General features: G+C 40.5%; 1 protein-coding gene across 1 annotated transcript; it reads right to left on the reverse strand.

The window, feature by feature from the left end:
* Window positions 1-52,079: 52,079 nt before the first annotated feature.
* On the reverse strand, window positions 52,080-57,213 carry LOC139472949 (dynein heavy chain-like). The gene is made up of 4 exons (XM_071255422.1): window positions 56,458-57,213; window positions 55,826-56,402; window positions 53,860-53,920; window positions 52,080-52,341 (listed from the first exon to the last, which is right to left on the reverse strand). The coding sequence occupies exons 1-4, from the start codon at window positions 57,211-57,213 to the stop codon at window positions 52,080-52,082; spliced, it is 1,656 nt and encodes a 551-aa protein (XP_071111523.1).
* Between the last annotated feature and the right edge of the window lie 5,752 nt (window positions 57,214-62,965).

Below are 62,965 nucleotides of genomic sequence, written 5' to 3' on the forward strand. Positions count from 1 at the left end.
TACGGTTGTTGCACGTGCGGTGAGCGCTGGTCGGGCGGATTAGGCGGTGTAAAGTCAATCTGACTCCTGTGAAATTCTACCGTTCCGTCTGTTGGGCACATCTGCGCTGAAACAGCACTGTAACCGACACCGACAGTGATCGATGTTGTTGGAGAGAGTGGAGTGAACATTTCACTGCATTGGAAATTTATGATGTTCCTTTTTGTGAGAGGAATGAGTGACCTTCACCTGGAAAGTCACATTCCAAGGTTACTGTCCGTTATTGTTTATAATAGTGCCATAACTTCGGCATATATTTCTCGGGATTAAAATATTTAAGTTTCAGATGTGTTATTTTGTTCATTATCTACAAACGATACTGGTCTTTTAATTTTGATTCACGATTTGTTCAAACATAAGTAGGGATCGGGTGGCCAGGCTAGTACTTGGTTCATGCATGTCATCGTATCCAAACTGCGCGGATCGATGCTCGTGATATAATCAACTCACCTATCCCTCAAATAAAAACAGGGACGTGGGGTTATGTATGAGTTTTGACCATAGAACCACGTTTTTGTCGCCTTTAGGGGTATAACGTGTGAAGCAGTTTCCTTGAGATGCCCCCCCCCCCTCCTTTTCCCTGGATGAATATTGCTAAATGGCTTTTTCATAATTCTTATCATCATCGGTATAATGGTGATCATCATGATTTTATTTTTATTCTAATACGGAATTGAATTAGGCTCTCGAAGTGTTGTATTCAATATAATATGAGGATGATGATGACAATGATGATGGAGGTGGTGAAGATGATGATGATGATGATGGGGGTGGTGGTGGTGATGGGGTTGGAGACTGTTATGGTGATGATGATGATGATGGTTGTGGTGGTGATGATGATGATGGGGGTGGGTGTGATGGGGGTGGAGACGGTTATGGTGATGATGATGATGGTTGTGGTGATGATGATGATGGGGGTGGGGGTGATGGGGGTGGAGACGGTTATGGTGATGATGGTTGTGATGATGATGATGATGATGATGGTGGTCATGATGATGATGATGTGGTCATGATGATGATGATGGTGGTGGTCATGATGATGATGGTGGTGGTCATGATGATGATGATGATGGTTGTGATGATGATGATGATGATGATGATGGGGGTGGAGACGGTTATGGTGATGATGATGATGATGGTTGTGGTGGTGATGATGATGATGATGATGATGAAGATGATGATGATGGGGGTGGAGACGGTTGTGGTGATGATGATGATGATGGTTGTGGTGGTGATGATGATGATGATGGGGGTGGTAGTGATGGGGATGGTGGTGATGGGGGTGGAGACGGTCATGGTGATGATGATGATGGTTGTGGTGATGATGATGATGATGATGATGGTGGTGGTGATGGGGGTGGAGACGGTTATGGTGATGATGATGATGATGGTTTAGTGATGGTGATGATGATGATGGGGGTGGTGGTGATGGGGGTGGAGACGGTTATGGTGATGATGATGATGGTTTAGTGATGGTGATGATGATGATGATGGGGGTGGGGGTGGTGATAGGGGTGGAGACGGTTATGGTGATGATGGTGGTGGTGATGATAATGATGATGATGATTAGGATGAAGCACCTTTACTACATTGTGTTTCTCCGACATCAGATTCTGTGTATTCTGCTATGTATGCAATTAGAAATCACAGTCCATATTTGAATAAAGTTGTGACCAAATGTGTTTTCCAACGTCTCCAAGTAGTAATAAGAAGACGAGTCTCTCCAACGCCATAGTGTGTAAACAATACTCTTGGATAGTTATCTGAAATATTTTGGTGAGTGATTGAGTGAGTGGGCTAAGCTTAAAGCCCCTTTCAACATGTCAGCTTGATGCGGGAAGAAAGCCCGAAAAGATGCAGGTCTTCGACATTTACCACTTTGATGAAGCAGACAAGCACAGAAGGGTGTTGACTAATCTAATCAGGGTGACTCGCTTGGTATTGTAAACAATATGTTTTATTGATATTATAACAACCCCTTTATTGATCCCGTTATGTAAAACGTTGCATGTCTTTGTGTACTTCTCACCTTTAAATGCCATAAAAAACTGGATTACGTATGTTTTAATTTCATTGGATAATCCTTTATTCTCATTTAAGAAGATAACGTATTTTGATAAAAAACAATAATTCATGTATTATCTCCAATTAATTCTCATATTACGATCATAAGACAAATATGTAAACTAAACTTCCGGGAAAAGAAAGTAACCCATGTATCATATTTATTTTTCGGACGATGGTGATGTATTTAATACGTATCATAGTTGTGTTTTGGGCCTAAAGTCTGCAGTGTTTCGATCGCAGTTTTACCTTTTGTATTTTTTCCAATTTTCAAGTGTATTCTTTCATTTGCACGACAGTCTATAAATTAAGTTTAAACATAAAATTGTTGAAAACCGCCGATAAGCCTGGGCCAATAACCATAGCAATTATCAGAATATCTCACATCAGCTCCATATTTCAAACAGATGATGTGCCGGATATTTAGGGAGTTTTTGACAGATTGTCCAAAATTCGAAATACTGACTGAAACGAACGGGGGCATAGGTCGAGCACTGCTCAACCCACCATTGTTGAAGGTGACGGCGGATCTTCATCCGAATCTGGTGTTCCCATCCAGACAATAGACTGACCCACTCGAACGCGTGGACATGGGCTAAAGAGATCTGAGGAGCAAGGCCAGCGGTCAACAGGATTGACCTTTCCGCGTATCTCATTAATATTCCTCTCTTTCATGCCATATTCAATGTCTGGCTTGAATTACGAATGGCGTTTATTATTGCGAGAACTTGGACAGCTCGGGTGATGGTTCTGTTGTGTATATTGTGGCAGTTGTGATCGGGGCCCAGAGCTGTCGGGGAGGAGTGTCAGTTGAGTTGAAAGGAATGAGGCTTTTTATGCATCAAAATGATAAAAGGAATTGATTTTGATGGAGAACAGCAGTGTTAATTTCATTGAGACTTTTCTAAAAAAAACCACGACAAAATAATAATAATAATAACAATAATAATAATAATCATCATCATCATCATCATCATCATGTCCGGGGTCAACGCCCTTCCTTTTTATATTTTTTAGATATCAGAGTCATCTGTATTCCAGCTATGTGGAAAATGTGGCGATCTGTAAAGTTCTGGTCTGGACCAGACAGCCCAGTGGTTGATATTATGAACATCGTTCGACGCCATTGTGTCAATCATGTAAGTCACTGAGTGTGACAACGCCGTCGCCCCTAACGACAAGCAGTGTTTCTGTTTCCAATTCTTCAAAATATCATTCCGTATGAAAGGAACGTATCAACGAAAATGTTTTTGTTTGCTTGTTTGACACCGCACTCAGCAAAAATATATATGACGATGGTCTGTAAACGCCAATCCAGTGATTGAAATCATGAGCATCAATCTATGCATTTGGGATACGATGACATGCATCAACGAATCAGCGAGCCTGACCACCCAATGACGTAGTCGCCTCTTACGTCAAGAATGTGTTGCTGAAGACGAATTCCTACAGGGACCAGCGATTATGTAATTTAAGAAAACAAAATAATTCGTCTAAACTGTTATTCAATCTCCGTAAAAAACATGACAACACTAAATCAACAAACCATTAACAAGTATAGTGAAGAAGACTGACGGGCTAAAGAAAGTATACACTTGTAAATGGGCTGACAAAAAGATTTACAAACGTTATCAAAACGTTACTAGAAAACGGGCGGTTGGGTAGTCTAGTGGTTAAAGCGTTCGCTCGCCACGCCAAAGACCCGAGTTCGATTCCTCACATGGGTACAATGTGTGAAGCCCATTTGTGGTATCCCCCGCCGTTATATTGCTGGAATATTGTTAAAAGCGGCGTAAAACCACACGCTCTCACTCACTACTAGAAAACAGTCCCTTAAACGCTATAAACTGAAGGTTCAAGACAACTCTGATACCACTATAAAATACATCACCATCGAAAAATCTTTTCTTGTTTGTTTCATTTTTAGCCACCATCAAACATGGGTGAAAACTTTCTTCTGCCCGGCGGCTAATTCGTCTGAACTGTTATTCAATCCTAGTAAAACAATATTGGTAATTAATATATATTAACCATTATATTGAAATAGCATGATAATATGTAACATTAAATATGATTGAATACATCGGTATAAAAATTTAAAAAATAATGATGATATAGATTTAATGGAAGTTATAAATCAGTGGCTGAGATTAGAGTTTAAAATCACTCTTCTTTATGGAAGAACAACTTGTACGCTTTGTGAAATAAGAAAGTATTTTTAACAACAGTGCATGCAACCATCGATTGTTCTTTGTCACGCTGTTTGAAAACAGATTCTCGTCCTAGACAGTCGTGACATTTATTGCACAACCAAAACACCAGTGAAAACCAGGCTATATATTACGTTGTCAAACACCTAAACTTGTAGCCTTCTGTAGCCTTAATACCCCGGCACTGCGCATGCGCACATACAGCACGTGCCACACGACGGGAAATGAATCACTATAAAACGACAGAGTCACAAAACAGACTTCGCCTCATAAATTAAACATCCCACCTGTTTTCCCCTACTTATTTCTACTCCAAAATCCCGGGAGAAATTCCCGACCAAAAAACCAAACTTCACCGGAGCAGTTTTCCAAATCTGCGCATGCGCACATATGACAGGACGGACCCTTTAAGAGAGATTAATGTCATTATTGAAGAGAGTCTTCGGGGGAGGTTTCCCCCCTTTTAATCATTTTTTACATTTCCACCAAGGAGGTCCTCGTCATCATGAATTTCAATCGGGGTTTATTTTACACCAGTTTAAAGGGCGGGCCATGTTAATTCATCACAATTGTATTACCCTGTAATTCGGGGATGGGGGAGAAGGGTACTTGAGTTTTATCTTTGAGGGAACAATCAAGAGAAAACAAAAGGAGGGGAGGACTTCAAGCGTTATTGAGGCTTGCCTCGGGATTGTTTACAGCTTCAAGAAGTGTTGAAGAATTGGCGGTACCGAAAAGGGCGTCGGGCGGAATTTAAGCACCCAAACTAAGCGTTTCTCATACAGTATTCATTTAGTTTTCTTTACGAATAGAGGCCAGATTCAATGTAACACATTTCTATTCATCGTCCGCTCTTACTGTCACTGATTCGTCCTCAGCTTTCGAGAGCATTCCCGGGCCGTTTTAATCAACCTCCGTCTTTTACTACAACCCTTGAACAAGTTTTAATCAAGGAAGGATGGTATAAGATATTCATGTGCGTCAGATGGAGCAGAGATGTAAAGGGGGGTAGCGCAAAGGGAGGGGGGGGGGGGGGGGGGGGGAGATTATTGATCATCCTACATTCTGTTATGTCACCGAGTAACGTTCCCACTGACTTTCAGTGAGAGAGATGGGTTAAAATAATGTCGGCGTCTCCCTGCTGTTTGTTTATTACGTGTTTTTTTTATATATCGAATTACGTTGTTGTACGTTAACCTGAGAGATTTAACTTACTGCGATAAATAAAACCGACATCTATTATAAGACGTGGTTCATCTCTGTAGTGTAGGCATCACATGCATTGAAGATATGTGACCACACGTCCGTGGAAGAGAAAGCATACACGATATGATTGTGGCTAAAATGAATGAAACAAACAATAAATGGATAGTAAATGGTGATGTATTTGATACGGGTATCATAGTTGTGTTTTGGACCTTAACTTTGCAATGTTTCGGTGATTCGTTTATTTTATTTTGGTCAAATCCAATTTTCAAGTGTATCTTGTCTTTTGCCGGGTATTTATATTCTATTGCAGAGTGTTAATGTACACGTGCGTTGATGTATGTGGACTCCGGATGTTAAAGAGCTCGTCCCACTTTAAAAAACCCAAAAACTTGCAAGGTTTACAATTTTTTTTGAGTAAGTGACTGAGTAAGGTTTTCCGCCGCATTACCAATGTTGCAGTAATATTCCCGCCATGTCGAGACGGGGGCTGGACACTGAGGACAGGCGCCCTACCGTGTATACATGCACGTGGAGACTCGATCTCGGTTATGCCTGACGAGCCCCTCGTTAATTTGCTAAAATGTGTATACTGTTATGTAATGAAAATAAAGAATTTGCGAATATTGTAACTGCCCCCCAAACACACACACACACACACACACACACACACACACACACACACACACACATAATGCGAATGCCATTCGGTGTTGATATCATCTTGAGAAAAAATACCACATTGTTATAGAAAATGGCATATAGCATAAACGTAAAGTGGCGGTTACTTCCTTTGTAAATATCATATATGGGTAATTTTAATCTACATGTATTATAAATTAGTATTAAATACATTGACTGTGGGGTCTTCCTTAAAGGAAGTTTGATATTCCATCCTCAGTATAACGATATGAAAATACGATATACTTATATGTTCCTGTGGGTGGTATGAGTGTGCGTGTGTGGGTGGGGGAGGAGGAGGAGGGGGATGGTGTGTGTCTATATGGGTGCGTGTGTGTTGTCACTTAACTGAAAATCTTCTTTTATCACCCCAAGCCTTATTCAAGTAAAGTACATATATCATATATCATGCATCACGACCTAATGTGTGCGCGGGACCGAGGTGTAGACCAAATGCTGTGGTTGGTTGATAACAATGAGGTTTTAATTATAAGATGGTAGGATTAATCAGCAAAAGATTCATCTTATCGTAATAAATCGTTCAAGCAGGCAATCACACATACGACTACAACGTATTAATTTCTTTCTGTCCGAAGTACCGCCTTCTCAATTTGCCAAATTTTCTTGGAAGAGATTTTCCCATCAGGGACAAATGTTGCTTAATAAACGCCTTGCGAGTTTAAGAGGTAAACACATAAAATTAATTATACCTAATCACAGATTAATTATACCTAATCACTTGTAAGGAGTCAAATGATAACATATTAACATCAAAGACAAGATAAATATGAAAACAAACGGCGAAACAAAAGAAAGTATAAACTTGAAAATTGGATTTGAGCAAAACATTACAAACGTTATCAAAACGTTACCAGGCTAAAAAAGTCGTCAAAACAACCGCAAACTTAAGGTCCAATATCGCCTATGATACCTGTATCACTTACCTCTCATCATCGAATAGCCATTTCTTGTTTTGTTCATTTTAAGCTGTCATCAACCCTGGGTGTAAACCTTCTTTTACCCGGAATTTTTGTTGAATTAACTAAAAAATGTCATGGTCTTAGAGCCAAGTTTTCATAAAAATCAAAATATTTGTTGCTGACAGATGATGTCTTCATAAACCTATTAACGTACGCCAGGTTTAAATGCCAAAACCCATAACAAAAAAAAGATTTCCCCTTTGCGTATCATTCTGGTTTAGAAATATTGATTAGCCCAGATAATATTTGTATGTGAATGATTATTAGTGCCAAAGGAAATGTCATTATTTTCCTTTTTTTCCTGAGAAGATTTTTCCTCATTTTCAATATCTGAAAGTCAATGTATAGGGTATATATATGGTTGTGTTTTGTGTCTCTTTGTTTTTTACCGCCGCACTCAGGAATATTACAGCTATATGACAGCAATGTACTTGTCTGGGTGTCGAGTAATTTTTAATAGGGTAAAAAATACGTAGAGAATCTAAAATATAATATACTTCACGTAATAATGACACAATAACAATAAAACTAACTCGACTGAGAAAACTGTAAATTATAATGAATGTATTTATCATATTTTAATATAAAAAGTAATTAAAAAACATATCGGGATGTGTATCTTAATACAACTGAATGGTTTTCCAATGTTATTGTCACTATCGATAAAGAAAAAAATCCTTAACGTGTCATGAATATACGACAGCTGTGAAATATTAAATATTTTATCTTTAATAATTCCAGATAACAGAACAGAACAGAGCGACATATGTGATTTGCTAAAAATAAATTTTTCAAATGGCATATAATTGTGTCGAAATGAAATAACATTTTGATACGTAAATGCTTCAGACAGGTGAAGGGTTGACGCAGACGCTTAATCACCCCCCAGTTACCTGTACATAAAGGTCCCAACAGGTGAACAGATGTTATGCTTGTCGGTAAAAAATATATTCAAATTAATTCAAAAATAACGAATTAGGGTGAAAACACATTCTTTCGTGTCTTTTCTCCACATGTTATTCAAATAATCCTGATATCCCTCAAAAGGCCGACCTGATAAAAGCGGAATAAATTTGCGCTGTTATGGCAAGAATATAATTGATCTCGTTACCACTGACAACAAGATTAGAATCAGTACATTCAACGATATCAAGTATTTATGACTTAAAGTATGACAGTATTTGTAAAAAAAATATTACAGCCGTTGAGGTATGATAACATATGTATACAAATGTATACACATATTGTAACTATTAACACATCACGTGATCAAACAAAGATAAAAAAAATGGTAGAGGTTATAAAATATATTTTCGTTTTGAAATATCTGAAATAAAACATTTGTGTTTTGACGTGATTTTTAAGGGCATGGGTAAAATTGTTTTTTGTTGTCTTTGGTTTCAGTGTTACATCTGAAAACATGTTTCAGTGTTAATGTATCATGATTGATGTCGCACTGTGGTCGTTGTGGTAGTAATGAAAGCATTTTGTCGCCGCTCCGAACAGGATAAAATGGGACTATCGAAATATATCACAACTCGAGTGTTTGATTGGTTTGACCTCTGCATGTTTACGTAGCTTGTGATGTGATTATAAATGGCCTAAATAAATCCTTTCGTTTCGTATTTCGGATTTCATCAAAATCGATTTAACCGTTTTCTCAAATGGAATATGTAAGGAATACATTGTTGTGAAACGTATACTGCGAAATTATACGGAATGAATTGAGTGTAATCTCTTGACACAGGCATTTCGTTCTGAGTTTTGTCTGTTTTTTTCTTTTGTTATCCGTTTACCCGTCAAAATGCCGCGCAAAAATAGAATACATTATAAAACTGGATTTGAGCAAAACATTACAAACGTTATCAAAACGTTACTAGACCGAAACACTTGCCATGACACTGCAAACGTAAGGTCCAACACCTAGATATGATGCCCATATACAATACATTACCATCGTATAAACATTTCTTATTTGTTTAATTGGCACGTGAAGATCCGGGGTAGAATAGGTCTTCAGCAACCCATGCTTGCTGTAAAAGGCGACTATGCATGTCGTAATAGGCGAAATACGGGATCGGGTGGTCAGGCTCGCTGACTTGGTTGATGCATGTCTTCGTATCCCAATTGCGTTGATCGAAGCTCATGATTCACCAAGTTTGATGGTGGCTAAAAACTAAACAAATATTTGTTTCTTTGTCTGTTGTTTAACGCCGCACTCCGCAATATTCCAACTATATGACGTCGGTTTGTAAATAATCGAGTCTAGACCAGACAGTCCAGTGATTGACATCATGAACATGGATTGGGATCGATGACATGCATCAACCAAGTCAGCGAGCCTGACCACCCGATCCCGTTAGTCGCCTTTTACGACACGCATAGTCGCCTATTACGGCAAGCATGGGTTGCTGAAGACCTATTCTACCCCGGATCTTCACGGGCCGTTAAGGTACAGGAGTTACGATCACCTTAGCGCTAAGATCGCTTTGTCCAAGGGCTCCCACATATGTATGAATTTGATAAGAGATCTATTTTAGCGCCGTGTGATTCGAACCGAACTTGAAGCAAATCCGTATTACAGCATTGGGCCAAAGTATACCGAATAATCGAGGCTCTCCATGTATATAAGTTAAATTCAGTTTGGGGGTGATGGGCACTTAGTGTTTAAACCGTCGCCTCATCTGCCTGGAGACCCGACTTCGAATTTTCTCACGGGCAACATGTATGGAGGCTGTTCATGATAACACTGTCGTGATTTGTCTGGAATACACTGTCAAAATGTGTTTAGTGGGTGAGTGAGTTGGGTTTAACGCCGCTTTTAAAGTATTTCAGTCATATCATGGCGTGTCAGCTTAATGTGGGAGGAAAGCCCGAAGTGATGTAGGTATCAGACGTTTACCACTTCGGTGAAACCCACGACCACGGGTATGGTGCTGACAAACCTAGAAACATAATCGGGGCGAACCGGGATTCCAACCCACAATCATAGGTTTCTGGCGTGCCCAAGGGACGCAACTCTGCACGGCGAATCGCGGCGCCTTAGACGACTGGGCCACCCGTGCTCGTGGGTTTCACCGAAGTGGTAAACGTCCAAGACCCGCATCACTTGGGGATTTCCTCCTACATTAAGCTGACACGCCGTGATATGACTGGAATACTGTCAAAAGCGGCGCTAAACACAACTCACTCTAAACACAAGAAATGAGATATCGTATGACTGTCTACACACAACCTAAACACAACAACCCCATAATCTAAACATGTTTTGAACTTAAACATGTTTACGACAAATTGCATATTATTATGCATTATCCGAATAATATGAACATGTTTAGAATTGAGGGAGGAGTATACGGGTCTTTCACACGTTTAGATACTAAACACGTCTGGGTGTGATTGAGTGAGTATGTTTTTACGCCGCTGTTAGCACTATTTCAACAATACCACGGCGGGTGATGCCAGATAAACACGTTTAGACCTAAACAAGTCAAAATTATGTGACAAGGTAAATGATTACTGGTAATTAAGTTGAACCTTTTCACAAAACGTGTTTGAGATAAGTTGGCGGTAAACAGAAGCAGGCAAACATTCCTGGTTTGTTACAGGTAAACGTAGAAAGGGTGTCCGCACGTTGTGCACGTACAGGTCATGACGATGAAATTGACTACGCTTCCTGAGGCACACATCAGCTCGTACTAGCATGTGATATTGAACTCGCCACTAGAACGCGTTGTCAGCTAAGACAAGACAGGCAAATATCCATCGTACTCCTTGTCGCGGACTACCCGCTACCCCTTTCTTCACAACGGTACGCGCCTGTGAGCGGACCTCATGCATATTCATACGGGATTAATAGTCAGGTCACAACGCAAGTTGTCCTGGTTCACCAAGTTTGTTTTTATATGTAAACACGTTTTACAGTGTTCTACAAAAAGCTGCGTAAAACCCAACTTTCTTAACATTGCAGTTTACTATAGCGCATCTAGGAGTATATATACGGTAGGTCATCTCAAACATAATTAATACCAATTTTAGGCCCGGGAAAAAGTTACAATGTATTACACATTTCATATTAATGCCACAAGCATGTTCGCCCAATTCTCTTGTGAACATTCCGTTCTTTCATTTTTCAGTACATTTAATCCCGAATTTGAATTTGAAAATTACCGTTTGGGTAGCGTCGTATTGCCCCGAACGTGTGTCCTTAATAACATGTAGTATTTCTCAACAGAAAGTCACAAAACTCTCTCACGTTTATTTAATCCGAAATCTCTGTCATTAATAACGAAATTCAAAGCAGTACTGTCACTCAAGCAAAATAATCTCGCCTAAAACAAGCTTAGTTTCCCAGTCCTAATCAACCCGTCATCATAACAGTCTATCGATATTCCATTAAAATCAATCAAGCGCATGCACCTAATTCAAGATGGCCGCTGTAAGAACTCCATTGCCCCGGGTGATTAATTAACTTGTCGAGGACAGTAGAACACCTCATACAGTGCACCCCCCCCCCCCCCCAACCCCCCATCCCATCCTTCCCCACTCCCTCCCCATTGACGGTAACAGGTGCTACAAACAACGTTTGCCCATAGCGCGACGGGACAGGCTGATGTAACTTCACACTGTTCGTGGACACCGGGACAGTGTTAGGAGAGAACAACACGCATGACCCTGTTGTCCACGTAACGCCCTCTGTTGGTGATCATTCTAAATACCGAGTCGTCACGCAAGGCTCCAACCACCCGTGGTTAAAGCTCAATATTTGTTCAATCACCAGGTTAATGTTGTTTTAAGAGCCACTGCATCCAGTCTTGTGTTCAGGTATACGACAGCAATATTCTCGCAGAGTTGACACTTAGAATCCCGGCTTGTCGCTCAGACGACAAGCGCACCTGGCTTTCATTGTCACATGATGCCGGTTCGATTCTTGGAATATCGATTGAGGGCAGTCCTTTTAACGTGACTATTCTTAAGCGGTGCAGAGCATGATGAATGTATTTGCTCCATGGGTCGCTCGAATTAGTATCAGTTAATCAATAAATCAAAAAATCAATCACATATCCATATACAAATAAAAAATGACAATAATGATAGCAGCAAGATACATAATAATACCGTGAAGATCCGGGTACTTTTTAGAACAGTTCCTTGGCAACCCATGTCTTACAAGGTGACAATGCTTGTCTTTAGAGGGGACTGACGGGATCGGGTGGTCAGGCTTGCTGACTTGGTTGATGCATGTCATCGTATCCCAATTGCGTAGATCGATGCTCAGGATGTCAATAACTGAACGGTCTGGTCTAGACTAGATTATGTTCAGATAGCCGTTATAGCTGAATGTTGCTGAGTGTAACGCCAACCAACCAACCAACAAACAATAAACATTTCAAACAGTGTTTAACAAATACTTTCCAATTTCATAAACATGATGAATAAACAAACGTAATGTTTTCATTTGTTCAGGATCGTGTGGCAATTATATTTTAAAACGTATGCATATTTACATTAGGGATACATATCTGTGGTAATTATTTAATTCTAATACAATCAAAAACAACCCAACAAGTCAAAAAGGGTAAACCCAATATCTATACCTCGATCAAATTAAGGACAGTTTATCATCGCTTTTCGTCACTTATTCTTTCGCCCACTTTAAACTTCACTAAAATGTTTCAAAGCTTTAATTCACTAAATGCATAAATATAATTTTCTGTATCTGACAAACGTTTACATTCTCCATGAAGGTTACACCTTGAACTGGCCCGTGAAGATCCGGGGTAGAATAGGTCTTCAGCAACCAATGCTTGTCGTAAGAGGCGATTATGCTTGTCGCAAGAGGCGACTGCTTGTCGTAAGAGGCGACTTCCGGAATCGGGTGGTCAGGCTCGCTGATTTGGATGATGCTTGTCATCAATCCCAATTGCGTGGATCGATGCTCAGTCACTGGGTTGTCTGGTCGAGACTCGATTACTAACAGACCGCCGTCATATAGCTGGAATATTGCTGAGTGCGGCGTTAAACAACAAACAAACAAACAATACACCTTGAACTATTGGTAACGTAGATATCAAGTTTTGATGAAACAGTAACAACAAATACCTTATACATCCTTTACTAGCATGACCGCCCGGAGAGGGGAAGGTTTTGGGGTTCGATCCCCGGCCGCGTCATACCTTAAAATATGGTACTTGTTGTTACCCTGTATGACGCTCGGCACTTTGGGGGCTAAAACAAGGACTGGTTGGCTCGGAGTCAGTATTCTGTGTCTGAGAGGGGTATTCATAATTTGGAGAAGCATTAATAATTTCAAGATTTATAGTACATATAAAAAAGTACTTCGCATATAAAGAAGAGTTTTTTAAAATAGTTGCTATGGTTTTTCTAATATGTACAAACAAAAGAAGTATGGACATTTTATATATACTGGTACACTTCAAAAACAGTGAAAACATGGAAAAATAGCTTAAACAGTCAGAACGTTGTGTGGTTGCAATTGTAATCAAATTAATGAAAGATTACATACAAATTATAATACTATGTTTTGTATTTGATCATGTGACCTGCGAATCTGACACATGGCTTGTGCAAAAAATCGGTATCCAGTGATAAAACGAAAGTTCAGTCAAAACCTTAGCGTTATTTTTTATTAAATTGGGTCGGGCAATTTTAGGGGAGACGGGGTCGAAGAGAACAAGAAATTAATTTTAACAATCCTTAACGAGTGAGTGAGTATGGTTTTACGCCGCTTTTAGCAATATTCCAGCAATATCACGGCGGGGGACTCCAGAAATGGGCTTCACACATTGTACCCATATCGGGAATCGAACCCGGGTCTTCGGCGTGACGAGCGAACGCTTTAACCACTAGGCTACCCGACCGCCCCCAATCCTTAACGAAGTATACTGTATGGTTGAACCGACGTACACGATCATACATACATATACTACACAAAAGAAGTTGAGGAACACTGATTCTTACATATGAATATAATAAATATGTCAGGGCATGAGATATCGAATATAGCAATATGAAAGAATCGGTGTTCCGTAACTTCTTTTGACGAGTATATATCGAATAAGCACGTATAATTATTCATTTGTCACGCACTGTCGTTACACTGAAAGTGTGACAGACAGGTCACCCGAGGACAACGTGACTGATACTAATTCCACGGCGCTTCGTCCACCTGTACGTGCCAGGTGATGTTGGTGACGCAATACGTTACGTCATCACGTGGGTTTATCTGTCTGCGTGTGAGCAGACGACAATACATGGAGAGCCAGACGACTTCGCCCTATGCCCCCTGGGACGGGGTACGCAACCATCTCGTCCCCTGCAGACACGCGCAGGTGTAAAATGGCCGCCAGGTGCCTGATATGCATGTAACAGGGATTTTGACTGTGTATCAAAATAGCTAGTCTGGATATCCTACATAATGACGACATAATTAGCCGAGGCTGTTCATACCGTTACACTGATTTGTTTGTTTGTTTGTTTGTTTGACACTGCAGTGCAATATTTCCGCGATATCACAGATCACATATATTTTGTTTCTTGTTGCGTTAAAAACATGCATCATCATCATCATCATCATCATCATCATCATCAGGGGCGGCGGGGTAGCCTCATGGTTAAAGCGTCCACTCATCACGCTGACGATCCATTATTATTATTATTATTATAGGGGTAGGGGTAACGATGACACGCAGTGAACCAAGTCACCGAGCCTTATCACCTGGCGGCCTGTAAATAATCGAGCCTGGACCAGACAATCTAGTGACTGATATAATGAGCAATGATCCACGCCATTGGGGCACGTTGACGCGCTACCACACAAGTCCTGTATACCCGATCCATTAATTCGCCTATGGCGACATGCATAGGTTGCAATTCTGACCCAAAATGAAGAAAAAGTCTCCGAAAATAAACCCATGTCGAATCTAAATGTAGAGATGATAAAAAAATAAGAGTGGCAATTTTCAATAGTATTTATTTTTGGTCATATTTGCTACTGAGGAAAACGTAGCTGTAGATGTTTACACAACGTTGTGCATTCATGTGAAGTAGCTATTGTCGTTGTGCACATCACCAATTTTTCAAAGGTTCATTCCCCTCGAAGCAAAGCGCCTCAAAACACGCACGTGACGTCACATATGTCCCGGACGTCACGCTGTGTGACCTGTCGTCTGCCCAGTGCGAGTCCACTTCTACAGCGTAGCATGTCGTCTGCATCCACACCTTGAAAACCTTCGCAACACAGCGGAGTAAATTACGACTAATTAACCGTCGTTTCGGAGCAGCATAGGGGAGGTAATAGCTGTAGTGCCTGAATATATCTCTTACTTTTATTCGGAAGCCCACGGCATACAACAATAGACTTCTTCTGTCACACCGAGACATCGAGACTCCACCATATGGCTCCTCAATATGAGGTTCGTCGCCAAAACATATGAGAAAGTGGCCCCACATAGCTTCCCATACATGCCAATTCACGGGAGGCCGCATAAAGAGTTCTTAACACCTTTTACGAATCATTTTCCACCCAATTATGTTTTTGACTGGACCACTGTTGGTGTTTCGGTTCTGTACAAAGATTGCTGGACAAATACGGGCTCTCTACGGCTTCAGACCGATTCAATAGCAAGCCGCAGTAGACACTATGCTTGTCAAAAAGACCACGACAATCACACGGGCTCTGTTAAATACTAATTTAAGCCAATCTGGCAATAACCAAATAATTTCATCAGATTTAGATACCCCGCATCCGATTATTCAATCCCATTTCGTTTCCTGAAAGATGTTTCCGGAAGCAGAATCGACTTTTTAATGATGTCTTAGGGATGCCGTGTTTCCCGTATTGATAATTCAGGAGCAAATATTTTGTCTGAATGAATGAACTTGATACATATTTGTATGCCTAACGGGTGTCCATATTCAGTGATAATAAACCTAAAGATTGAAATTATGAATCATATTTCATTTTAGCTCTATATAATACCTGTTACACTTTTTATTCACTGTGTGCATAGATGAATCGGAAATGCCCAAATACCACGCGACTTAAAAGAAAATGTACGATGGCGTACAACTCTCGTTAGGGACCGATTTCAAATATGTTTCCTCCCATTAGCCGGTTAATCTCGTCAATAAGACATACTAATATCAGTCCTTATAGCCAGCTAAGTCATGTTACCCTGAGATGGTATTGAATTTTCATTAGTATGAAACACTGACGTTTAATGGAATATTTCTAATTTCATCTTTCAACATTTTGGACGGTTGTAACACAGACAGCTCTTAATGAAATTCAGACATAATGATTCAAAGTCTAATGTCATATTCGGAAAATAATTGATTTTGGGTAAAAAAAGTCATCCTTCCAAATATGAAAATCTCTGATAAATAGAATGACTTTTTACTGGGTGCTTGTTATGTCATACCGATTTCCCCATATTTGACCGCAGTCCTGGTGTAGGACGTGAAGAACGCTTTTTAGGGAGATAAATCCAATAGATAATCGTCGGTATTCACATCAAGCATTGATAGACTTCAATATCTGTATTACCTTTAGGTTTTACGCAATTTCAGGGCGTGTCAGTCTATTTTGGACAACCCAAAGAGGGGAGGTGAAGTGAAAGTTTTTTTATGTCGCGTCCAAGATTATTGCACTAATATAGCGATGTGCGTGCGTGTGTGGCTGCTTGTATTAGTCCTGACTAATGTCGACATTATAGTGCTAGCCTACTAAGATACCATGTCGCAGTTTAACCTGAACACCCCACTCAGACACAGTATACCTACTCCGAGCCGACCAGTCCTTGTTTAAGCCCCTTAATGCCGAGCGCCAGACAAGGTAACAACAAGTACCATCTTTAAACTTTTCTTTGTATGACGCGGCCGGGGATCGAACCCCGACTTTCCTCTCCCTGGGCGGACGCCCTGCTACTAGTCCCCAGAGGCAGTGCCCAGAGAGGTCTTAGACGAGGAGAGGCATCATAATCAGAGCGAATCAGGGATTCGAACCAACACTCATTGGATGCTGGCACAACTAAGGGGCACAACTCTGCAAAGCGAATCGCGGTGTTTTAGACGACGGCCACCCGTGCCCCCTTCACAGTAATGTATCCCAATGCGCTGGCCTCAATACCCTCTCTGTGACTTCGTAGTAGTTATAACATCAGTGTAGACGTTGTGATGTGAATATGTAACGTCAGTATTCTAGTTATAACGTAATATGTAAACACTGGTTCGTCGTAATGATAAACGTCACTATCCACGCCGTACCTTCGTCAAGGTAACCGTCGATATCCACGTCGTACCTTCGTAATGGTTAACGTCAATATCCGCGTAGTGCCGTCGCAAAAGTTAACGACAACATCCACGTTGTTCCGTCGCAATGGAAAACGTCAATATCCACGTTGTACCGACGTAATGCTTACGTCAATATCCACGCTGTGTCATGGCAAAGGTTAACGTCAAAATCCACGATGTACAGTCGCAAAAGTTAACGTCAAAATCCACGTTGTGCCTTTGCAATAGACAACACCAATATCCACGATTTTATTCAGCAGCATCTTCTTGATACGCCCGACACACGTTCAGTGACATTCACTCAAAACAATATATACCGTACTCATTGGTAATTTTAAATCATTTTGAATCTTTTTTTGTAACCCTTCCTTTGAGCAAATAAGCGGCTGTGAACACCTGTGATAGTTGCAGACAGTTATAAAGCCACCGTTAATCCGGTAGCCTCGACTTTCCTATGCTTACACGTTGTGCATATGTAAGTACTGGGATATATCAAAACCTTTTAAACCATGATTCCTTAATACGGATGATTCCAAAGGAAGGTCTGCTATCCGGAGTAACAACGTTTCATTCGATGACACTATTTCAACTTTTGGAAAGGATACCGGATACAAAAAACGCTTAATTTCGAAAACAAGATGTTGGCCCAACGAAGACATTACCGGATTCTGTTCTCGGTTTAGAATCCTTATTCAGATTTTTCTTTCTTTTAACTAAAATGTTCGCATTTAGAGGTAAGTGATAAGAAGAGATGGTATATAGGTTTAAATTTTTTTTTTTAATTTGTAGCTAGTAGGAGATGAACAAGCGAGCTATAAATCCAACAGAGCAATAAGCCAAACATGCATCCGTTGCCCCACGAGTGACAATAGAAAACTGATGATAAATGATGGAGAGATGAGGATGGCACGGTTACAGCAGCTATAGAGTCTCAAGCAAATGCTATTCTTCAGACTATGATTGTTGTAATTCTAACTGACCGTTTACAGCTATGAATAAACCTAAAAGTTCATGTTGTAGCTGTGGTGGCAACTGTTATTAGGAACCTGCTTCGGTTAATACATATAAACTCGACTTTTATCGTGTTAAAATCTTTAACCAACCGTGCTTAATTAAACCGTGGACCTACTTTGGTAAATACGTACTAGTCTATATATACATGTATACGAAAATATACTAGACTATTACCTAATTCGTGTTAAAATCTTTAACCAATCGTGCTTAAACCATTTACCTACTTTTGTAAATACGAAAATATACTCGACTTTTACCTTTTTGTGTCAAAATCTTTAACCAAGCGTGCTCGAACTATGGACCCACTTTGGTAAATACATACATATATACTCGACTATTACCTTTTTTGTGTAAAAATCTTTAACCAACCGAGCTTGAACCATTTACCTACTTTGGCAAATACGTAGATAAAGTCGACTATTGTTTAATTCCAGTTAAAATCCTTAATTAACCGTGCTAAAATCCTTGACACCTAAAATAGCACGGTGACCAATAGGTTCGACATAACGTCAAGCTGAAGAATTAATGTTTGGCGAGGCCAGTCAGTGACTTTCTTGAGACTGTTGGAATATTCGTATGTTTATTTTGTATTGGGCTACAATTCTATAAATTGAAACTTGATTCCAACGTACCACATGATCTATCTAGACCATGGTCTAGTGTATCACACAGACCATGAAACAATTCTAATACAGCCCATGCAAGGCTATACTATTGAACAAGACTAGATTAATGCAGTCTCCTTTTTATCATATTTTATAACTATAATTTAACAAATGATTTCCTGGAGCTAGAAGTATGAAGTTCGTGGTGCTATCTTCCCTATCGAATCTGACACACTCTGCAAAAAGTCGGAATCTGGTGCAAAAACGAAATAGGAGGTGGGAAAATCGTTTCTTTATGATGCTAAAAATGACAAAGAAACATTTTGTGGGTTAGGCGGTGCCAAGGGCGGGCTATAATAAACAAAACCGTCTTAATAAGTTCAACCATCGACAAAAAGTGCAATGACGACAGCCAAGTCACGATGCATTAAACAAAGGTTAATAATACCAAACTGACTTCCCAGAATGCCATGATTTATTTTATATCCAGTTAACTCCACGACAATCACCATCACGGCAAATGGCTTCACAATCTTCTGATGTGAAAATAGGCTTATAATGTCCGTCTTTCAATAAAAATCTCGCACATCGCTCTATTATCTTTATGTTTATTGTTTGATAGTTTAATTATATTACAAATAATAAATCGCCGACGAAAATGTCAAATACGGAAAGAAATGAAAAATCAACTATTTTTGTTTAAAGTCATCAATATTACCATTAAGGGTGGGCTGATCGAACGGAACGTTTTAAAAAATGAAATGGTTTTGAGGACGGAACGATAATATATAACAATATCAATGAAAACTGCCAATATCCTAAAAATAATGTACAGTGGCGTTTACCGTTAATATTGATTTGAAGATGTGTCAACTGGAATTTAATTACGCAATTGTATGTTAAATGTGTATATTTTCAGTTACCAGTTTTTCTCTAAGAGGGGGCACGGGTGGCCCAGTCGTCTAAGGCGCCGCGATTCGCTGTGCAGAGTTGCGTCCCTTGGGCACGCCAGAAACCTATGATTGTGGGTTGGAATCCCGGTTCGCCCCGATTATGTTTCTAGGTTTGTCAGCACCATACCCGTGCTCGTGGGTTTCACCGAAGTGGTAAACGTCTGAGACCTGCATCACTTCGGGCTTTCCTGCCACGTTAAGCTGACACGCCGAGATATTACTGTATACTGTTAAAAGCGCCGTTAAACCAAACTCACTCACTCTTCTCTAAGATAACGTTTTCAACGTTTCGTGGAGGTGTTTCTACCAGGTTCACCTTGAAAGTGATGTGGAAAATATTTTTCGGGGTTACTAGTCTGTAATACAAAAGATTTAAACGATGGAAATAGTATTTGGAGAGAATAAACCACTTGTTTAATCAGTGATGGAAATAATATACCATGTCAAAATGTCAAAAATATCAAAATATGTAGAGAAGCTTATTTCCAAACAGCGTCTGATTAGTCTTGATCGATGTGAAAATAACCATATATAGCGTTTTGTTTGTGTAGGCCGTGTGTGTTTATATGAATTATTATGTAGAATGCCGGGCAAAATAAAGTATACACTTACAAATTATGTATGTGTGTGGCTGCTTGTACTCGTCCGGACTGATGCCGATTTTATATTGCTGGCCAACTGAGATACCAGGCCGTAGTTTTACATGAATACCCCACTCAGGCACAGTATACTGACTCGCCAGACAGGGTAACAACAAGTACCATCTTTGAACGTCTTTTGGTATGACGCGGCCGGGGATCGAATCCCGGACCTTCCGCACTCCGGGCGGACGGTCTACCACTTGACCGCGGAGGCGGCCTACAGAGTATGGTAATAACACAGAGATAATGAATCAGATTTATGCAAGGAACTAATGTAAAATGTTCTGGGCATGTACTGGAAAGTCCTATATGATCTCGTTCACGGCAACCACTTTCAGGTGAGCCTGACCCCCAATCCAATTGGTCGCCTCTTCAAGCATTGGTTGGGGGACGTATTCGAATCCGGAAACCCTATGGGGGGTCGTTTGAAGATGCCGGAGCAACCTTTTTCCCTTCCTATTTTTTCGCATCCCCTTTTCAGCTCTGGTGTTCCATTCCCATCACCTCTTCTCAGCTTCAGCGCATCTTGAGCTTCTGAAATGAAGAGAATCGAGACTTCCTTTATATATAGTTCGTTAAATATTGTAACATTACTTCTAGTTGCTGGTAGGAGTCTGTGGGAGAGGGGAGCTGTTGAGAGAGAGAGAGAGAGAGAGAGAGAGAGAGAGAGAGAGAGAGAGAGAGAGAGAGAGAGAGTACGTTGGAGATATTTCCAACACTGAATGAGAATAGTGTCATCAAACAGAACAATACGTTTTAGAGCAAAACATCATAAAACACGCCGCAATAGCTTTTGTGTGTGTGTGCGTGTGTGTGTGTGTGTGTGTGTGTGTGTGTGTGTGTGTGTGTGTGTGACTTCTTGTAATAGTCCGGACTAATGCCGATTTTATAGTGCTAGCACACTGAGATACCATGTCGCAATTTAACATGAATACCCCACTCAGTCACGGTATACTGACTCCGAGCCGTGTGTGTGTGTGTGTGTGTGTGTGTGTGTGTGTGTGTGTGTGTGTGTGTGTGTGTGTGTGTTTCTCTTTGTGGGGATATTTGTGTATTTTGTTTCGTTCTATTTTTTCGGTATTGAGTAAATTGTATTACCCATTACAACACAATGCTGAACTAGTCAACAGCCCTGATCGAGCATATAAGGCACACAACTATCGCCGCCCAAGGGAGTATTTTGCGAGATAACATGATGCATTATTTATGACGTTTGTTCTCTGTATTCGGAGACATTCGGTTCTCAGAGTTTAAACCATTCCGATGACGTCATGCTATTGTTGTTGCATCAACTATAGATAATTATGTAATACTATAGAGTAATAATACATCAACCATACCATGGTTTAAGTCAGAGAAATCACCCGAATCTCTTCGGGGCTTGTTGGTTCTACTTTCGGAATCCGCAATCTCTTGTATTTCCCAAATTAAATAACCTATATCTATAGTTCATATTAACGTGAATGTTCTAGCGCAAATGCTTTTCTTTATTGAAACAGTTAATATTGTTTGACAACTTATTTAATGCAAGGCAGTTGAATAATGTATTTTATGGATTATTATTATTTTCATAATTATCATTCGATAGATATGGGTTATGTTATGTACATCATACACGTCTACATAAACTGACATCAAGTTTGATATTAAATATGAGTACTATTTAATACCTGAATATCAAAAAATCAATATTGTCTCTTTCAAATTGATACCTTCCAAAGCAATGTTTGATAGGGAAGTATGCTTAAACATATAGAGTACATTTGAAATGAATTATCCTTATAGTTCCCTATCAGTTCTTGATTTTAATCAAAATTTCAGAGATCGCAAATGATTAATATCCTCGTGATTATAAAATTTAATCAAATATGTATTCATAACAAACAATATGAAATGTCCTTTTAACTATTTTTTTCCTTCAGGAGGCGAATACAACTTTTATTATATTTCCTGCTCCGAAGAAGGAGTTTTTAATTTTCAGCCATGTGTTTACACACAGCCAGGGCAAACACTGTATGGAGCTGATACGGCTTCTGTATTCTTTACATAGAATAGATTCAGAGGAAAGTGGCACTCGCAAACATAATCTCCTCGATCTGTGCAAACTCCTCGCATGACTCTTTCATAAATCCCTCTATACAATCAAAAGTTTGACAAGGTTGTAAACACATTCCTAAAACAGAGAAAACTAATCGATAAATATTGTTGACGATCTTGACAGAGATCCAAACATAAATTCAAAAGCTCGCCGGAGAGTTCTCGTTCATCTTGGTGAGTCATTATCTCGCGCTTCAACAAACAACTCTCGTATGTTCACGTTTTATCACAATTCGGCACGATAAAAGTTTACGACATCCCGTAAACCGGTCTTTAGTGGTGCGGGATCTGATATTTGATGAATAAATTGTGAAAACTGCGGATGCAATTCATCGTTAGTTTTAAAAACGGCTAATTTTTGTTAAGTTACATTCATGGATTCAACGGAAGAAGGGTTGCTGTATCGAATTTGAAATGGAGAACTTGCAGAATATGTTTTTAATTAGGTTTAACATCCGGTAAAACATAACCGCTATCGGATGTTGCACATGGAAACAGTGCAGTCCTGGGGTGCTATTTCAGACATATTGCAAGCGGCAGGTGCATTTCACCCCAAGGTAGACGCCGCCGCAATGTGTGTAACGCCGTCTATATGATCGCAATGTTACGATGCACATGCGACGTTTTTGCGACGCCCCGAAACAACAAGAAGGTTTATGCAAGAAACAAACCTCGGATTTGGCTACCAATGTTTCCATCTACTTCGTACCAGTGTCATATCTGTATCCATCTACTTCATACCAGTGTCATGTCTGTTTCCATCTACTTCATACCAGTGTCATGTCTGTTTCCATCTACTTCATACCAGTGTCATGTCTCTTTCCATCTACTTCATACCAGTGTCATGTCTGTTTCCATCTACTTCATACCAGTGTCATGTCTGTTACCATCTACTTCATACCAGTGTCATGTCTGTTACCATCTACTTCATACCAGTGTCATGCCTGTTTCCATCTACTTCATACCAGTGTCATGTCTGTTTCCATCTACTTCATACCAGAGTCATGTCTGTTTCCATCTACTTCATACCAGTGTCATGTCTGTTTCCATCTACTTCATACCAGAGTCATGTCTGTTTCCATCTACTTCATACCAGTGTCATGTCTGTTACCATCTACTTCATACCAGTGTCATGCCTGTATACATCTACTTCATACCAGTGTCATGCCTGTTTCCATCTACTTCATACCAGTGTCATGTCTGTTTCCATCTACTTCATACCAGTGTCATGCCTGTTTCCATCTACTTCATACCAGTGTCATGTCTGTTTCCATCTACTTCATACCAGTGTCATGCCTGTTTCCATCTACTTCATACCAGAGTCATGTCTGTTTCCATCTACTTCATACCAGTGTCATGTCTGTTACCATCTACTTCATACCAGTGTCATGCCTGTATACATCTACTTCATACCAGTGTCATGCCTGTTTCCATCTACTTCATACCAGTGTCATGTCTGTTACCATCTACTTCATACCAGTGTCATGCCTGTATACATCTACTTCATACCAGTGTCATGTCTGTTTCCATCTACTTCATACCAGTGTCATGTCTGTTTCCATCTACTTCATACCAGAGTCATGTCTGTTTCCATCTACTTCATACCAGTGTCATGTCTGTTACCATCTACTTCATACCAGTGTCATGCCTGTATACATCTACTTCATACCAGTGTCATGTCTGTTTCCATCTACTTCATACCAGTGTCATGCCTGTTTCCATCTACTTCATACCAGTGTCATGTCTGTTTCCATCTACTTCATACCAGTGTCATGTCTGTTATCATCTACTTCATACCAGTGTCATGTCTGTTTCCATCCACTTCATACCAGTGTCATGTCTGTTTCCATCTACTTCATACCAGTGTCATGTCTGTTTCCATCCACTTCATATCAGTGTCATGTCTGTTTCCATCTACTTCATACCAGTGTCATGCCTGTTTCCATCTACTTCATACCAGAGTCATGTCTGTTTCCATCTACTTCATACCAGTGTCATGTCTGTTTCCATCCACTTCATACCAGTGTCATGTCTGTTTCCATCTACTTCATACCAGAGTCATGTCTGTTTCCATCTACTTCATACCAGTGTCATGTCTGTTTCCATCCACTTCATACCAGTGACATGTCTGTTTCCATCTACTTCATACCAGAGTCATGCCTGTTTCCATCTACTTCATACCAGTGTCATGCCTGTTTCCATCTACTTCATACCAGTGTCATGCCTGTTTCCATCTACTTCATACCAGTGTCATGCCTGTTTCCAATCTACTTCATACCAGCGCCATGCGTGTTCCAATCTACTTCATACCAGCGCCATGCGTGTTTCAATCTACTTCATACCAGCGTCATGCGTGTTCCAATCTACTTCATACCAGCGTCATGTCTGTTCCATCTACTTCATACCAGTGTCATGTCTGTTTCCATCTACTTCATACCAGTGTCATGTCAGTTTACATTTACATCATACCAGAGTCATGCCTGTTTCCATCTACTTCATACCAGTGTCATGTCTGTTACCATCTACTTCATACCAGTGTCATGCCTGTTTCCATCTACTTCATACCAGTGTCTTGCCTGTTTCCATCCACTCCATACCAGTGTCATGTCTGTTTCCATCTACTTCATACCAGTGTCATGCCTGTTTCCATCTACTTCATACCAGTGTCATGTCTGTCTCCATCCACTCCATACCAGTGTCATGTCTGTTTCAACTACTTCGTACCAATGTCATGCCTGTTTCCATCTACTTCATACCAGTGTCATGCCTGTTTCCAATCTACTTCATACCAGCGCCATGCGTGTTCCAATCTACTTCATACCAGCGTCATGCGTGTTCCAATCTACTTCATACCAGCGTCATACGTGTTCCAATCTACTTCATACCAGCGCCATACGTGTTCCAATATGCTTCATACGTGCCTCGTACATGTTTCATAACCCTTCATACAAATAAAAAAAATCATCATATTTGGTGATATCAATACATGCACCTAATTTCCACAGTATATCCAAATATACATGGCGCCAGCTTGAGGAATCAGTTTCAGAACTCAAAACACTCGCCAAATAATAAAAAGGCTCTCACACTTAAGTAAGACCGAGCACAATTTTTCCTTTCTCCACAAAAGGTTAAACTTGGACAAGGGAAGAACAATAAAGACATTCTTTACACAATTACAGCTAAGATGCTAAGCCTCTCAAGCCATAAAAATAACCCTGGTGTTGTATTTTGACTATTGAATCACGACAAGGAGGGGTTTAAACACGAGAACCATCCACCTTAAGAAAACGGAAGCGAATTTAGCTTCGGCGTCAGTCTCATAAACTCCAGACTTCGCCAGGTTTCTTTTGTTGGTTTTTCTTGTTCGGAGCTTCCAACAATCGCCAAACAAAATTACGCTATCTGATATATTACCTCCAGGGCGGGGAGGGAGGTGGAACGCTCATTTTTATCATTCCGTATTCGTTTCAGATCGATGCAAATTTCGTAAATTCCATCTGTTGGCTCGTTTCATCGCGAGTTAAGTGTTTTGGTAAACCGGGTCTCGTGATCCGTGTTCTGAAGATCATGTTATCCACTGTGCTGTTAGTGGTGAACAGTGATATGATATCTAACGAAGCACGGTTATACTACTACTACTACTACTACTACTACTACTACTACTACTACTACTACTACTATCCGGGATAGAATAGGTCTTCAGCAACCCATGCTTGCCGTAAAAGGCGACTATGCTTGTCGTAAGAGGCGACTAAAGGGATCGGGTGGTCAGGATCGCTGACTTGGTTGATGCATGTCCTTGATTCCAATTGTGTGGATCGACGTTCATGGTGTCAATCACTGGATTGTCTGGGCCAGACTCGATTACTTACAGACCGCTGTCGTATAGCTGGAAAATTGCTGAGTGCGGCGTTAAACGACAAAACAAAACAAACAAACTGCTGCTACTACAACTACTACTACTGCTACTACAACTACTACTACCACTACTGCTACTGCTACTACAACTACTACTAGTACTACTGCTGCTACTACAACTACTACTACTACTGCTACAACAACTACTACCACTACTATTACTGCTACTACTACTACTACTACTACTACTGCTACAACAACTACTACCACTACTACTACTGCTACTACAACTACTACAACTACTACTACTACTGCTACAACAACTACTACCACTACTATTACTGCTACTACTACTACTACTTTTGCTACTACTACTTCTGCTGCTACTGCTGCTACTACTACTACAACTTCTACTTATGCTACTACTACTACTTCTGCTGCTACTACTACTACAACTACTATTACTGTTGCTACTACTACAACTACTACTTCTGCTACTACTACTAATTCTGCTTCTACTACTACAGCTGCTACTACTACTACAACTACTACTACTGTTGCTACTACTACAACTACTACCTCTGCTACTACTACTACTTCCGCTGCTACTACTACTACTACTTCTATTACTTGTAACCATGCTCTCATTATTATTATGAATACTTTGTTATCGCCTTCCTTTTCACGTGTTTCTGAACTATTATCATGGGCACAAATAATAACAATCATCATAATAATAAAAGTCTTTATGTATGACTACGAGCACGTGTCCCGGTCACGTTACCATATTCTTCTTATCGCCATCTACAACAACAACGATATTCATCCACACCATCGCTACCAAATATTATCACATTATCATACATAAAATTTACATCTATCCGAATCCCCATGAACAGAGTTTTGAAAATGAAAAATATGAATATGAAGAATACTTGTCAAGAAACGATAGAAATATATGATCTATGGGGCATTTCTGGTAAATACCGAACACTATCAAACAGGCGCTTTACATGCGTTAAATCTCATCTTCATCTTCACACATCAACGACATCAAAAGCGAATCGTACTTCCTTATCGCGATACAGCCATATTTACCAAACAGCTCCATTCTCAACTAATGCTTCTGTATCGACGACTTGAACCGGCTATTATTATCAAGGCCTGCCTCTGAATCTCCTCATTTTAGGAGACAGAGTATCAGTTTGTCGCAATCAGTGTACCCGCCACCTGGCTTTATATTCGCGTTGCTTTCAGAGGACATTGAGTTTTTATGCCTCTGTCGTGTTGCCTAGGCCTAGGTGAAACCCGACACTTTATCGGGTGTCTCATCTTCGGATAAAAAATCTGTTGAGCAAAAGGGATTTCGATTTTGCGTACTGGGAAATCTGGCGTCGTTGTCCTCTCGTGACCCCGGTTGTTAAAATACAACTCTAGGTATAACCACCCTGATTCACGGTGTTATAACAGATCGCCGAAACTCCAATTTTCTGACTTTACTGTTATAACAGATTCATGAAACCCCAAATGTTATAAACCCACAGATGCAGGCTTGGTGTCATGATAAAGAATTGAATTTACCTCAAAGGACGTAGACCTTGATCTATACACAATTATATTTAGCATGCATCATGCTGTCACGTGACAGCCACATAACAACCAGCTGTGACGCGGAATAAAATAGTTCCTCAAACCCCAAACGAGAGGTGACATAAGCTTATGTATGTTCAACATGCTCAACAGGAACACCTTTTGTTGTTTCTTTAGAACAAATGCACTCATAAGATAAGATATCCTCATTAGATAAGAAAGGTTTGTAAAGAACTACCTCAGTAAGTCAGTCAAAATGACAGAACGCTTCTGTATGTATTCATGCAAGGGAATTCACAGGTAGTGGAAGTAGCCCGTCAGATTTTACGTCATTTCAAAGAACACGGTCTCGTGAAAAACGTATGAACGTCAAATTGTGTCGTTCATACACTTATGAACGTCAATTTCGCGGTCATGTGACCGACCTCTCGTCCAATGGAAGGCCTTATGTCGTGTAAACTTTAAATTAAAAATATATCATTCATTAAACCCAAATTGTTATAAACCCACTGATGCACGCTTGGTAATATAACCGATTGCTGAAACCCCAATTGTAATACACCCACTGATGCACGCTTGGAGTTTTAACATTAATGAAACCCCAATTACTATTAACCAACAGATGCACGCTGGGTGTTATAACATATTCATGAAATCCAAATTGTAATAAACCCTGAGATGCACGCTTGGTGTTATAACATATTCATGAAATCCAAATTGTAATAAACCCACAGATGCACGCTTGGTGTTATAACATATTCACGAAACGCCATTGGTTATAAACCAACAGATGCACGCTTGGTGTTATAACATTCATGATTCTCAAATTGTTATAAACCCACTGCCTAAACCAGAGAGACATAAATGATCGCCGAAACCCCAATTATTATAACCTCACTGACAAACGATTAATGTTATGAACGGGCAGACATTTCTCGTGATTATTTACTTAGCTTTATGGTAATTTGTGTTTGAAACTTACTCATTTGCTTTAAATCTTAACGATTTACTGCCGTATAATATAACTCAGGTTTGACATAATTTACAAAACAATAGATCTTGCTCTTTCTTTCAAGACTTCATACGACTCTTGCTCAGAAGATTCTTGGCCATGATTAAAACACCTAAGGCCTCAGGAAGCTTTAAAAAAGCTGCATATGGTAGACATGTGGAGGACAATTCCAATCTCGACGCATCAGTGACAAAAATGATGTCAGATGCTATTCCTTATTTTGACTTGTACCATATGTTGTTTTTTGTCGGTGAACAATGGACTTGCCTTTGCGTGTGTTTGTGATGGTGCGACCGGTTGGCAGGATACGTTCACGTTTTCTCGAACACCTGGTATCAATACTATTTGAGGTAATTCATACACATGCTCATGATATAGTCGGAATTGAACAATCGATTCTGCTTGTAACAAAGTTATCTTATAAATGTGGAAATAGTTTTGTTGCTTTTAATTATATATTTGACATAATGGAATTCGTCAGCGATTCCAGGTGAATTACGTGGGTCATGTTTCGTTTCATCTCCAGAAGTATGACTTTGTCTCCCCCGCACAGAAGCAAGGTTGCCAAAAAAGGTTCTGAGTTTAAGAATCGGACAGAAGATATGCTTTGATAAAAAGGAAAAATCTTCAAAGCATGGCACCAGTTTAAAATGATTGTAATAAAAAAACTTTTGAGCTGGGCGCAAATCGTGGTATGTCAGTTTAAATACAAACTCTTGAAATGTCTTGTGGGAGGGGAATTTGCCAGGTAGGTCAAAACACAAAATATTATTTCGTAATAAATTGATTCATGAATATACGAGCGACGTGTACAGTAAACCAATATATGAAACTGTCAGTTTCGTTGTGAAAAGTTTAGGCCATGACTTTGGGTATATAAACTTATGTCAATGATATGTTATTCAAGTTCGTATTTTTGCATTTAGCGGCACCTGATAAGTTCACCTTATACGAGATAGCACGACGTTAAAGAGATTAATTTTCTGTGAATTTTTAGAAACTTCAAATGAGTTCTTTCAGTGACATGTGCGTTTTAGTAGCCTCAGACCAGTGGTGAGTAGCAACTGAGGTGAGGTGAGGTGAGGTGAGGTGAGGTGAGGTGAGGTGAGGTGAGGTGAGGTGAGGTGTTGCGTTCAAGATTATTTTTAATATATATTGTAATGTGCATGCGTGTGTGTGGCTGCTTGTAGTTGTTTGTTTGTTTGTTGTTTAACGCTGCACTCAGTATTATTCAGCTATATGACGGTGGTCTGTAAATAATCAATTACGGACTAGACAATCCAGTGATTGACAACATGAGCATGGAGCTACGCAACTGGGATACGATGATATGCATCAACCAAGTCAGCGAGCCTGACCATCCGATCCCATTAGTCGCCTCTTACGACAAGCATACTCGCCTTTTACGGCAAGTATGCTGAAGATAATGCTAACTCGGACTAATGCCGGTTTATAGAGCTAGCTCACTGAGAAACCATGCCGCAGTTTAACATGAATATCCCACTCAGACACAGTATACTGAATCCAAACCGACCAGTCCTTGTTTCATCCCCTCAATGCCGAGCGCAAGTACCGTCATTTAACGTCTTTTGGTATGATGCGCCCCTGGATCTAACCCCGGACCTTCAGCTCTCCACTTGACCACGGAAATTAAGTACCTTGGATTTGAGGATTGTCTTGTAACAGAGAAAATGATGTTTTTTTCAGAAAGACAACCCTTTTCTTATTCTCCACTTTTATACATTGGTGCAGTATAATTCCTGGTTCAACGGCACAGGGGTAGCCTGGTGGTTAAAGCGTTCGTTTGTCACGCCGCAAATCCAAGTTCGATTCCCTACATGCCCTTGCGTAATCGTAAATCCCTACTGACGCCCTCTCTTTCATTTTCTGGAGAGCCGTTTACCCCTACTGCGAAGTCCAGACAAAATCCCATTCTAGTCTTCTAATATAACAACACCGATTCCATCTTTCCGCCCAGTACGCGGTCAAAATTGATGACGCTACACAATGACCACGGGTCTGGGCAATAAGTCCCCATTCACAAATAATACCTTTTGTACGAGTCTAGACGAAGCATAATTTGACTGTAGAGTAGTCAAATTCGACGAATCATTTCACCTATAAAGACAAAACGATATACAAAGGACAATTCCATTGTCTCGTACGTTTGGATTACGTTATCCGAAAACGTGAAAATCGTGAGATAATGTCGATTTTATTGAAGCTGCGTCTTCACAAACTGTCTGATCACATATTTCTCGCACTGCAATATTTACACCCCCCCCAAGATACACCTTTGATAACCTTTTGAAGTAGGAACCTTGTGGCTGGAAAACAGTTGTCCGCTCACCTAGCGGAAACGATGACTCTGATACTATCTTCGTAATGACTGTTTAAAGAGTAGAGTAATCGCCGCGAGCTGGGATTTCACCGAGGGATTAATATGAGAGTATGAAAAGAGTGCTACGATGAGGACTTTAATCTTTGATATGAAGATTACAGATTAGCCACTACAAAAGACGTAATGATGTGTGGACAATCTGTGTGTTCTATTGTATCTTCATACCCAGATTGCTTTTTAGAGATTTTCGTCAGATATGAAAGTACGGATCTGTATTTGAGGAGTTTTGATTAAACCCACAGGGTAACATTCAAAAGAAGGACTCAGGTTGTATTTTCGGGAATAAATTCATCCACGGCTTTTCTGGACCTCTTCACATGGATGTGTGAGTTGCTGCGTTTTTAGTGTGATTACTTGCAGGGTAAAGTCGTGCTAGGAATATATTGAAGAGTCGTGAACTACCCTGTCGCTCTTCATCCGCTGCAGTGAATATCTTAGCATTAGTTGAATTTTGATGAAGAAACGGAATAAACCAAAAATACGTTTGTTTTGTTGTTTAATGCCACACTCAGCAATATTACAGCTACATGACGGCGGTCTGTAAATAATCGAATGTGAACCAGACTTTCCAGTGATTGACATCATGAGCATCGATCTACGCAATTGGGATACGATGACATGTATCAACCGAGTCAGCGAGCCTGACCACTCGATCCCGTTAGTCGCCCCTTACGACAAGCATAGTCGCCTTTCAGGGCAAGCATCGGTTGCTGAAGACCTATTCTACCCCGGACCTTCACGGGTCCCGGAATATGGTCCCGGGATTCCTGCCAGAAATACAGCCCCTTTTGACAATCTCGGTAATACAGAAAGCTGCAGTGTTTGGGAGTCTTCAAATTCTCCGAAAAGTTCTGGATGGCTTTGTCTAGTCAGCGCTTCCTGAGAGAAGACGCCATGGTCTAAATCCCTTCTAATTCAACTTCGAATAATGTTTGACCGCCTCCGTGGTCTAATGGTAGAGCGTCCGCCCGGAGAGCGGAAGGTCTGGGGTTCGCGTCATACCAAAAGACGTTAAAAGATGGTACTTGTTGTTACCCTGTCTGGCGCTCGGCATTAAGTGGCTAAAACAAGGACTGGTCGGCTCGGAAAAAAACATCATTTTTTCTGTTACAAGACAATCCTCAAATCCTAGGTACTTTCTTAATTTCCGTGGTCAAGTGGAGAGCGGAAGGTCCGGGGTTCGATCCAGGGGCGCATCATACCAAAAGACGTTAAATGACGGTACTTGCGCTCGGCATTGAGGGGATGAAACAAGGACTGGTCGGTTTGGATTCAGTATACTGTGTCTGAGTGGGATATTCATGTTAAACTGCGGCATGGTATCTCAGTGAGCTAGCACGATAAATCGGCATCAGTCCGGACTAGTACAAGCAGCCACACACACACATACACGTGCATGCACGTCGCTATATGAGTGCAATAATCTTGGACGCGACGTTAAACCCAATTTCACCTCACCTCACCTAAATCCTTTCTCATTCAACTTCGAATAATGTTTTTAATTGTGACTGTACATACGGACATATTGAGCTACATGTTTTCAATCGCGAAACAGAGAGTTCCGTGTATTTCATACAGAGCATGCGCAAGGAGAAAAGGTCAGCTGTTCGTTGTGACACGTTGGCCACAGCACGTCGACTAGTCCGTGTAGTCACTAATACAAGATTTGACATTTTGTCAAGTCTCGTGACATTTCTCGCCTTCTCAATATCCATGCGACATTTGGCTGATATTGTTTTTTACTGCCTGGAATGTTCCTATGAGGCGGTAGCCCGCGTGAAACAACTACAACAGACGAAATATGAACCTTCAATATGGCGGACCCGGATCTAGTTACGTTAAAAGATGAGATACTAGACCTGGAATGGGCGAAAGATATACTTTTTGCGTTATTTAATGTTCATCGGGTGTGAAAGCAAAAAAACAATAAAAAAAAACGGTCATTTTGTACAGGATTTGTATAAAAAATGACGGAAAGAATATTCATTCATGTAATGCCTTTCACGTGCAGGCTATACCGTACAACCCCATTCGGAGGATGACATTTCCAATGGTATTGTTCAGATTGACATATTTTAATTATTAATGATTCATAGGAGATGATATTTCTGTTTGCACGAGTTCATTTTAAGCATGAAGGGGCACGGGTGGCCCAGTAGTCTAAGGTGCCGCGATTCGCTGTGCAGAGTTACGTCCCTTGGGCACGCCAGAAACCTATGAATGTGGGTTGGAATCCCGGTTCGCCCTGATTATATTTCTAGGTTTGTCAGCGCCATACCCGTGCTCGTGGGTTTCACCGAAGTGGTAAACGTCTGAGACCTGCATCACTACAGGCTTTCCTCCCACATTAAGCTGACACGCCGTGATATAACTGGAATACTGTTAAAAGCGGCGTGAAACCCAACTGGATATGCCACGACGGTAGATCCTGTCAGACATATCCTGGAAATAATGTATACCTTCGCTAGTTTCGCGTTCTCTCGCTAAATGGCATTTCCTGACTTTAGTTTCACGTTTCCTCGCAATAGATTCCTCCCTATAATTTACGTTTTCTGCGTAATAGTTTCCCGTACCCTAGCTTTATTTTCCGTTTTCTGAGCAATAATTTCCCGTACCCTAGCTTTATTTTCCGTTTTCTGAGCATTAGTTTCCCGTACCCTAGCTTTATTTTCCGTTTTCTGCGTAATAGTTTCCTGTACCCTAGCTTTATTTTCCGTTTTCTGAGCAATAGTTTCCCGTACCCTAGCTTTATTTTCCGTTTTCTGAGCAATAGTTTCCCGTATCCTAGCTTTATTTTCCGTTTTCTGAGCAATAGTTTCCCGTATCCTAGCTTTATTTTCCGTTTTCTGAGCAATAGTTTCCCGTACCCTAGCTTTATTTTCCGTTTTCTGAGTATTAGTTTCCCGTACCCTAGCTTTATTTTCCGTTTTCTGCGTAATAGTTTCCCGTACCCTAGCTTTATTTTCCGTTTTCTGAGCAATAGTTTCCCGTACCCTAACTTTATTTTCCGTTTTCTGAGCAATAGTTTCCCGTACCCTAACTCGTTTTCTGAGCAATAGTTTCCCGTATCCTAGCTTTATTTTCCGTTTTCTGAGCAATAGTTTCCCGTACCCTAGCTTTATTTTCCGTTTTCTGCGTAATAGTTTCCCGTACCCTAGCTTTATTTATCGTTTTCTGAACAATAGTTTCCCGTACCCTAGCTTTATTTTCCGTTTTCTGAGCAATAGTTTCCTATTCCCGCTCTCTAGTTTCCAGTGCCCTGGCTTAGGTTTCGGTTTTCCTTCGTCATAGTTTCCCGTTTATGAGGTTCGCCTTCCCTGGCTGTAATATCGCTTTCCCATTTCCTCGCATCAGTTTCCCAGTACTTTCGTATATCCGTTCCCTCGCTTTAGTTTCTGTTTCTTTTGCTTTCGCTTCCCCTTTACTTCCGTCACTTTGGTTTCTTAGTTCTCTCGTTTTAGTTTCGCAATCCTTGACTTTATTTAACCATTCACTCACTGTATTTTGGACGAATGAACGATACTATACTAAATAATCAACCATGATCAGGAACATATTTGAGTATACATTTTTACGGTGAAGACGGAGCACACAGTTTCATACCAAAAATATTTATGATCCCTCACTTGTTTTGTTCAGTATATTATTATTTATGCCATGGGATCGTCGGTCATTTCCGGTACAAAGAACCGGAAAACATGTTGAAGAACCATGCGCATCTACAGAGTTGTTAGTTTTATCTAACTGGGGCGGTCGGGTAGCCTTGTGGTTAAAGCGTTCACTCGTCACGCCGAAGACCCGGGTTCGATTCCCGACATGAGTACAATGTGTAAAGCACATTTCTGGAGTCCCCCGCCGTGATATTGCTGGAATATTGCTAAAAGCGGCGTAAAACCATACTCACTCACTCACTCTAACTGAAACGTTGCCAGTGAGCATCAAACGAAACGGAACGGAAGAAAATATGTTTCCATACGATATGAACTGGTATGAGTTGGAAGGTCGCTTTCCCGTGAAATGAAGTAATGTAATTACTGTATTGTTTAACTGCCGTTATCGTATATTCGCAAAAAAACATTAAATAATACAGTATGTAGGCGTCTCAGTATTCGTGTCTCACTCGTATAGAGACACGTTTGTGACGATGCCTGAAATGTAAGTGTATTGAGGTAATGGTTTACGGTGTTAGGAATGTTAGCATCTTGAGATTGGTGTTCAGGGTGCCAGGAATGTTAGCGTCTTTAGATAGGTGTTCAGGGTGCCAGGAATGTTAGTGTATTGGGATTGGTGTTCAGGGTGCCAGGAATGTTAGCTTATTGATATTGGTGTTCAGGGTGCCAGGAATGTTAGCATCTTGAGATTGGTGTTCAGGGTGCCAGAAATGTTAGCGTATTTAGATAGGTGTTCAGGGTGCCAGGAATATTAGCTTATTGATATTGGTGTTCAGGGTGCCAGGAATGTTAGCGTATTGAGATAGATGTTCAGGGTGCCAGGAATGTTAGTGTATTGGAATTGATGTTCAGGGTGCTAGGAATGTTAGCGTATTGGGATTGGTGTTCAGGGTGCCAGGAATGTTAGCGTATTGATATTGGTGTTCAGGGTGCCAGGAATGTTAGCTTATTGATATTGGTGTTCAGGGTGCTAGGAATGTTAGCATCTTGAGATTGGTGTTCAGGGTGCCAGGAATGTTAGCGTATTGATATTGGTGTTCAGGGTGCCAGGAATGTTAGCTTATTGATACTGGTGTTCAGGGGGCCAGGAATGTTAGCATCTTGAGATTGGTGTTCAGGGTGCCAGGAATGTTAGCGTATTTAGATAGGTGTTCAGGGTGCCAGGAATGTTAGCGTATTGAGATTGGTGTTCAGGTTGCCAGAAATGTTAGTTTATTGATATTGGTGTTTAGGGTGCCAGGAATGTTAGCTTATTGATATTGGTGTTCAGGGTGCCAGGAATGTGAGCGTCTTGAGATTGGTGTTCAGGGTGCCAGGAATGTGAGCGTCTTGAGACTGGTGTTTAGGGTGCCAGGAATGTTAGCGTATTGAGATTGGTGTTCAGGGTGCCAGGAATATTATCGTATTGAGATAGGTGTTCAGGGTGTTCAGGGTGCCAGGAATGTTAGCGTATTGAGATTGGTGTTCAGGGTGCCGGGAATGTTAGTGTATTGATATTGGTGTTCAGGGTGCCAGGAATGTAAGTGTATTTAGATTGGTGTTCAGGGTGCCAGGAATGTTAGCATCTTTAGATTGGTGTTCAGGGTGCCAGGAATGTTAGCTTCTTGAGATAGGTGTTCAGGGTGCCAGGAATGTTATCATCCTGAGACTGGTGTTCAGGGTGCCAGGAATGTTAGCATCTTTAGATTGGTGTTCAGGGTGTCAGGAATGTTAGCGTATTGGGATTGGTGTTCAGGGTGCCAGGAATGTTAGCGTATTGAGATAGGTGTTCAGGGTGCTAGGAATATTATCGTATTGAGATAGGTGTTCAGGGTGTTCAGGGTGCCAGGAATGTTAGCGTATTGAGATTGGTGTTCAGGGTGCCAGGAATGTTAGTGTATTGATATTGGTGTTCAGGGTGCCAGGAATGTAAGTGTATTTAGATTGGTGTTCAGGGTGCCAGGAATGTTAGCATCTTTAGATTGGTGTTCAGGGTGCCAGGAATGTTAGCATCTTGAGATAGGTGTTCAGGGTGCCAGGAATGTTAGCATATTGAGATTGGTGTTCAGGGTGCCAGGAATGTTAGCGTATTGAGATAGGTGCTCAGGGTGCCAGGAATGTTAGCATCTTTAGATTGGTGTTCAGGGTGCCAGGAATGTTAGCGTATCAGTGAGGTATTTCAGGTTGCCAGCATTGAAAGCCTATTGAAATCCCCTTGCATACAACACCTGTTACCAGAGTGAGTGAGTGAGTGATTGAGTGAGTATGGTTTTACGCTGCTATATTCCAGCAATATCACGGCGGGGGACACCAGAAATGGGCTTCACACATTGTACCCATGTCGGGAATCGAACCCGGGTCTTCGGCGTGACGAGCGAACGCCTCAACCACTAGGCTACCCGACCGGCCCCCTGTTACTAGAGGTTTGTAAACAGTAGCTGTTCCACTGCATCCGTCATTCTCGAACTCAATTTACACTAAACTACAGCGTTATCATTATCAGGGAGGGTCACAAAAAATATGTCTTTAAGGGAGGGTCATGAAAAAAACTGTTTATTGTAAAATATAAAGTGCTTTTGCATTTTGTCTTTTCATTGAGAGTCATGAAACAATGTACAAGGACATAGGTAGGGTCTTCCAAAATTTGACAAGCCTTCTAATAAATGACCGGTCCCTAAACGAACCCTTTTTTCGGTACCGAGTTGGCCCGTGGGGGCACGGGTGGCCCAGTCGTCTAAGGCGCCGCGAGTCGCTGTGCAGAGTTGTGTTTTCTAATAATGCAACCACGATATACAGTAAACTACGGTTATAACGAACACGCTTATAACGAGCTGGTGGATATAGCGAACTTACTTTTTTATCCCGACTTTTTGCTGCAGTTATGCTGTATATATGCTTATAACGAACTACGGTTATAACGAACTAAAATTAGTGGTCCCCTTGAGTTCGTTATATCCGTAGTATTTAACTATATTTAACATGGGGTATTCCGAACGTCAGTTACGGGTTTTATAATTATACCCATACAATCTAGGCCACCTATAGGCCATTCAAGAATGTTCTTTTTATCAGTTTAAAAATTTTTAATTGAAATTACGTCAAAATATGTTTCGAAGCGTAGACTCCAGTTTGAAACTAGTATCATAAAGCTAGAGAAAGCTGCCTTAAGATTGGCTAATGTCGATTTCTTGTCAGTCATTTCATTGGTCGGTCAAAGTTTGCGAAATGTCGTTTTGACGTGACCCGTAATCGGATGTCCTCAGATCTTTGTTTAGCGGTAGTCTAAGATCTGATTTTAATGAGATTGGGTGTCCCCCGCCGTGATATTGCTGGAATATTGCTAAAAGCTGCGTAAAACCATACTCACTCACTCGATAGTGATGTCTTTTATACGGGTATCAAAGGCGATATTACATGCATCATTTGAATGATTATCTCACAACAGGTGACGTTCTCAAGCATAGTCGCCTCTTACGACAAGCATGGGTTGCTGAAGACCTATTCTACCCCGGATCTTCACATGTCAGGCATAGGAAACTCCTTTATAAGGGAGAACGGGGATGTATTATATTTGCTTATAAATAGTCAAAGAGGGGGGTGGTGGTGGTGGGGGGGGGGGGGGGGGGGGGGTTTCTCTGTAGAATATATATGTACGCTGTAACGGTAGCCACTCTCAAAATCAAGCATTCCATGTTTTTTTCATTATCATTGGTATATAAAGTACGACAATTTTATGATCATCATTTAACTGATATATAGATAATAGCTACAGAAGACACTGTATCCAGGGTAACGGCATCATAATGGTGAAGCTCACAACAAGAGACGGGCTATCATTCGACAGTAAAACTGGATCTTTAATTCTCTTAACTTTTTCTTAAATGGATAGTAGGGTCCATTACTTAACATGATTAACCATGTGGCATTTTCAGGATTACTTTGAAAATTAGTCTAGTTAATAAATCTTTTGTAATCCAAGTTTAGAATGGCAAGGGCCGTGTCATGTTAGTTTGGTACACAATATTAAAATTCGTGAAAGTAGTTTTTTAAAAGAAACTGGACGTTATGTTGGAAACACAGTAGTACACAGATTACATGGCATCGGTTATTTATATATATCGCTGTTAATCCACACTGTAGATCAGATTACTAGGACACAATTATATAAAATCTGATTCTCGTTCGTAGTATTTTCGTATTCTTTGTAAATAACCCTTAACCAGAGCGTTGTAACAAAAAACGTCAACGCGTAGAAATAGTTAGCCTAGAGTGTCTGCCGATAAGGATGCGATTGGGCATAAAAGGCAAAAAAGTTGTGAAAATAATAGGAATGGATCAATGAAAATCAGTGAGTGAGTGAGTGAGTTGGGTTTAGCGCCGCTTTTAACAGTATTCCAGTTATATCACGGCGTGTCAGCTTAATGTGGGATGCAGGTCTTAGACGTTTACCACTTCGGTGAAACCAACGAGCACGGGTATGGTACTGACAAAACTGGAAATATAATCGGGGCGAACCGGGATTCGAACCCACAATCATAGGTTTCTGGCGTGCCCAAGGGACGCAACTCTGCACAGCGAATCGCGGCGCCTTAGACGACTGGGCCACCCGTGCCCCCGAAAATCAGTGAAGATTCGGGGTAGATCAGCATGCTTGTCGTAAGAGGCGACTAAATGGATCGGGTGGTCAGGCTCGCTAACGTGGTTGATGCACGTCATCGTATCCCAATTGCGTGGATCGATGCTCATGGTGTAAATCACGGGATTGTCTGGTCCAGATTCTATTATTTACAGAATGCCGTCATATTGCTGGAAAATTGCGGAGTGCGGCGTTAAACAACATGAAACAAACAGTGATGACACCTGGTGTTCGCGAAAAAGGTAATAATGACTTGCTCTACCGGTAGCACCCGCCGCTGAAACAATTTTGATAAAAGGGTACGTGCTTGTTCGCATCCCGACGATGTGTACAGTAGTTCTGTCATGGACGGGGTCCTGTTAACAATCAAGTCTTGACCAGACAATCTAGTGATAAAGAGTTTGGACCAGACAATCCAATCGACACGCTAGCGCGTTACGTGATTTTGTTGAAACTGAAAACTACGTTTATAACGAACACGCTTATAACGAAGTGACGTATATAACGAAAAGTGTTTTGATCCCCTCCATTTGCTGTATGAGCTGTATATATGCTTATAACGAACTACGGTTATGACGAATTAAAATCAGTGGTCCCTTTGAGTTCGTTATAACCGTAGTTTACTGTACTTCTGCTGCGTATAAGACGAGTAGAGAGATTCTACTGCTCTAGGTTATACGTTTGAGATTATATTCCTTTTGCAACCAAAACGGACACAACATTTCGTTTGTAGTTGACTCATGATCATTTATAAATACTACTGCGCATGTGATGAAACTCGGCCCACCAGCAGAACATCGGCCCAATTCGGGTAAATATGAAACAACAACGACAGAGAATAATAATCAGCAGTGGACGTAAAAGGCAAAAAAGTGACCAGTCTAAAAATACACATCATCATAGATGTATCAGGTTGTTTGACTGTATACTTCTAATCACATCGAATTTTACATCTCCGGAGATTTTCATGTTTTCCGCACCAGCGTGTTTCGCCTATTATTGCGTATTTCACTATAGTTTTAGATACACTTTAAAAACTATTTATTTCAACGTTTCTTCTATTTTTTAGATTTTTTAATTGCTTCACATATTATATCTGTACACGAGATGGACTATTACGCTGGGATATATATTTAAATATATTTTTAAAATACATTTTGTTCTGAACTTTAATCTGACAAGTCTCTGATAAAGTTTGAAGTTGTCGGACAAAATGGCGGATCCTGTATTTCTTCGTGCGTTCTGATTGGTTAATCATACCGTTTGACTGACAGGTGGCGACAAGTTCATTACAGTCATGGGTGAAACCACGACTTCGGATCAGTGTCATTAAGGAAATCAGCTGACGTTTTGTTTAAATTCATAATCGAGTTAGCAGACAACCAAAATGGCGATTCAACGCCTTGAACCCAACATCCTAGGACTGCCAATTTCCCCAAGCCTGTGCCCCTTTAAGGGGTGGTGAACCAGCGTGTTGGGAAACCATCTTTCAAGGGATGTGGGCCCAGCAAGTTATTTGAGATGCGGTTTGAAGTGACTGGTTACTCTAATTACACAAGGGCAATGGGTTCCACGCATGGTAGTAATCGCAACTTTAGTCACGGTCTTGAATTTGGCACCAGGCAATATTAACGACAAAACCATTTCCATATTTACAAGAAATCTCTGCTAAAAGCAAAGTCGACTGCGCGATTCCGATAATATCATGAACAAAGTAGACACAATTTATGGACAACTTCTTTGATTACTGCAAAGGCGACGTTTCGGTATAGATCCTTATACCGTTGTCAAGCAAAGATTCGCTTCTACTGTAATTAAAGAAGTTGTTATCCATAAATTGTGTCTACCTTGTCATACGTCAACTTCTAAATAATGCATTTCAAACAATATATCATAACATGTGTTTATGGAGCACTATCTAATAGTGATGATTACGGGTGTTCGCAGAATGGTGAGAGTATCCTACCCTACCGGTGACACCCTTCGCAAGATTTTCTTTAAATAATTCATGTTTACTTCCATTACAATTTTTCAAAATTGATTTAACTTTAAGATGTAATTGAAATGGATTCTGTGTTGTATTGGTCTTTTCCATCCCACCGGGAAAATGTCAAATTTTAAAATTACGTTACTATGGAAATATTGCCATGAGAATTGCTGACACAATCTTTTTCACGAGCAAGGTTTGACTTCTAACATGACCAAATACGGACGTATGAAAGAAAATGAGTGAAAACCTAGTTTATGACTAAGATTGATATTTTTATCTATATTTATATATATTTCCAAATTACGTTTACACGGGGAATTCATTTGATTAAGTTTATTGATTTTGTAATACATGCATTTTGCAATTCTAATAGATTACACGCGAGTAATGACCTTTTATTCCATGTAAAACAACAAATCGGGAAATAAACAGATTTCAAGTTTTCAACATTATTATTATATGACAAATTGATAAAATTATGATCACAATGAAAGACACAAACTTGCTGCTTAACGAGCCTCGCCAACACAAGGAGACACACTGTTTTCATATGAAGGGTTATAGCAATATTCAAATCCTGAATTTGTAACAGAACATGTCATAATAAATCTTATGTGACAGTCAAAAGACTTTCAGAAGTACAATTTCTCTGCAAAATCTGTAATTTCCGCTCTTATTTCACTCGACTCCGCGTTCACCAGTAAAGCAACTCTGAACCGAGTTTGAAAGAGGGGTGTGCACTGCACGCGCGCACCTCACGCGAAACACGTGTCCCATCTGTCGCCAAAATATTGAAAGCAAGCGGCAGAATGCTCGCTGCGGATTTCAAATATTCAGTGTTGCAAAAAATTAAAAGATGTAACAAATTTTTCAGCGGGATTACTTTCCCAAATCGATATAGTGTTACAAGTTTAAGCCTTAAGTCGACCCGAATGGGGTTTACTATTAATTCCATTAGCTATGATCAGTCGTACAGCAACCAGTATGTCGATACACAGTACAGGGAGCGTGACTTTGAGGTCACGCGACATAACAAGTAATTTGTTTAATGGAATATACGGCACAGCGGACGGAAGCTTTTGCCGTGTAAGATGGCATTAGTGAAAAGGGAAAATTGCTCCGGCAATATGTTTTGCCAGTTTACAGCAATTCGTCTTTCTTTCAATATGGCGACAGGTCGTGAAATGTTCCGGCCAGTTGCAACTTGAAATCAGACTTGATTTACTTAAGTGCTGTTATCCATAACCGTGTCGATAGCGGAGCGCCTTCTGTCATGTTTCGGACGTGTTCTGTTCGGTATATTGCTCCGGCCATCTGGGAACCCATCCTTTCCATGTCTGTAAGATGGATGTTCTGGCTCTGGGACATTTCACATAGAAAGAGCGATCAAAATCGTCAGTAGTAATTTCCTAATGACTCTTTTTATTCATCAGAATAATGACACTATTCAACCGTGGACAAAAACGTTAATTATCATCAGTTCTCAGTTATATATAAAAAATATGCTATTACGTGTATTGCAAAAGGATTATTGCTGACGCGATAATGCATTGAATATCTTCTACATTAAGTTTTGATTTCAAACTACTGGACATGAAAAGAAAGAGCAAAGGCAAAGCTTAATCTTTGGCAAGTGCTATGATTTATGATATAAGATCAACACAATTGTCTTCATGAGCTTTCAAAGGGAATATTAAAAAAAGAAAGAAAATTGTTTTGTAGTTAATGGCTATAACGAGGATACACCTAATTCTTATGAACCTGCAAAATTAAAAAAAAAATATCGTGAATTTAATGAAACCTAAAATGGAATTATATAATTTATTACAGGAAGTCAACCTGAGAAAAAAAGCACAACGACTTCTCTCCATTTAATTATGACAAAGTTAGTGTCAACTATTTAAACAGTAATCTACAGCCGAGCTGTGTCCATCGAAACAACAGGAGGTCTAAAAGAATAACTTCAATCAGGGTTCACAATCTCGTGTCATGTTCTACATGTTATTTAAGAGGATCAAATCAGCTGGGTCAATCAGAGGTGATTACTCTAGTTTCAAACCTCCAATTGACCAATCATAATCAAGTATTTCCATAATCATGGTAGAATCGGAAATAAGGTGTGTTTGTTTGTTGTTTAACGCCACACTCGGCAATATTCCAGCAAAATGACAACGGTCTGCAAATAATCGAGCCTAGACTAGACAATCCAGTGATTGTTATCATGAGCATCCATCTACGCAATTTGGACACGATGACATGCATCATACAAGCCTGACCACCCGATCCCGTCAGTCGCCGTTAGACCTAGTCTACCCCGGATTCCAGGGGTATAGTTCGGGTGGGTGTTATGTTGTGCAGTGGTGCATTCACAACAAAAAATGCTCGCTCTCAGATTATTTTGGTTGTGTTTCCCGAACTTACAGCATCTTCTCGAGGCAAGGGAATTAACTGACTGTAAAAGTCCAATTTCCACCCTTGCCGAACTAGGCTGGTATTATGGAGTTACATTTTGGCTGGACTAACGAATCTATGCATAGTTCAATCGAAATCGAAATCGTGTTCTTAAACTGTCATCCAGATTTCGGTCGATTGCAGGATATGCAAGGCATGTGTACCGCAGCCAGACCTCCCCATGGTAGCCACCCAATCCTCACCTTGATGTCCCCCATTGTGTCAAAGTGTCTTCAAACGGGTCTGTTCACACATCACGGACATTCACAGAAATATGGGTTTTGTATATTTTAGTCCCGTAAAAGGCGACTATGCTTGTTGCAAGAGGCGACTATGGAGATAGGGTGGTCAGGCGAGCTGACTTGGTTGGTGCATGTCATCGTATCCAAGTTGCGTGGATCGATGCTCTTGATGTCAATCACTGGATTGTCTGGTCCAGACTCGATTATTTACAGATCGACGTGATATAGCTGGAATATTGCGGAGTGCGCCGTTAAACAACAAAGAAAGAAAGAAAGTTGAGGAAAACTAAAAATTAACAACTAAAAAAATATACTAAGAAAACAACTATAAAAAAACTAAAAATGATACAATTGGACTATACCGAAACAAAGTCCCCATTTCGAGATTCCGTGGAGAAGCACTTCGTTCTGGTACAATTGCAAGAAGCATGTAAATATTGAATGCATTGTCTATAACACGAGTGCGAAGGCCGAACAAGACATTCGATCCGCACTTCGTGTCTTCTACTGCCCAACTCTATGACATGTATTACATTAAGGCCCCAAGACTCCTGGAGTCATCCAAAATGTCAGCCGAGTTATCCCCCTTGTTATTCGGGCAATGTACCTGTCAGGATGTCTGTGAGGGTCCGCGTCCACACCACTGCACTCGCTTCACGTCTGACTCGAAATCCGCGCCGGTGTCATGCCGTAGCAGACGTTGGCGATAGCTTCATTGTCCACCACTTGAATCAGTCGAGCAACGAGGCAGGGAAAGAGAGTTAAAAATATTAGACTCAGCTCAAACCACCTGGGTTCAGCCATTCAATTCGTCTGCAATCCGAATTTGATCATCTTAATATCAGGAGCGTAATGAAATTTAACGTACAATTCAGGACCCTCTGGTTTGCAAAAAGCTTCAGCACGAAGGCCAATCAAGCTAATGCGTTTAAACTACCACCGGGGGACTTGGAATTCCCATGCGTTGCCAGCAGTCTTCGCGAGCCGCCATCTTGAGAAAAGTTCCCGCCAAATTTAGCAAGAAAGGCGGGAGATGTTTCACGTGCGAAGCAGACGTCACGAATTTTCATCAAATATCTTCTTCTCGGCCACCGAAGCGTAATTGTAAATTTATGACCAGCTCTCAATATTTGACGGCACGGTTTTGACGTGATAATTATATTGGACTCGCGACACCTTGGATTTCTGGTCATCGCTCTTATCTGTGGTGCCTGCCCTTTGACCTTTCTTTCTACTAGCTTTGCGAATCAATGACAGTAAACGAGGCGGGGTGGAGGTTTATGGCAAGTAGATGCTATATAGTGTGTACAGTCGTAGCCGACTGACCAGCTCCTGTGATCTCGGCACTGGTCAAGATAGGCTGGTCCAGGCCATTTGGTGCGACTCAGGTCATGGACTAGATGTATCCTTTTACGAAAGCAAATTCCATGGTCAGATGTCCTCCTGGACTTTCAAACTCCGCTGTTTTACCTCACTGTATGTTGTTCAGTGAGTGGGTTAAACGCCGATGTGAACAGTTCATAACGGCGTGTCTGCTTAATTTTGGGCAAAAGTCTGACGGGATGCAGGTCTTAGATCTTGTACAGTGATAAGAGGGCGTGGACGAACGCACTGTATATACTTATTTAACAATCATTTCCAATAACAAGGGCATTTATCAATTATTAAATAACGGTACAGAGCCGAAGTTATGTTTTATTTTATGTTGATTCTTTTGTTTTAATAAAAAAATGGTTCACTTACTTAACCGAAATAGCTGTCATCACATTCTTGAGAAAACGGAAATATGACACCCGTTTTAAGACAGATTTTTTAAATCAGTAATGTGCACATATAACGGTATTTTATCGCCGAAGTATTTCAGGTGCGACGTAGAAATTAAAGGATGTGTTATAATGCTGCAGTGAAGAACCTACAGTACGTGTCCGTCGATGTAAATAAACGAAACTTTTACACCAATGAAGATCACGGTTAGAATTGGTCTTAAGCAACCAATGTTTACCGCAAAAGGCGACTATGCTTGGAAAAAGGGATTAACGGGATCGGGTTGTCAGGCTCGCTGATTTGGTTTATGCATGTCATCGTATCCAAATTGCGTGGATCGATGCTCTTGATTTCAATCACTGGATTGTCTGGTCCAAACCTTGTTACATACAGAGACGTCGTCATAGATCTGGAATATTACAAACAGAGTAAAAACTTTTATCCAGCACTGTTTGTAGATGCGGGTACAGCTGCTGCAAGATGAGGAATTGATCAGCATGCCCTCCATCATCAACATTATCCTTGCCTTGCTGCTCCATAATGCATGATAACTTTGAGATTTGAAATACCCAAGGGGGCACGGGTGGCCCAGTCGTCTAAGGCGGCGCGATTCGCTGCGCAGAGTTGCGTCCCCTGGGCACGCCAGAAACCTATGATTGTGGGTTCGAATCCCGGTTCACCCCGATTATGTTTCTAGGTTTGTCTGCACCATACCCACGAGGGTTTCACCGAAGTGGTAAACGTCTGTGACCTGCATCACTTCGGGCTTTCCTCCCACATTAAGCTGACACGCCGCGATATAACTGGAATACTGTTAAACCCAACTCACTCACTCACACACTGAAATACCCATGTAATATACGACCAATGATAATAAATATGGCATTTCATCTTACGGGTGTCGTATCATATGGCCAGGCAATCAACCCCCACCACCCAGCCACGGATATGCGTTTGTAGACCCATTCAGCGCCACGTATTGTTTTACAATGCCTAAGTCGAACATGAATTATATATGTGTGAACTGATTTCAGGTGACAAAGGCATCGAACCACTTTATCGTTTATTTAAATGTCGTACTACAAATACATACGAGGATGTTGAAGCAGCTCAGGATAATAAAAGCTCTCAAAGGACAGTTATTTTACGCATGGGGGATTATTAAATCAGATTTATGATTGTAAATAACAGTTAATATTCTTGACATTTAGTGATTTTTCAAACAAATTTGATATTTTTATTGTTGAGGAAACAGTTGAAAATACACTGATCTGTCACCATCATCATCATCATCATCATCAATATCGTCGTCGTCGTATTGAAACTAGATGTACTGTCGTTGCCATTTAATATTTTAAATACTTGTGTAGAGAACCATCATCATCATCATCATCATCATCATCATCATCGTCGTCGTCGTATTGAAACTAAATGTACTGTAATTAATCGTTGCCATTTAATATTTTTAAATACTTGTGAAGCGAAATCATCATCATCATCATCATCATCGTCGTCGTCGTATTGAAACTAGATGTACTGTCGTTGCCATTTAATATTTTAAATACTTGTGTAGAGAATCATCATCATCATCATCATCATCGTCGTATTGAAACTAAATGTACTGTAATTAATTGTTGCCATTTAATATTTTTAAATACTTGTGTAGAGAATTCATCATCATCATCATCATCATCATCATCATCATCATGCCCAATCATATAAGATTATGATGTCGACTTTTTTATTAGTTTAATAAACTATGAAACTGGAAGGAAACAATTCGGATTAAGACGACCCTATCATACTGACATATGAAATTGTCGATGTGTATGGATAAACTCGACAATGCTAAATCTACCATCATAAGTAAGTGTATTAAACTGCTCATTTTAACCTCGTGTACAGGGGCTTAATTGTGAACTGAGACCTTCTGTAGTCAATAAAACCTAATGGTATCAGCAGAAATGATAATACAGTAAAACCCTTTTAACTCGAAATCGTTTAATACCGAGTCTAGCGCATTGGTGAGATAATGTGTTTTTCGAGACTAGCGGAGAAGCGGGATAATATGTATTTCGAGACTAGCGGAGAAGCGGGATAATCTGTAGTTCGAGACTTGCGGAGAAGCGGTATAATCTGTATTTCGAGACTAGCAGAGAAGCGAGATAATCTGTATTTCGAGACTAGCGGAGAAGCGGGATAATCTGTATTTCGAGACTAGCGGAGAAGCGGGATAATCTGTATTTCCAGACTAGCGGAGAAGCGGGATAATCCGTAGTTCGTGACTAGCGGAGAAGCGGGATAATCTGTAGTTCGAGACTACCGGAGAAGTGGGATAATCTGTATTTCAAGACTAGCGGAGGAGCGGGATAATCTGTAGTTCGAGACTAGCGGAGAAGCGGGATAATCTGTAGTTCGAGACTAGCGTAGAAGCGGGATAATCTGTAGTTCGAGACTAGCGGAGAAGCGGGATAATCTGTATTTCGAGACTAGCATAGAAGCGGGATAATCTGTATTTCGAGACTAGCATAGAAGCGGGATAATCTGTATTTCGAGAGCAGCGGAGTGTCGAAATAATCTGTAGTTCCAGACAAGCGAAGTGTCGAGATAAGCCATAGTTCGAGATCTGCGGAATGGCAGGACAATCTGTAGTTCCAATATTAGAACGTATTACAAAGATAATATCGAGACTGTAAAGCTGTTTCGTCTTAATGATAGAGGTGGTTACATGGCATCAAGTGTTACAGCACACAATTTAACGAATATTCACTGTTTATTCGTTATGATGATATTGTTTACATGAATATGTTCAGTCGTAAGATCTTACACTGAATAAATGCTAAACATTCCGGATACATCCGTTTTTTTACAACCAAAAATATAGTTTACAAACATTTTTATTCTTCTTTGAGCAAAATAACCTTCAATCTCCCTTTTAACTTTTCCATCAAAGATCGAACGAACGTTTTATCTTTATCCAATCCAAGCTCTTTAAACCGCGAGAAACGAAAATGGCCGCTGTAAAGCTGATCTTGGAGTCTGACTGTGCTTTCGTATTCAATACGGGAATCTCAGGAAACCCCTTTAAGTACTTTTCCATATAACACCGACAAAATTGATCACCAGGTCTCGATGGGGTAAGAATTATCAGAATATGCTATTATCCTAACACCTATTACAGTCTCCTCAACACGTGTTAGCAAACCTCAGTTGCTCGCCTAGGATCTACAACATAATGGACATTGGTTTGATCACTGACGGGGAAACTAATTTCCACGTAGCTTATTATTACTTGATAAATGATTGACAGGGCTTCAAGTGAATTTTTGTCAATCAATAAAATCTGAGTGTGTCAGCGTTCTATCATTTGTTTCTTTCAGGTAAACACCCCATCTCATTAATTAAATGGAATGTGTTGGCGTTGGTCGTTATCGTGTCTTGACAGAAAGGGAGATAACCTTATAAGAAAAATTATTTTGTTCGGAGACAACAGGTTGTTGTTATCCAACCTTCGTTGACAACCTCTTTTCATCAATTTATTTCTAGAGGGATAAATATCACGACAATGCGATGCAACAACGAGGGACGGGGCTTGTAAAATTTCGTTAAATACACATAAATTTATTAAGAAAATGATAATCTCACATTGAGCGGATTCAAAGAAGAACATTATAGGTCAGAATAGTTAAAACAAAAACCTGCGATATTCAGGTCCACGTGATATAGTGCGTGGTTAAAATATTTTGCGGCTGGGGACGTGAGTAAAGCTAGTTGTGTGTCAATCAGTATGTGTGATACATGATGTTACCATTGTATCTACTGTAACTACTGTGTCCACTGTAACCGCTTCTGTAACAATGATAACTGCAGATTCTACCTTGTCAAGTCCTGTTCTAGTGATATCGGCATGTCCTTTGGAGTCGACAAGTGCAACATTTGGCATTTGAAACATGGCAAGGTAGAAGAGGGAGGCTCAGTCAGCTTACTTGGGGGAGGTATTGACCATCTCGTGGAAGGTCAGGCCTATACGTACTTAGGGATGCAGATTAGGGACAAACTCCAGAATGGCCATATCAAGGAAAAACTTCGGGCAGAGTACAAATGTAGACTTAAGAAAATCTTGAGTTCAGACCTGAACGCTCGCTATAAAGTCAAAGCCACAAATACTTCTGCTGTACCCGTCCTTTCGTATTCTTTAGGTGTTGTTGATTGGACGAAACAAGAAATTCAGGGTATTGACACCCTCACACGAAGAATCATTTCAGACAATAGATCCCACCACCCTCGCTCTTCCCTCAATCGCTTATATTTACCAATCATGATGGAAGGGCGTGGTTTGATTAATGTGGAGGCTCTTCATGATAGAATTCTATTGTGGACTTTTGCACACATTTATTTGTCTGATGATCCTCTTGTGAATCATGTCAAGATTCATGATGAAAACAAGGCATTCCATAGTTTTCTTAAACGAGCCTTGGATGTGGGACATAATCTCAATGTCAGTGTTGATTTTGTTGATGGTTCTGTACTGCTGGACGGTACAGAAATGAGTGTCAACCAAGCGAAGTGCCACATCAAATCGGCGCAGGTTCAGTTTTTCAAGGAGTCGCTTTCTGAACGACCAATGCATCGAGGTTATATGCAGTATGTTGAGAAGATCAGCAACCCTGCAAAGTCCTTCGATTGGATGAAGTCAACTAGTCTGAAAAGTAAAACTGAAGGCTTTCTGTTTGCTGCTCAGGACCAGTCACTTTCCACTCGAAACCGTCAGTGTGTGATTCTGAATCAAAATGTAAATATGAAATGTAGATTATGCAATGAATTTAATGAGAATGTCCAACACATCGTAAGTGGATACGGCACAAACACAGTAGCTTAAGCGACATAATGGCGTGCTTCGATCATTTTATTACCGTCTTCGTCATGCCTGTGGTTTTGACACAGAGGTCCATCCATGGTACGACCCAGAATATGTAGAGCGCGTCATGGAAAATGATAAAAACGAACTTCTTTCGAATAGGCCCGTATACACCCTCAGACCTATCCAGGCCAACAAACCTGATCTTGTCCTGTTTGATAAATCCAATGAAATCATTTATATAATTGAATTTTCTGTCCCTTTGCACACTAATGTGATTGACAAAATTCAAGTCGAGTTATAGATTTACGTCGAGGTATGCAGTCAAATCGAGTTTTATATTTACATTTGGGTATGCATTCAAGTCGAGTAATAGATTTACGTCGAGGTATGCATTCAAGTCGAGTTATGTCCACATAACGTCATTATGACTGAAGTTCAAGTTGAAAGGAATCACAAAAATCAAATATCTGGGGATTTAAAATTTATATGTTCAACTGTAAAATATTTCAAGCCCAAAATTATTGCCGAGGAATAGATTTGGTTAACTCAACCAGCGCGTTCTTCAACAAATGCTGATACTAAATGCATGATTTTATAGCTCCCCCAAACCCCATCTTGCAACCTGAAGCCATCATATGACCTTTCGTTCCTTTGATTTAAAAACTTCATTTGAATTAATTATAACCTAACGGTATTAATCGCGTGAAATAGAGATTTTTAATGACATTTTTTAAAGAGTCCCACTTGCCCAATTTCGTTGTATAACTCACTGGGGGTGAAGGGTCCGTGTGTATATGGAGGTTGGGTGGGGTTATTGTTAGGGGTGGTCGTGTGTGTAGGAGTGGGCGGTGTTGGGGGTGAAGGGTCTGTGTGTATATGGAGGTGGGGTGGGGTTGTTCTTAGGGGTGTTGGTCGTGTGTGTGAGAGTGGGCGGTGAGATGGCCTGGAACCGGGGTGGAGTGGGCGATGGGGGTCGTGGTCGTGTGTGAGGGTGGACGGTGCTGGGGGTGAGGGGTACGTATGTATATGGAGGCGGGGTGGGGTTGTTGTTAGGGTCGTGTGTGTGAGAGTGGGCGGTGCTGGGGGTGAGAAGTCCCTGTGTATATGGAGTCAGGGTGGGGTTGTTGTTAGGGAGGGTGGTCGTGTGTGTGAGGGTGGGCGGTGCTTGGGGTGAGAAGTCCGTGTGTATATGGAACCGGGGTGGGGTTGTTGTTCGGGAGGGTGGTCGTGTGTGTAAAGGTGGACGGTAGAAATGGCGAGGAGTCCCTGTCCCTGGTCTCTAACGCCAAAAGATGAGGATGCCATAGTAAAGGGGCCAGATAACGAGGTTGAAATGTGTTCCAGGAAGATTCCAGGATGATATATACTCAATGGCCTGACTGATATAAACGATTGTATCATGAATGGTTCAATGCTGTGTTTTTCTGCCCATGACCATATCTATCAAATAGTCTGTCAGTCATCTAAGGTTTTGATTACATTCTGCTTCAGAAATCCCCGTTATACAGCGAGCGAGATACAAATGATACTGACGAGCTTGACAAGCAACTCCCGTGCATCATGTCTGAAATTGACAATGTTTACAATATCATGTCAGGTGATTTCAATACGCGGGTGGGCCGAAATGAATATTATGTTACTGATACTGAAAAGGATTCAGACCTCAATCTTGAAGATGTTTCTAACATGGATCTGTTTTGGAAAAAAACCCCGAGAAGCTCAGTATGACGTAACAAATAGCTTTTGTTCACATCAGTGAGAACTCATATCAGGAATTCATATTGTAAACGGTCGAAAGGGCAGCGATAAGCATAGTTGCTGGACTTGTATTTGCAATAATGGTAAGGTTGGTAGACTGCGTTATTACATCAACTAGTCTGTTTGATTTAATAACTTATTTGAAGGTTAACTCAAGAACAGAATCTGACCACCTACAGATATCCTGTACATTACAAATTCCTTCCTTGAAAGCTGAGTTTGTAAGTTTGGAAGTAAGGGTTAATACTAAACCTATTGTCAAGTATAAACCTATTGTCAAGTATAAATGGCCCGAGAAAGGCAACAGATTATGTTTAGACAATTTGTTTGTCGCCGAATGTTCAAGAAATTGTTGACGCTTTCGTCTGTACTTTGGTTTGTTTGTTTGTTTGTATGTTTGTTTGTGTGTTGTTTAGCGCCGCACTCAGCAATATTCTAGCTATATGACGGCGGTCTGTAAATAATCGAGTCTGGACCAGACAATCCAGTGATTGACATCATGAGCATCGATCCACGCAATTGGGATACGATGACATGCATCAACCAAGTCAGTGAGCCTGACCACCCGATCCTGTTAGTCGCCTCTCACTACAAGCAAGTAAGTAACACCGTTATTTCAAGTTGAGGCCACAGGCCGATAGAACATAACATTACAGGAATACAATTACTGATGAAGTGACTTCATTGCATTAAATTTTAATTTTAATAATTGTACAATAGTAGGTTTATGATTAAAAGACATCAAGCGAACATAGGACTCTAGTGACGGATTTACCAAATGTTTAGGATCTTACGGCAATCATGGGTTGCTGAAGAGCTATTCTAACCCGGAACGTTACTGGTCTTTTTCAGTCCTGTCCACGTTGACATTACAGCTGCTGTTGAGAGGCTGTTGAGAGGCTGTTGGACATAATGTATTTTACCAGCTCGCATTTCAAATTGAACTGTTGTAAAAGCAAACAATAGCAGCGTATGCAAACGGTTTCATGAAGAGGTCCTTGAAATATAACAAATAGTATTTCTACTTAAACTTGTTAAGGAAATGTAAACATTGTTCTAAAGTATGTGGCTATCTAACTGCAAAAAAATAATTCCAAAAGGTATTAAAAACGTAGGAAGCAGCAGTATCAAAATGCAATTGTTCATGATATCGTTACTGCTGTAGAAGATGTAGATTCTACATCTGTGTGGCGCCCTTAAAGTCATTCTTGAGTCCTGGTAGAAGCTGTAAACATCTTTTGAACCCAAAATTTAGAGAAGATCGTTCTAAGTTTAACCAGATCGTGGCAGACTTTCTATCGAATCATAATTCTACAGAATGTGTTGTTAAACCCCTCTGTTCATTCGGAACCAATAAAGCAAATTAGTATAGCCATTAACTCTTTAAAAATGTGACAGGCACCCGGATGTGATGGCATACCACCTGAAATTATTTTTTTTTTATCTTAATTAATGTTTCAATTAGTAGAATTGTTGTATAACGATCACTTCCCACATTATTGGAACGTAGGGAAGACTTTTCCTCTCTCAAACAAGGCGATGCCTTTGTAAAAAATATCGTGGTATTTCGCTTTAAATGTGATGGGGAAAATATTTACCTCTATCCTTGATTCTGGAATAAGAACCTGGTCAGATATGAATCAAATTACCCCTGAAACACAGGCAAGGTTTAGGAAAAACTGCTCAGCAGCAGATAACATCTTTATTTTACAATCCCTTTGTCAAAAATATTTGAGAAAATCAAAATACCGTGTTTATAGATTTTCGGAAAATATTTGATTTGGTAGACCGGCAACCATCTTCTCGAGAACTGCCGAACTAGGCTGGTATTATGGAGTTACATTTTGGCTGGACTAACGAGTCTATGCATAGTCCAATCAAAATCGCGCTCCGAAATCGAAATTCGGTTCGTAAACCGTCATACAGATTTCGGTCGATTGAAGGATTTGCAAAGCATGTGCACCGCTAACTCGTTGTCAACAGATATTTTCAAAATCTTTTCATGTTTTAATCAAGGTGCTCGCGTGATTAGATGCACTCCGTAATGTAAGACTCGTTTTATCACAATATAGATCTTGATTATCGATCAGATCGTCTTGACGGGGCGCCACCGTTTTGTTTGAAGCAAATGCAAGTGATACGAGAGGTGGAATCTGATTGGTCCATAGGAGAGGTATAGAACTCGTGATAGCCACTGATGGCGCCACGATCGAGCCCAGGAATTCCAGCCTAGTTCGGGAAGGGTGGAAACTGGACTTTTAAGGTCAGTTAACTCTCTTGCCTCGGGAAGATGACCGGCAACATAACAAAGGCATAAATGATGAAGTATTTAGACACCTGCACAATATGTGAGGTTTCTGAAGCTTGTACATGTATTTGTAAAAATAACAAGCAGTCCGAAACTTTTAGCGCTACATACTGTGTCCGTCAAGGGTGCATTTCATTTCCAGTATTGTTAATTCTCTTTATAAGTTTATATTTTTTAGAAATTGTGGGTACCTAGTAAAGGTAGAAAGTGGTGGTATTCAGGAAAACCAGTATCAGTAATAAAGAATTATTACGCATATTCTGTAAGTTTCGATTTCAACCTACAACACGCAGATATTCGCCCAAAACAAACAGGATGTCACCCAACACACATAGGCTGTCACCCAACACACCACTCGATCACCCAAAAAACACAATCCGGCACCCGACACACACGTGCTGTCCTACAACACACAGAGGATATCATCCTACACACCAGTCGGTCACCCAAAACACACAGGTTGTCATACTACACACACAGGCTGTCACCCAACAAACACAGGCTGTCCTCCAACACACACATGCTGTCACCCAACACACACAGGCAGTTCTCCAACACACACAGGCTGTCCTCAAACACACACAGGCTGTCCTCCAACACACACATGCTGTCACCCAACACACACAGGCAGTTCTCCAACACACACATGCTGTCCTCAAACACACACAGGCTGTCCTCCAAAACACACATGCTGTCACCCAACACACACAGGCAGTTCTCCAACACACACATGCTGTACTCCAACACACACAGGCAGTTCTCCAACACACACATGCTGTTCTCCAACACACACAGGCTGTCCTCCAACACACACAGGCTGTCACCCAACACACACAGACTGTTCTCCAACACATACAGGCTGTTCTCCAACACACACAGGCTGTTCTCCAACACACACAGGCTGTCCTCCAACACACACAGGCTGTTCTCCAACACACACAGGCTGTTCTCCAACACACACAGGCTAACATCCAACACACACAGGCAGTTCTCCAACACACACAGGCTGTTCTCCAACACACACAGGCTGTCCTCCAACACACACAGACTGTCCTCCAACACACACAGGCTGTCCTCCAACACACACAGGCAGTTCTCCAACACACACAGGCTAACATCCAACACACACAGGCAGTTCTCCAACGCACAGGCTGTCCTCCAACACACACAGGCTGTTCTCCAACACAAACAGGCAGTTCTCCAACACACACAGGCTGTTCTCCAACACACACAGGCTGTCCTCCAACACACACAGGCTGTTCTCCAACACACACAGGCTGTTCTCCAACACACACAGGCTGTTCTCCAACACACATAGGCTGTTCTCCAACACACACAGGCTGTCCTCCAACACACACAGGCTGTCACTCAACACACACAGGCTGTCACCCAACACACACAGGCAGTTCTCCAACACACACAGGCTGTCCTCCAGCACACACAGGCTGTTCTCCAACACACACAGGCTGTTCCCCAACACACACAGGCTGTCACCCAACACACACAGGCTGTTCTCCAACACACACAGGCTGTTCCCCAACACACACAGGCTGTTCTCCAACACACACAGGCTGTCACCCAACACACACAGGCTGTTCTCCAACACACACAGGCTGTCCTCCAACACACACAGGCTGTTCTCCAACACACACAGGCTGTCACCCAACACACCCAGGTAGTCCTCCAACACAAACAGGCTGTCACCCAACACACACAGGCAGTTCTCCAACACACACAGGCTATCACCCAACACACACAGGCTGTTCTCCAACACACACATGCTATCATCCAACACACACAGGCAGTTCTCCAACATACACAGGCAGTTCTCCAACACACACAGGCTGTCCTCCAACACACACAGGCTGTCCTTCGACACACCCATGCTGTCACAAAACACACACAGGCAGTTCTCCAACACACACAGGCAGTTCTCCAACACACACAGGCAGTTCTCCAACCTACACGGGCAGTTTGCCCAACATACCAGTCGGTCACCCAACACGCACATGCTGTCTCCCAAGACACACATCCGGCACCCGACACACACAGGATGTCATCCAACACACCAGTCGGTCACCCAACACACACATGCTGTCACCCAAGACACACATCCGGCACCCGACACACACAGGATGTCATCCAACACACCAGTCGGTCACCCAACACACACATGCTGTCACCCATAACACACAATCCGGCACCCGACACACACAGGATGTCATCCAACACACCAGTCGGTCACCCAACACACACATGCTGTCACCCATAACACACAATCCGGCACCCGACACACACAGGATGTCATCCAACACACCAGTCGGTCACTCAACACACACATGCTGTCTCCCAAGACACACATCCGGCACCCGACACACACAGGATGTCATCCAACACACCAGTCGGTCACCCAACACACACAGGCTGTCACCCAAGACACACAATCCGGCACCCAACACACACATGCTGTCACCCAAGACACACAATCCGGCACACAACACACACAGGATGTCATCCAACACACCAGTCGGTCACCCAACACACACAGGCTGTCACCCAAGACACACAATCCGGCACCCAACACACACATGCTGTCACCCAAGACACACAATCCGGCACACAACACACACAGGATGTCACCCAAGACACACAATCCGGCACACAACACACTCGCCCATATAACCACCGATTCACGTGTCAATTGCAAGTTACGTCAACTTCAGACACAGCTGGCCCTACGGGTGAGGCTCGGTACATTTGTGGGATAGGAAATAGTCGCTGTCTCACAGAGGGGTCGGGGTGATAAAAAAAAGGCGTGCGTAAAAATCCCTACCCCGGGACTATCGCCGCGAAGGACTGTGGGTAAACTAGTCGAGAGGGAGGGAACCCCGCCGCTGATATACCGCTTTATCGTTCAGTCGATTAACTCGATTGACTGGATTTTTATTTCGTTTTGTGCGTTAGAACTTTTCATTCTTTCCAATTTACTGATTTCCCAGGGCGATACTTTCCCTTTGAAGGGAACGATCGGATCTCGCTCTACCAGCGGCGCATCTCGGTGGCGGGATAAATAATTCAAGACGAGAGACGGAGATAGGAACGCGAAACACTCGGAATAACGGAGGAGAAGTGAAGTGCGTATTTCTCATGCTCGATATTAAAGCCACAGTGCCGTATTCTGTGTATAGGCCTGGGGGAGTTCGTTATGTCTTTGTCGACTTACTGTAACTTGATTCGGCCAAACTTCCAAACGTCGTGTCGACTCTCTCTCACTCCTCTCTCTCTCTCTCTCACGTAACGTGCAAAATATAGATAGAATGCCTCTGTATGGTAGAGTCATGTTTCTTTCTCACTCTCTCTTCTCTCTCACTCCTCTCTCTCACGTATTGTGCAAAATATAGATAGAACGCCTCTGTGTTGTAGAGTCATGTTTCTTTCTGACTCTCTCTCACGTAACGTGCGAAAGATAGATAGAACGCCACTGTATGGTAGAGTCATGTTTCTTTCTCACTCTCTCTCTCTTCTCTCTCTCTCACGTAACGTGCAAAATATAGATAGAACGCCACTGTGTGGTAGAGTCATGTTCTCTCTCTCTCTCTCTCTCTCTCTCTCTCTCTCTCTCTCTATCTCTCTCTCTCTCACGTAACGTGCAAAATATAGATAGAACGCCTCTGTATCTGTATGGTAGAGTCCTGTCACATAGCAACACGATCTGGACTGGTCTTGTCAAAGATACGATGTTCACGGACTCAATGTATTTACTTACATGTCTCGTATAAATGTTATGTGTCCAAACAAGCTTATGTAACCAAAGACAATATTGATATCATCTATTTAGAAAAAAACCGTCATGTATATAGGTTTCATATTTCAAAATACATCATTTTCTATAAACCTAAATGTCAAATGGTTATAAGGGCATAATTGGTATATTGCTCCTAGCTGTGTCTATCATAGGATGAAACTGCAGCTCCAAATATCACATTTTTCCAAACATCCTGCTTTCAGTAATTTATCATTTTTATACATAGTAAACTAATTAATGAAACAAATCAAATCGCTAATTAGATCAATGATATGTTACAAATAGAATAGTATGGCTAATTGTGTACACTGTCGATAAAGCTTTCATAGAGCAGATGCACGTGCATGCAATGCACCTTTACCCCCCGTGAGAACGAAATAGAATCATCCTACTGATAACCCCTACAGGAAGTAGGTGTGCCCTACAGTTAGTTAACACGCTCTACGACGGCAATTACGATTGACAATGGAATGGTTTAATCTGAAAATAAATAGTACATTATACTATTATTACTCATTGTATGTGGTATTAAAATATCGGGTTATTTAATTCGTATAAATAATCATGATACTCATTCAGCCCTTCAGGTAATAACAAATATGATTTCGTAATTTCGTCGATTTTACAGTTCATTTTTTTATTTGGCTACAAGCGTAAAACACCATTTGATCATGCAAAATAGTTCTCATAAACAAATATATATATATTTATATATATATATATATTTGAATTGAACACTTAATTTTCAACACTTTTCCTGCCTCTTTTTACTTTATTATAAATATACCGAGTCCAGAATTATTTATTATAAAGGAATATTGCGGCATTATAGTGTTTTTCATGAAACATTCAACACACACTTTTCCAAGCCATCTACGTGTGCGATAAACATGATATTAAAACGAAATAAATAATAATGTATTATTTAAAAACAACAACGCCAACAAGCATAATATGACATTTTAATATACAGTTCAAAAACAAGCTTACAAAACACAATTCTAAAATTGTCCTAATACATGATAAAAATAAAATAAAACAGGAAAAGCAGTATAGAAATTGATTATGTTTTATTATATTTGAGTCGCAATACTTTGATCTCTTGGCGTCGCGGTAAATATTCTTCGTTTGAAACCTGTCACCTACGTCAATACTCTGCCACACTCAAAACAAAACATAATGCGCCTTTCTTTTCAAGACCTCTTTCCATGAACTAGCTCCACGGCGAAACAATAACGGTATCGATTTTTGACATTTTAAAAGAAACCAATACTCACCATTCATGGCCTTGCAGTGGAGTATCAGTTTAGAAATAAGTTGGAAAGTGAGCGAATTCATATGGCAAAACCACTTTAACAGATTAATCCAATGAATAACATGACCATGTCAATTGTGAAAATTTCATGAAATTCAAATTTACTGTAGTATTTCGAATAAAGATTATCAGTGTTATGAAATGAAAAGTGGATTGAAAGCAACATCCCTACTTTAGTAGTTGATGGATGAGATGTTTTGAAGATTGAAATTGAATTCTGGATCCGTTTTTTTTCTCACTCCCAATGTTTCATACAGAGATGGAATGGCAGGGCGCGTTTTTAAAACACACATGGGACATATGGTTTCATGATGTTTAAAATGTCTTTCATGTGAGTTCATCAATGACCTTACTTCACGAGAGCGCTGTATCATTTGAATAATGCTACAGCTGTAGTATATATTCCTTATGTAAAGATCATGTTCTTTGTAATTAGTTTTGTTTCCTTAACGCTTTTTTGTTTCGATGTTAAGAAAAAAAGTGATTTACGTTTAAAAAGGATGATGCACAACACCATAAATACGGATCAGAGAGAATCGCTTTTTTTTGTCAGAGCAGAAAGTTACGTAATAGCTGCAACGATATTGTCGTGTCAATTTGCACATGGATATCTTTTCCAAAGTTTTGTCAAAATCGTAATACAAACATTCTGAAGTACCAAATATCAATTTGGAATAAATGCTGCATGAATAAATAAGATCTGCATAGATCAATAATATTGAAAACTCTTTGAATGTGTTTTTAAAATAATTAAAAAATGTTAAACAATAATAATAATAATGATGATGATGATAATAATAAGAAAAACCTACTACTACCAACACCTCCACCACCACAACCACACCTACTACTACTACCACTACTACTACTACTACTACTACTACTACTACTACTACTACTACTACTACTACTAAACAGCATCAACTTTTGATAGGATAGCCTTCATTGACATAAAGTAAACAATTCACCTTAATTTCCCCCTGATAATAATTATGTAATATTTAAAAAAAGTAACTCCACTTGATCGTAGGGCACACTCTGCAGCAACTACTAGGTATCTGCTTTGTAAAACAAATGATGCCAGGATGTAAGTCTGAGGCAAATCGTGACGTAAGCGTTAAATAAGGGTAGCGTAATTGCTGTATCAAATGTACCACGTGACAAAAGCACTACCATATCGTTACAATGTTGTGTAACCGAAACATACCTTTAATTTCATATATTAAAGAATAAATTCAAATATAATTTCGGGGATAATTTGTGTGATTATATGTTTACATGGAACTCATCTTGATTTCTCGAAAGGCTTGACTCAACTCTTTCTGTTTGGCTATACGTGATAAAATACGACGGTAATAATTAAATTCTTTGTGTTTTCCGCTACGCTACGCAATGATGTTGGAATAATTCACGACACGAAATAGTTCAATCGTGATTTAAGGAGTCACGCAAACACAAACCGAAATGTGTTCCATTTACTACACATTCCTTACAAACATTCCGAAATAAGCTGATAACAACGACAAACATCATTACAAATAGTGTTACATTAGGCTATAAAAATAAATGGAGACATGAAAATACTTTTGAACTTGTAACTTTAACGTGTATAAACAGACTATGCTCTGTTTATTTCTGACGTGGGATAGTGTTTACTAACACAATGAATTCACTCGCTATACAACCCATACATCACACAATATCCCGCTGGGTTGTCAATTTGTCGAGCTGAAAAATTGTCTTTTAATGTAATTATGGAAATATATCATTGTAAAAACTACTTCTTTTTATTATCAGAATTGTTTTTCGATTTTGTTTCGTTTCGTTTTTATATTGCAGAGTGGGCAGATTTTTATAAATAATGGCCATTGTTCTTTTTTCTGTAAATAACAAGAAAGTTCTGGTTTTGTTTTTATCATGTTATTGAAAAAAATGATACATCTAACATAATCCTGACATTATATGTTTATACATATTTTTTTTCACATTGCTCCAAAACGGCAATAACTCCTAGTTTCGCGAAGTGTGATATTACATTATTAGTATAAATTGTCATCACAATATTCATAATAATTCTCTATTTTTTTATGTGTTACAAAATTACAAGGCATACCACCCGGAAATAGAGTGGTGGTGGCGGGGTGGGGGAGGGGGATTTCAAACATTTTTGTGATCACACATCCCTGAACATGTCGAAGATATTAAACATAATCTGTCCAGTCTGGCTGAGAAACTGAAATTATTTTTTATACAGGTAAATTATGTATTGAAGTACACTCCAAAACTATATTGCAGGGCAAAACAAAAAATACACTTAAAAATTGGATTTGACCATACATTATAAAAACGTTACAAACAAAAAACACTCGCGAAAATACCACAAACTCAAGTCCAACATACAACTATGATATAAGTATGAATTGATGTAACATTATTTCGAATTAATATCTTAATTTTCTTGGATCCAATCATCGTCTTATGGTTGAAACAGGCAGATACCATAATATACCAAGTCAC

Source organism: Haliotis cracherodii, unplaced genomic scaffold (genome assembly GCF_022045235.1).
Source record: "Haliotis cracherodii isolate W230 unplaced genomic scaffold, xgHalCrac1.p SCAF_26, whole genome shotgun sequence".
In the NCBI taxonomy this organism is placed as follows: domain Eukaryota; kingdom Metazoa; phylum Mollusca; class Gastropoda; order Lepetellida; family Haliotidae; genus Haliotis; species Haliotis cracherodii.

What these genes read in the sequence shown, in the direction of transcription:
- LOC139472949 (XM_071255422.1), bottom strand. Translation starts at nt 57,213, where the DNA reads ATGGGTGTGTCGAAGGACAGCCTGTGTGTGTTGGAGGACAGCCTGTGT. An exon ending in TGTGCGTTGGAGAACTGCCT is followed by an intron (nt 56,403 to 56,457) that starts GTGTGTGTTGGA and finishes TGTGTGTTGGAG; the next exon opens with GACAGCCTGTGTGTGTTGGA. An exon ending in GACAGGACTGAAAAAGACCA is followed by an intron (nt 52,342 to 53,859) that starts GTAACGTTCCGG and finishes TCTCACCCCCAG; the next exon opens with CACCGCCCACTCTCACACAC.